This window comes from Hibiscus syriacus, unplaced genomic scaffold, assembly GCF_006381635.1.
Source record: "Hibiscus syriacus cultivar Baekdansim isolate YM2019G1 unplaced genomic scaffold, ASM638163v2 tig00111303_pilon, whole genome shotgun sequence".
NCBI classification, from domain to species: Eukaryota; Viridiplantae; Streptophyta; class Magnoliopsida; order Malvales; family Malvaceae; genus Hibiscus; species Hibiscus syriacus.
In genome coordinates, this window is record NW_024063049.1 from 664,711 (window position 1) to 736,697 (window position 71,987).

Genomic DNA, 71,987 nt, shown 5'->3' on the forward strand with positions numbered 1-71,987 from the left:
GAGTTCCTTCACGGCTCTGCTTGAACTTCCGGCTCCTCAAGCTGTTCAGCTTATTCACTCTCCGGACTCGGTTAAGCTTACCGCTGTTCATGCTCCGACTCCGAACGTTGATGATTTCAAAGGCAGCTTTCATTTTCCTTTTGATAGTGGATTAATCGAACGAGCGGCGAGGTTCTCCTTGTTTGCCGGAGATGGTAACATCAACGTCAATAACAAGAGCAATTCGCTTGAACCGACGTCGTACAATTCAACCGCGAATCTCCAGAAACCGGTGAAGAGTGAGCCGGCGGAGACCGAGTCATATCAAGCGTTAGTTTCTGATCCAACGGTGGAGAACCGGAGTATCAAGAGAAAAGACCGAGAGAAGGTGAAAATTCTGATATGCCTTTTTGGGTGTTTCCATTTTTGGTAAATTCTGATCAAATCAGCTGATGAATTTGTTTTTTGAGCTTTTCAGGTGAAAGGGTCGACAAAGAAAAACAAAACTGCGGCGAAGGACAGCTCCGACGATGCTGAGAAGCTGCCGTATGTTCACGTTAGAGCTCGCCGGGGACAAGCCACAGATAGCCATAGCTTAGCTGAGAGAGTAATTCACTAATTTCAATGACCGAGTCCTTAATCAGTTTGCTTATTACTATTAGTTAATTTGTCTTTATCATGCTAATAATCTTTGTTTTTAGGCTAGGAGAGAGAAGATTAATGCACGTATGAAGCTCCTACAGGAGTTGGTACCAGGATGCAGTAAGGTCAGTTCAATCGAATTATTAGGTTGATTAATGATTTGATTATGATTATGACTATGATTATATGATTACATTAAGAATATCTGTCTAAATATGGTACAAAAAGGGTGTGATTACTTCTTTATATTATATTGGTTTTTATACATTTTCACCTTTTGCACAAAAGTGGTTCACTTTTTGCACCAACAAAAAAGTTGAGCTGGTGTGCCATGGCACTTTGATAATTTTAATGTTTCATCCCTTCTTCCTTTGTTGGGTGAGTTGTTAGGAGTCCTTTTCGAGGTTAGCGTCGCCTTTTTCCTATCAAACGCTTGATTTTAGTCCCTGTTTGAAGGGGAGGTAAATGGAAGGATGCTGGATCTTGTAGTTTTAATCTAATCTTTGGAATTGATGTTTTGGATGTTGAATTATCTGTGAAGAGGATAGGTACCGGTACAATGACGATTCTAGCCTTTGACGACAACGTAAGGAAATTTTTAGTCATATGGAATGCTAGCTGGACATTACCAGGAAATGCTCTTTGAACTTGTTAGATCAGATGTCTTTATGGGGTCCCATTTCATTGATGTAGAATAGTTGCCAACTTCTTTTGCAAGTTAGGCATCCATACTCTTATGGGATAACAATATAAAAGATCAGAAAAGAAAATGCCTTTTATATGCCAAATGACTGCCTAACTATATGTGGACATGATGTGATAGTGCATGGGATATTAGTTTAATTGTTCAAAACTTAATCTTGATTACGCCTTAATAGTTCAGAAGATGTTTTCGACAATTGAAAAGGGGGATACAAGTCGTTTTAGTTGAGATGATTCAGAATAAATTAGATGACCAAACCAGTAGATAATCTTTCTTTTATAGGACCACATGTCGTGATCTCCTCATAATTTTGAAAGAACTGGAGATGCCTAACTTTTGAAAAGAATATTGTTCGTATTAACAACTTACTGTCTTTCCCTCGTGAGACTGGAAATCTAGTACTTCTGGATAGGTTTATGTTTCTGTTTCGAGGAAATCACTTTGGAACTTATTTATCTACGTGCTGTGATATGTGGCTATCGTGTAAGTTTCAAGTTTTAACTTTTCAGTCAGATTCTATGTGGTTGCTTCGTACCGGCAACTTATTGTGGATGTTTTCTTGTATGTTACGAAATATGTTTCATACGGTGCCGGTATTACTAACTTTGGTAACTATGCTTTTGTGCTCAATGGTATTAGGTTCGAGAAGTTGACTGCTCTGGAATCTTGTAGTTTGAATTTCCTTATAGAATCATTGAATTCAAATATATTGAGACCCTTTTCTGATTTGTGGAATACCATGTGCTGCAGATTTCAGGCACAGCGTTAGTGCTGGATGAAATCATCAATCATGTGCAGTCCCTACAGCGTCAAGTGGAGGTGAGATATTTGTCTCGAATACCGTTCGGTTTGAACTTGTATAAAGTTTATGAATTGATGATTTGTTCTTAAGCACTGCAAGTGAATGTCCCCTATTTAAACTACCCGGAATTTGTAGGAGTCTTGTTATGACCTTACCAATTCTTTATCATGCATGTTCGTTGTACGCTTTATGCTTTGGTTTAGATGCAGTATCTTCCATCCCCTTGGTCTGAATCTAGTTATCATGTTTTGTCGATTGCAGTTCTTATCAATGAGACTCGCCGCAGTTAACCCTAGAATTGATGTCAACCTCGATAGTATATTCACAGCAGATGTAAGTATCAGGCACCTTCTGTCATATGTTTCTAGTCTAAAGTTGGAAACTGAAAGCTCCTTCCACAAATCTCCCGGTTCATGCGATAAATAGCTCGGCAAAGCTTTGGTTCTTTAACTCTTCATGTTGCTCGACAAATAGCTAATAGCTCTACATGATGACCTATTTACATGGTTGTACATCGAGTTTCTCCTGTTAGGGAAAGACAATAATTTTTGGTTTTGATTATTTGAAGACTTGAGCTAACATGCTTGATCATCTTGTAATATATGTAGAGTGGATCTTTAATGAACAGTAACTTCTCCGGGATGGTCATGCCTATGATGTGGCCCGAGGTTCAACTCAACGGAAACAGACAACAATATCCGCAGCAATCGCAGTTTGGTGCATTTCAACAGCCTGTTTGGGGGAGAGAAGAAGTCTGCAATAATTACATGACTCCAGAGAACTCGCTTTTAAGCTATGACTCCTCGGGAAATTCAGGTAGAAACGAAATGAGTTTATTTGCCTTGTAAATGATCATCATGCATAAACATTTTGAATCTTTGCTGCTAAATTTCGCATTTCAACCGAAACAAGAATAGTAATACTTGATCAATTCCACTCTACATTCGTCTTGAAGTCCTATCAGACTAACTTTATATCGCGATCTTGTCGCAGCATCGTTGCACTCGAATCAATTGAAAATGGAGCTATGAAGTCCAAAAGAAGATAGCAAACTGTTAGATTTATGAAAAAAATATTATTCTAGTGATGACTACTACTTGTACATGTATATATTATATCGAATATTAGAAATTAGTAGAAGGTAGAGAGGTCTCTCCATATATCTTCTGGTTTTTATGTGGTTTATTTAGCCGAGTCAGATGGAAACATCCGATTTCGCAGGACCGGAGACGAGAAACGTCTGTATGCTGTTATTAAATATATATATTATACTAACTTCGAGTCATTCAATCGAATGCTTGGTTTGAGGTTGATTGATTCATATTGTAAAATCATAGAACGAACTATGATGATTCAAACTATTATGGAAATCTGCCTTCTTTTGTTCTATATTATGCTGTCTTCTTTTATTGATAGTTCATAGAGGAATGACATTTTGTCATCCACTTTTTCTTCTGCTATCCAAGTTGATATGTGGTTTGATTCCATACGAGGTTATGATTCTCGGGTCGGATTATTTATTCGAGACTGAGATCTGTTCGATATTTAGGAGAGTTTGGATAAAGATATCAAGTCTAAAATATGGTCATGGAAAGAAAATGAAACTTGTTTAAGAGATGGATTGACCTTGCTTTAAACGTTTGAGTTCGAGTTAGTGACACGAGTTAATTGAGTATTAATCAAATTGAAAAATAATTGTAAAACAATTATATTTTTATATAAAAGGTTTTCTTATCATAACACCATTAAATAATTTAAAATGTCCTATCATAACACCATTAAATAATTACCAATGAAGTGACCAAAACAAAAATAATTTAAAATTTAATAATAAAATAGTGATTTTTTAAAATTAGGTGATCAAAACAGGATTTGAGTAAAGGTGAGTGATGGAAAGTGCAATTTACCCTTACGTCTTATTTTCTCACTACGGAATGCGTGGCTAACCTACAAAGGGCTCAAACTGTAAACGATGCCGTATTTAGAGCAATTACTACCTCTAAGTCTGTAAATGAACCGAACGCACACGAACGGAGGTATGTTCATGTTCGTTCATTTAATAAATAAACGAACACAAACATAAACGAACAATTTTTTTTTTGTTCATGTTCGTTTATTAAGGAATATAACTTGTTAATGTTCGTTCATTTAATAAATAAACGAAAATAAATGAACACGAACATAAATGAACATAAACGTTGGAGACTTACCTTCCATTATTCTTTCATGAAAAATAGTCGACAATGCAAATCAGCCAAATCTACAGTGATAAATAGCGTAAGAGTTGATTAACAGTTATGAAATGTTTGAAGATATTAAACATTTCAATCGATTTTTAAAGATATTAAATGATTCACACGACTTTAATTTAATGTTATAACATTTATCTTAGTGGTCCATGATTACATATGAACAATCATTTTTCACTACGTTATTCTAATAAATTCGATGGCTAAAAGTTTTGTGACATTAATGTCAGACTTTAGTCAGGTTTGTTAATAATGGTTCTTTCCGTTGACATAATAAAAAATTTAACAACATGAAGATTTCGAACGGTACAAATTGAACTACAAGACAATAATATAGATCTAAAATCTCTTCCATGCTACATATCGTAACTGATATTATTGCTAAATCACTATTCAAAATTTTAACGTACCAAAAGTCTACTCCACAACTAAAGGTCACACAAGAAGTATGAAAACAAAAGTTCATTGTCAAAGTATATTTTATACTTATTAATGGGTTCTTCCTGAAAAACTCATTACTTCCGCTATTACACTCTTTTTCAAAAATTGTATAGAAACATTTGTTTTATTTTCTGACAAATTCTATATATTTTTTCTCTTTACTGATGCTCATATACTTTCGATTGTTACCTTTATCTTCACATCTATTTCTAGAAAGAAATATGATGTTTTCTTGAGTTTTAGATGTGAAGATACCGACAATAACTTTATATATTAACTATTAAGCTAAATAAAACAGAGAAAGAGATGAAAACAGACATGTAAAACTTTAGATTGCACTATAATATAACTTGTTTTTTAAGCTTTCAGCGATCGTCTCCACTCTCTAATGAACACTAGGGTTTGAGAAAAAAAGGAAAAATGAATATAGGTGCGAGGTGTCTTACGTGTTAACATATTTGATTTAATCTCTAAATAAAATTGAGTTAATTATAGAGTTAGACATCAAAATATCAGATTAATTAATATTTTTAAAATACTTACAAATTGGTTACCAAAATTGATTTAAGAAGATTGGGTTAAATATAAATGAATGAACATAACCGAACGAACATAAATGAACATAACTGAACGAACATAACCAAACGTTCACGAATGTAAATGAACGAACGAGATCTATGTTCATGTTCGTTCATTTAATTAAACGAACACAAAATTTTATTTATATTATTTCATTTAATAAATAAACGCACGTAACATTATTAACATTATTTAAGTAAGCAAACAACTGACCAAATAAAACCAAAAACACTTCGGAGCCCTCAAATTTCCCCCTTCATCTTTCAAGCTAAGCAACCACCGCCGCGATGGCCCTGACTAATATGCTTCGCCGCCTAATCTTCTCCCGGGCCTTCTCTTCCCACGACGGTCCAAGCCGATGGACGACGCCCGGTCACCAGGAGCGTCCCAATGGTTACCTCTTCAACAGGATCCCACCACCTCCGGGCCAATCCCGTAAATGGGAAGATTGGGAGCTGCCTTGCTACGTCACAAGTTTCCTCACCATCGTCATCCTTGGTGTTGGACTGAACGCCAAGCCTGATCTCACTATCGAGACTTGGGCTCATCAAAAAGCCCTCGAAAAACTCGCCGCCGAGTCGTCCTCTTCTTCGACTGACTGAGATAATTTGAGGGCGAACTTCAATCGAGATCTGTTGGGTACGGATCTTTGCGAACTCTTCGTTTTCTGTTGATAGGATGTGTAGTTCTAATAAAAAATCTAGCCTTTTTTTAAGATTGAACGGTTTGTAGTTGCTGAAATTTCATGATCTTTTAATTGGATTTACGTTTTTGATGATGATGAAGTCATTGCCTTATTTGGGATCACGACCTAATAATTTATATTCGAGTTTCCATGGTTGTTCAAAAGAATTCAATAATAAAATTGGGGTTATTGGCCTCGTATTGATATCTTAGAAAAATTGTGCTGTAGTTCAAATGAAATTGGGTTTTTCTTCAAACAGTTGAAGGTTTTGTAGTTGTTCAATTCGATTTACCCTTTCGATGATCATGAAGCCATTCACCTTATTTGGCATCAAATGTAACATTGAATTGTGAGTTTCTATGGATGCTCAGAAGAATATGAAAATAAATTGGGTTCATAAATGGCCAATGCCTTAATGGTATCTTTAGGAATGTGGAATATCTTAGAAAACTTGCATATAGTTAGTTTAGTGCCTAAATTGCTGATCCTTTTGGTAGGTTCGAGAAAATAGGAGTACTTTTAGGGGGTCTTAGGAAAAAATTTACCTGCAGTTTAATAGAGGTAGCCAATCGAGAAAATGCTTGTGCAGAGTCCATAAAGATTCCGGATGGTAGCCGCATAGCCGGTACAGAAGGATAGTATTAGTTAAAAATGGAATGGTTTATGTTATTGTTACATGCAAAGGGCTATGCATCAGTGCTGAACATTTAATAGTTGGTATGAAGCTTGCAATTCAGGTGCAGAATGAAGGACTAATGGATTATTGGTCGATAAGCTTGTTATCAAGGATTCGAGTGTTAGGGATATTCTATGTAGCTTTGTCTCTTCAATTTTTCTTCTTCTTGAAACACTTGTGTTCGAAACATATGTCATCTTCTTGACTAAAACATTTTCCATTAACCATCTGGCTTTAAAGTGTGTATCATTATCTGTCATTTGGTAGTCAATACCGTGGTTTCAAGTCTGTTTCAGAGCAAAAGTTTAATTTTCTTGGCGGAATTCTGATTGATGATATTGTAGCAGAGAGGGACGCAGAATTGTTGTATTTTAATACAATTGAACTAGGATGTATTGGAATTTTATAAAAGAAACCTTGCCAACTTATGTTGCATGTTCTTGGTTAAACCATTTTTATTTGCCTACTGATTTAGAAAACCATAAACTTTAGTAGCATTGCAAGTCTGTTTGGTTGCATTGGGGAGGAACATAATCTTTTATAAGGGTTTGGTTCGATGATCCGGCATCCAATACCCTCCCTTGTCTAGCTATATGTTGGATATGGGCATCGGATACATATACTTGAAAATAATGAAGGTTCAGGGCAACATAAAAATGGATCATGTCCCACAGTCACGGTTCATCTTTCTTTTTTCACCCATCAAATGAGAAAAAAAAATGGACTTACACTCATCCAAGCAATAATAGTTATGCTTTAACACCATGGTGCTAAGGTTGATCCGCCCTTAGACTCATCCAATTGAATAGTGTTGATATGATCTTTATCCGAATCCGAATTTGTCATGTCATTATTTTGATAGACACGGGTTGATTAAAAAAAAAGAACATCTCAATTGTAAATGATGGAAATTTATTGGATGGTAATCAGCTTTTCATATAAAGAGAAGGCGTAATTTTTGACATTCGAGACCAAAGGACACTGCTTTGCTTTAATAATGGAGTCTAAAAGGAGGACTTGGCTTGCACCATTGAAAGCTTCTATGTCGTCTTCTGAGGCCAAAGGGCCTACTTTGCTGTAGAAAGTTGCCGGTAGAAAGTTGCCGGTGGGAGAAACACCACACGTCCCGTAGGTGGTGGAATTTCAAAGATGACCTTGACGACCTCAAAAGCATCGTCTCTGCAATCAATGCTGTGCTTCTTGACGCAGAAGAACGATCCGTGATCAGCAATCTCGTCAAAGAATGGCTTGGAAAGCTGAAATATGCTCTATATGATGCTGATGACTTGCTGGATGATTTTTCTACCGAAGCTTTACGAAAGCATCTGATGAATAGGAATGAACTTACTAAAGTGGTACGTGTTTTCTTCTCAAGCTCAAACCAGTTTGCTTACGGTCTCAAAATGGAACGTAAAATCAAGGCCAGATTTGCTTCCATTCAAAGTCAGACCAATGGGTTAAAATTGGTACAGCGTGACCATCCTGCGGTGGCCGAAAGGAGGCAGCAGACGCACTCTTTTGTGTTTAAAGATGAGATAATAGGGAGGGAAGATGATAAAAAAGCTCTTCTAAAACTCTTGCTAGACATAGAGTTTCAAAGCGAAGAGAATGTTATTATCGTTCCAATTGTGGGGATTGGAGGCTTAGGCAAGACTGCGTTGGCGCAGTTTGTCTTTAATCATGAAAGGGTCAAAGATCTCTTCGATTTGAGGATGTGGGTTTTCATTTCTGATGTTTTTGATTTGAGAACAATAGTAGCAAACATTATCAAATCTGTGACTAATCAAGCACCTGATCAAAATCTCGAAATAGACCAATTGCAAAAACTTGGGGATGAAATTGATGGAAGAAATATTTACTTGTTTTAGATGATACTTGGAATGAGGAGAGGGAAAAATGGTTTAACCTGAAGAAGTTACTGATGGGTGGGGCTAGAGGAAGTAATATAATAGTAACTACCCGCTCTCATAATGTAGCAAAGATCACTAGTAAGTGTCAATCCTATATTTTCGAAGGCTTGTCTGATGATGATGCTTGGTCTTTGTTCAAAGAAATAGCTTTTGAGCAAAGATCTGCAGATTCAACAAATCCAACCTTTTTGGAAACAGGAAAGCAGATTTTGGAAAGGTGTTGTGGAGTTCCCTTAGTCATAGTGACTACAGCTAGTACATTATCTATTAAAGAGACAAAAAATGAGTGGCGTTCTTTCAAAGATAATAAATAAACTTGCTAGTATATCCCAAAAAGATGGTGAAATTATGCCTACACTTGAGTTATGACCATCTCCCGTCCCATTTGAAGCATTGCTTTGCTTATTGCAGACTGTACCCAAAAGATCATAGAATCAAAGTACAATCGCTTGTTCAACTTTGGATTGCACCAGATTTTGTAAAGAAATCAAATCCGTGCCAATCTCTTGAAGAGGTTGGGTTGGAGTATTTTAAAGACTTGATGGAAAGAAATTTCTTTCAAGAGGCAGAAGGAGATGAATGGGGAATGACATGTAAAATGCATGATTTAATGCATGATCTTGCTGAATTAGTATCAGGGAGAGAGTAGTATTTTAGATTCAAATTCAAGTATAGGAGAGGTTGATGAAAATTGTCATCACATATCAGTTAAGCCTTCACTAATTCCTTCATTTAAGGGAAAGAGGTTGCGAACTTTGTTAAACTTTCCTAACCATAGAGGTCGATATATGAAAGAGGGAACTTGGGATTTTATAATTTCTAATTGTAGGTGCTTGCGTGTGTTGGAATTTCATCATTTAAATTTTGATACAGTTCCATGCTCCATTCATAAGTTGAAACATTTGAGGTACTTTGATCTCTCTTGGGAGTGATCTTAAGATCCTCCCAGATAGTATTTGCGAGATGCAAAATTTGCAAGTGCTGAAACTTGACAATTGTTTACGGCTTGAAGAATTGCCAAAGATTGAAAAATTAGTGAATCTTAGCCATCTTGCGTGTGCTGGTTGTCGGAGCTTAAGTCATATGTCAATTGGAATAGGGACGCTGACTTCGCTTCAGACGTTAAGCCTGTTTGTGGTAGATAAACTTGGTTCCCATGGTGCCGCTGCTGCAGAACTAAGTGAATTGGGTGGGCTTCACAACTTAAGGGGAGAGCTAAGAATAATAAATTTGGGATTTGTGAAAAATGCAAAAGAGGAGTTCAGGGCTGCTAATTTGAAAGAGAAACATTATTTGCACTCGTTGGTTTTACATTGGGGCGCCACTACAGATGATGAAGAGAAGTCACTTGAAGACCTCCAGCCCCATCCTAATCTGAGGGCAGTACCAAGATTCCAAGCTGGCTTTCTTTGCTCACAAATCTCACTAATATTGAAATACGAGATTGTCATAAATTGAAACATCTACCTTCCTTTTCTCAATTGCCTCATCTTCAACGGCTGTGGATTGAGTCCTTAATCGAGCTAGAGTACATGGACGATAGTGACCCAAATGGAAGATGAGGAGAATCAGAATCATTCTTCCCATCGCTTATGTATCTTAGTCTCAAGAAATGCCCAGATATGAAGAGTTGGTGGAGAGAAAGGCCGATTGATGATCATAACAATGATGACAGAACAGTAATAGGAACATCAAACAGGGCATTTCCTCGTCTTTCTAGTTTACACATTGAAGATTGCCCTTTGACTTCATTGCCGCTGTATCCATCACTCGATGAGGACCTAACCTTGATCAACACCAGTTCAAGGCATTTGAAGCAGACCATTCAGATGAACATCACTAGTATGACTCCATCAACCTCTTCTCTTCCTCTCTCCAAATTGAAATGCTTACGTTTGAAGAATGTTAAGGAACTGGACCAAAAGCACAATAGATGAGTGCCGTTCGGAGAATCTATTTGCCAACATTCCACAGCTGGCGTCTCTTCCCCTTTGGCTTCAACATCATGTTCAGTTGAAAACACTGGAAATTGCGAATTGCAGTGGACTGAGGTCACCCTTTCCTGTGTTCCAACATCTCACCTCCCTTGAAACGCTTAAAATAACAAACTGCAGATGGAATCCAAACATTCCAAGACTATACATACCTAAGTGTTCTGTATCTACAAAATATTCCAACTTGTCGGAATCTTCCAAAGTTGCTTCAACATCTAACAAACTGAGAGATCTCCATCTCAATGATTTTCCCAACTTAACATCGCTTCCGGACGAGATGCGTTGCCTAACCACTTTGCAAACGTTAAAGTTGGAACGAATTCCGGAGATGGAGATGAGATGTCATAAGGGCGGGGTCGCTGAGTTAATTAAGTTCTCAATTTCTCTGTCGAAACTCGCCGCGATTTCTTGAACGAGTTCGCACGATCTTTCATCAGTTGCAAATCCGCATCGGCCGAGTCGCGTAACTCTCTCCACCCTTTCGAAATGAACGAGAAAGCCCTCGAACTCGACGACGGCACTCCCATCACCGACACCGCCGGCGCTTGCGTATCGTTATTCATGGCGCGAAAAATTCAGCTTAGGGTTCCGTTATCAAACGACAAAATCTTCTTTCCGGGAAATTGCAGAAAAGAGCTGAGAATTTTAAACGGTTAAAGCTGGTGTTTGATGAGATGAGATGAGATGAGATGGCGTATCTCGCGTGTGAACATCACGTGGCGAGTTGTGATTCTATGGAAGAGTGATAGGCTACAGCAAGGTGTAGATTGGGGATATCGTGGGGCGATTGTGATTGGGTTTTCGTGCACGTGATGAATACTGGTCGGATGGCGTCGGCCTAAGTTCTTTAAGCTTTTGTTTCTTCTATGCCTAACTTTCTTTTTTTGCATTATTAACCAATGTTTTTAAAATTGGATCGGACTTTAAACCGATAAAGATACTAATTTACTGATTTAACCGTGTTTCAATTGATGAACCGGTTTATATAAAATAATATTTTTTATTATAAAATTTTACATAATATTCAAAACAATATTAATATATATATATCACACTCTTTTTAAGTTTACAATATTAAAATGTATAAAAATATTACAAGTCATAATATATATAAGTTAAATACCATAAAATCAAGTGAAACAAAATGATTCAAATCACTACAACATAATATTTAAGGTCAATACCTAATGAAATTCATTAACAACTAAATAAAAAAATACATAATTTATACAAGTATCAATCATCATAATATACATTAAAATTGATTCCCACAAATTCCAAAATATTGGGAAAAACTTCTTCATTAGTTGAACTACCACCGCCATCACCACTTTGAACTTGAAACTCCATAGCATCACTTTGAACTTGAAAGTCCACAACATCAAGATCTTCATCACCTAGCAATATGATAAATAAATACAAAGTTAAATTTAAATTCACAAACATACTTAACAATTAAAAGTAAAAGTGTAAAAACATATTAAATAATAAATATAATTATATAACTAAAATCAGAAAATAAATTTGGGGCTGAAAAAATCATAATAAATTAAGTCGTTTGATTTAAATTTTTTTTATAAAAAAACAAAATTGGTGGTTCACACCGGTTTTATCGGTTTCTAGCCGGTTCACACCGATTTTGCCGGTTCCCTACCGGTTCTACTGGTTCTTTAGCAGTTTATTGCAAAACTGGTTTTGGAGGCTGACCGGACAAGCAACCGGTCGAACCGACCGGTCCGTTTTTGATAACATTGTTATTAACAAGTGAAAATGAATCAGTAAATCGATCGGATCATTAATTTTAAGTTCTATCTTATTATTTTAACCAATTAAATAATCTTTTTGTTAATTTAAGATAATTACAAGGTAATATTTGTTTTAAAGATTCACAATCAGTTGACAATGAAAGCTTAAATATCTTTACAGTCTTTAGTATTCGAATATGAGACATCTAGAGTAATAATCATCCCTTAACCACTATAGTTTGGTTGGTACAACTAATTAAATAATTAAATTTTAACATATTTCATCAATTGAATTTAATTCTGATAATCATAAATTAATACACTATCGTCGTTGTTACAATTTGCTAACCAGAAAAATCAAAATATGAGCGAGGCAATATGAAATTTAATAATATCTAAATATAGATGTTTGTGTGTGTTGGAATTAGATCATGTAAATCTTATTTCACGCTCCATTCATAAATTTGAGATACCTTGATCTTTCTGGGAATAAAGATTGATGTTGAGATCCCAAGAGTATTTGCAAGTTACAAAATTTGCAAAGTGCTAAAACTTGACTATTGTTATCTTCTTGAAGAATAACCAAAAAAATATTGAAAAATTGGTGAATCTTACCCATCTTCCATGTAATGGTTTTGATAACTTTAAATCATAGCAATCCTCACAATTGCTGCCATCTAATAAGTAATGTTCAATGGAAGAGCAAAAAAAAAAAAAAAGACATACACATTTGTTCGAAACATATGTCATCTTCTTGTCTAAAATATTTTCCATTAGCTGTCTGGTTTTTAAGTGTGTGCATCTTTGTTTGACACCATGGTGCTAAGGTTGAGCCATAGCCATTAGACTCAACCATTGGAATAGTGTTGATATGATCTTTATACGAACCCGAATTCGATATGTTATATTATTTTGAAAGAATACGGGTTGATTTCAAAACAAAAGAACATTCCATGGTAAATGATAGGAAATTTCTTGAAATGGTAATGATCTTTGAAATGAAAAACGCGTTACTGTTGACATTTGAGGCCAAAGGGCCCTGCTTTGCGTTGATTTGCTTTAATCATGGAGACTAAAAGGAGGACTTGGCTTGCACCATTGAAAGCTTCTATGTCGTCTTCTGAGGCCAAAGGGCCTACTTTGCTGTAACAATTTAATAGTGGGAGAAAGAAACACACACGTGCCCTAGCTGGTGGGTCATGCACTCCAACCAAAAATGTATAATATACTAATGTATAATCAACACCTGCATTTCATTTCGAGAAAATAACCTCAGTGACCAAAAATCTCATATAATATACGATTTTAACCAATTTTTTCCGGATTTGCCAAAATGACCAACAAAATCGCAATGCGATCGCTAATTCGCAACGCGATCTCCATTATCGCAAATTCGCGTTGCATTTTCGCAATGCGATAGTTGAAAATCTCGTTGCGATGGTCTACAGTATCGTTGCGATTTTCCCAATTCGCAATGCGAATAAGTAAATCGCAACGCGAATTGGGAAAATCGCAATGCGAATTGGGAAAATCGCAATGCGATACTTACTATCGTAATGCGATAATACAAAATCGCAACGAGATACTTACTTTCGCAACGCGATACTGACTTTCGCAACGCGATTTACATAATCGCCATTCGTATTAACGCGTATATTTTTTTCAAATTCCAAACACGTATTTTTTCTTAATAAATCGGAAAATGAACCGTCCACAGTAATCGCAACTCATAACCTCAAACCCAAAAACACAACACTCAGTCCCATCTCCATCTCTCACTCTCTACGGCGAAATCCGTACCCATCTCCGAAGATTTCCGTCCCCATCGCCGGCGAAATCCCTCACAACCATTCACAGTCAAAAATCCCTCACAATCATTCAGAAATGGAAAATCAACCTACGAGGGTTAGTTTTTTTATTTTTATTTTGAAATTTTTGCATTATTTTAGGTTTTTCATATTGAGATTGATGATAAGTTTACTGGTAATTTCAATAATAGATTAACCATTTCACTTAGATTTCTTATTAAATTCATTCGATTGCTGCCAATACTGCTAAACTGTTTAGCCTGTGAAGTTAGTATTTGTCTTTGCTTTGTCTTTTGGTTGAAGTAATGCAGAAGAAGAATAGTTTCGAGAATGAAAATCGCAACGCGGAAATAACTATCGCAACGCGAAACCAAAATCGCATTGCGATTTTCATTTCGCGTTGCGATTTTCATTTCGCGTTGCGATTTTTATTTCGCGGTTGCGATTTTCATTTCGCGTTGCGATTGTCTGGTCGCGATAGTCATTTCGCGTTGCGATTCTCATTATCTCGTTGCGATTTTCATTTCAACCAAAAGACAAAAACAGTGTTGCAAATTTTAGTTTCAAGAATAAACTACTATTTATGTTTATTTTTTTGTTTTTGGTATATCTTGACAGTGTAATTTTTGGTATATCTAACTTGGTATGTTTATTGTTTTTTTGTAGAAATTTTTTTCGGCTTCATTGACATTAAGGAATAAAGTTAGCCTAGCCACTACAATTGTTTCGAAGCTTTCACCTGCACAAAGAAAATTGTTTGAAGAAACCTGCTTCGGGCCATGGCTTAGAGTACAGCATCCGGGTGGAGATGCTAGTTTGACCCATTTGTGGCTTCAGACCATGACTAGCGATCTACCCGACAGTATACAACGTGGTGAGGAAGAGATATGGTTTCATTTTCCACCGGCGTATACTTGTTTTGGGCGGAAGGAGTTCTGCTTAATCACTGGTCTACGATTCGGACACGATGATGTAGGCCGGTACACTCGTCATATCACCCGCCCATCATGGTTATCCAGGGTTTTTCCTGATGAGTCAATAGAGAAGCCGAACTTACACGTCGACGACATGAAGAAATTATTTAATAAGAAAGATGGTTTTACTCGGATGAATGACGTCAATGTTGTCCGAGTATGCCTTCTACTACTTTTGTATGCCGGCTTTCTAGGCAGAGAGGCCAGACAACCTATTCCTCAGGAGCTAATATTATTGGTAGAGGACCTAAATGCATGGAATCTGTTTCCGTGGGGTTCGTATATATGGAAAGCTACCTGGACTAAGTTGTCGTCTGCCTTTGATGACCGCAAAAGTTTGCGGGGCGATGGGTCGAAATACACTTTGTCAGGCTTTGTTTGGGCCTTTAAGGTAAGAATTTCTATATAATGTTTTCAAAATTATAATTAATTATTTAACAATTACTAATGTTTGTTATTATATTGTTTGTAGATTTGGATATTCGAGGCTTTCCCCAGCATGCGGACATATGCATTAAAATCCTCAGATGATATTCCTAGGGCTATTTCCTGGAAGAGGAAACGTATGTTGGATTGGGAAGACTTAATACCATATGCGACAATAAATAATGTAAGTTAACACAAATACTATCATATATAAACAAGTTATTAATAGTAGACGTTTAACTTTGTTTAGTTTTTATTATATTTTTAGGAGGCTAACACTCCATTAATGAGACTGACACCCACGGAGGCTGAGCTTGCCACTGATTGGTGGCAAGCTAGTCAGCGTTTTTTTGATGGCACGAATGATGAGCAGCCTCCACTTCCTCCACTTCGAGAGCCATCACCTCACCCAGAGCCATCACCTGATCGACCCGACTATACACCTCTACAACGAGAGCCATCACCTATCCCGTCACATCATCGAGTCTCTTCTCCACCATCACCTCATGATAGGCGACCGACAAAGATGCCACGACTTCTATCTCCCTGTTCTCCACCTCCACGGGATGAGTCAAGGGAGTTATGTGATGAGGTCAATGCCTTGTGTGAGGAGATCGGTACTCTACACGATAACGATGGTGCATGGCGTGTGGAGGTGTCTACTTTACGTGGTGAGGTTGCCGCTCTACGTGAGATGGTAGTATCGTTGCAGAATGAGGTTCATACTCTACGCAACGAGGTAAGTTTAAGATTTTTCATATTTAACTTGATGATAAATTTACTCGTAATTTCACTTAAATTAATCATTTCACTTAGATTGCATAGTAAATTTATTCGGTTGCTGCCAAAACTGCTAAACTTTTTACTTTAACACTGTGAAGTTAGTATTTGTCTTTGTTTTGTCTTTTGGTTAAAAGTTTGAAATATATTTATCTTTGTTTTCACTGTTTAAATATCATGTCTGTTTATTTACTGATATTTGTATTTTTATTTAGCGGACCGATAAGGTGGATGCTTTACGTCGGGTTTTTCTTGCACGACAGAGTTCACACATCAGACGGCGTGCACGTGCTATTAAGTCTCCGTATACCCCAATAGTGCGAAGACACCGCAAGAAGAAGCCCGACTCGCCTATCATCCCTCAAGAGTCCACTCCTATCGTTGAAGAGGCCCCTATCATTCCTCGAGAGTCCCCTCCCACCGTTCAAGAGGCCACTGTCATCGTTGAAGAGGTCCCTCCCACCATTCAAGAGCCCGATTCACATGGCGTCATATATAGGATTCTTGAGAAACCCTCTGACGTGCCGGACATGATGGATTCAAGTTGGCTCTCGTATGAGTTACCGGCCAGTACCATACCGGTATCTGAAGAGGAGAGGAAACAACTACCGGACACAATTCTGGATAACACCCTTTGGGCTAAGACCGCAGTTGATTTTTATCTACATGAGCGAAGCCAGGGGTGTTTCACTGACATATGCAAGCTCAATGATGATATCTATTTGTTGCTTGATCGGTCTTGGTGGGGCGTATTATTAGGGGTCGAAGACAATGGCTATTTCGATGGAGGGGTAAGTCTTATATTTTTCTTATATTTTCATTTGATTAATTTGTTTAAAAATTAATGTAATTCACTAATATGTATTTTTTTGTAAAACAGCATATCGATGCGTGGGTGTCACGTCTACTAATAATTAGGAAACTTAAGGAAAATAAAAGAAATACACGGTATACAATAATGCCGACGGCTTTTAACGTAGTTCACTTGAAGAATCAACGAGATGAATCATTTGCGTTGGGCAATGGACAAGCTAAACTTTATCCTGCATGGTGGGAGGTCGTTAAGGTTAGTGTTTATTTTAGATTGAGTTTAAAGGTATTCATAAATAAGTGCGCAAATGAATGAATTATTACTTATGATTGCAGGTGTTTATCCTTGTTTTGGAACGTAACCATTGGCTTCTCGTCGAGCTTCAGATCCCATCCCTTAAGGCAATAGTATATGACAGCATGATAAATTACATATCATTGGCTGATTTAAGAGATATTATTAAGGGATGGAGCTCTTATTTGGCTAAATACTTGGATGCGATAAATTATTGGACTCGTTCTGGAAACAAGAAGCCAAAGAAGCTCAATATTACAGTTAGCAGAGACGAGACCGCACCACAACAAACGAAAGGACCCAGAGGGGATTGTGGTCCTCTCGTATGCTTGGCGTTGGACCGTTTGACCACAGGAAGTATAAAGTATCTACCTCCCACCGATATAGATAGAGCTGCAGTAGGCTTGTGGTTTCGACATTATATGGCTAGATCGATATATACGAGACGCTGCCTACCTGCATCCGCGTTATAAAAATGTCCATAAACAATTGGTATGTTTATAGGCTTGTGGTTTGAAAATGTTTGGTTAAGTACCTAGAATTCAATAATTTGCTGTTTGTAGGTTTTAGATGTGTAGAAAGTGTTGTTTGAGCAAATGTTTGGTTTATGCAGGTTAATCTCAGAAGTGAGCTGCGTGAAAATGATGTATGGCTGCAAAAGTTGATTTAATAGTATAAGTGTTATTTTCTCTAATAATTATTGCTTATTTTTTTATTGTTTAATTGATTTGTAAAAGGTGATTTGTAAAAGTTGATTTGTTTAATTGATGTTAACATAATTCTTATTTGTGCTTGTTTAATTGATTGAAATGTAATGGTTGATTTTGTTGATTTCAATCTGCATTATGTTTGAAGGCAAAAGTACTATCGCAATGCGAAATGAAAATCGCAACGAGAGAATCGCAATGCGAAAATGAAAATCGCAACGCGAAATTAAATTCGCGTTGCGATTTTCATTTCGCATTGCGATTCCCTCGTTGCGATTTTCATTTCGCATTGCGAAATTAGCGCTGCGATTTTCATTTCGCATTGCGATTCTCTCGTTGCGATTTTTATTTCGCATTGCGATGGACATTAAGATGATTGCCTATTAAGTGATAACAAGGAACATATCATAGCAATTTTCAAACTCAAGTTACTAATACATGCCTAACTAAAAATGTTAAAAGTTCACACATAAAATCTACATAATACAACGTTTGCATTTAAAAATCACCTAAGTTAACAGTCCCAAAAGGTGAAGCCAGTTGTGATTGGGATTTTAAAGATGATTGTGATTTTGATTGCCTTTTTCTTGACACCATATGAGCTTTGGATTTTGATGATGATCCATATTTTGGTAGAGGAAAAGATGATTGTGATGGCACTGGTGATCTACATGTCAACCTTGTATGACCACTTTCCTTGCACCGACTACATGTCGATCTCTTCTTCTCTTCACCCTTAGACGGTATACGATCGTGACTTTTTGGTCGGCCAGGTAGCCTTCTGTCCATGGCTGGTGGCAAAACTGTTTGTAAGTCATCTGGTATGTCCCACTCAGAAGGATGTGAAATAGGGTAGCAATCTCGGCATAAGTCTGTCGATATACTTCTGTAGTGTAGCAATCCATAGCGTATGTGCTTGAATCATCTTGGTTTAGATGAAGAGCAACTTTTATAACATGGCCACATGGATAACCAGATGTTTGCCATTTCATACAACTACACGTCCTTGCATTTAGATCGACAAGCCCATTTAAGTTATTATCCAGTACTTCAAACAAAGTGTTTGAACATGGTTCAACTCTCCATGACGTTGACTTCACAACACGTTTCGTTATCTTTTTTTCAGTCCATGGTGTAACACGATGTTCCAATGTTCCTGTAAATTTAAATAAATAATACTTAGTAAAATATATGATAAGTTACGAATTCAAAGAAATAATACCTGCATGGTTTCTTTCTTGTAGTACCACTGTTGAATAGAGGCTCGAAAAAACTCCATTAACATAGTAATGGGTAATTTCCGGGAATGACGACTTAGAGCGTTAATTGATTCTGCACTATTAGACGTCATGAAACCATATCTTGCTCCAAGTTGATGTACTCTTGACCATCTTTCAAACCCGACATCTTCTAGTGTTTGAGCACACTGAGGCAAAACACGTCTTAAACAGTTTATATGCTTATTGAAATCCACTTCCCGATAAGCCTTTACAGCCTTCCAGTATGTCCATTTGTGCTTTTTTATACCAGCAGACCTTGATTTTAGACTTCTATACAAATGAACACCACAAAGTCCATGAAAAGCATCTGGGAAACACCTTCTAACAGCGTTGTCAATTGAGTTTGCCCTATCGGATATGATTGTCAGATTGCTAATAGGACCTATGCAATCCCTAAGATGCCCCATAAACCATGTCCATGAATCAGAGGTTTCAGATTTGCCAACCCCGTAAGCTATTGGCAATATCCCATTGTTAGCATCCATGGCTACTGCTAATAAGTTTACTCCAAGGTATCGACCTTTCAAATGTGCTCCGTCAACTATAATAACTGGGCGCATGCAAGTAATAAACGAACGAATCTACAAAATAATATACACAAGAAATATAATCATTTAAATGTGAAATGCATGTAACTAACAGAAATGAGTCAACAGAATTATATTGATTTACTAACCGCAGCACCAATGGTGATAAACAGCAACTCAAAGTGTCCATCTCTATCTGTTTTGATATGAGTTACTGACCCAGGATTTTTCAGCTTTAAATTGTGACAATAAGCCGGCAGTTGGGCAAACGATGCTTCTGGCGACCCCCTCAACAATTCCAAGGCATAACATTTGGCTCTCCAAGCTTGAGAATATGATATACTAATCTTGAACCGAGCATTCATGTCAGTCATAATTTCATGTCCCCGATATACCCTGCCATTCAAAAACATTAACTCAGCCAGAAAACCACCCAACACCTTTTTGTTTGCCTGTCTATGGTGAGGAAAAACTTGGGTTCTTGAACATGTATGTTTATCAATAAAAGTCCTAACTTGAAACATTGCGCAATCTTTTATCCTCTTTGCAATCATACGCCACGTACAGTTTTTGTCAATCGTACACCTTGTTTCGAAACGATCTTTGCTTGATTTGTTAACTTTTAGTTGATAGCCATCTTCCACACATTTCGTATACAAAGCTATCTTCAAGTCTTCCTTTGTATCAAAACAATCATCTTTCTTGATACGAATAACTTTTGTGTAACAATCAACTGCTTTCTTTGCCAACTCTTCTTCCGGTAACTGAAGTAATTCTGGCATATTCCAGTTATACTCCCGTGGCATTTTCTTTTCTTCGGGGACTTTTTCTTCTTCTTTTTCTTCTTCAGGATTATATGAATTACAGAATAGATGTTCAACATGTTCATTCACAGTCGTAACTTCCTCCTCATTATCATCAACAACATCTTCCTCGGCAACGGGTGTTTCATCATCAAAATTCGGGTATTGACCAATATCAAAATCATTACACGCAGGGTCTGTTTCTTCTTCTGAAACATCATCAAAATCCGTGTATTGACCAATATCAAAGTCCGGGTATTGACCAAGATCAAATTTCGAATACTGACTAGTACTCACAATTTTTTCTCTTGGCTCATCATCGTCTAATTGGTCAATACGAAAACCGGAATTTGGTGCTGAAAGTTGATTTGGATTTGGATTAGAGAAAGGCTGTGGGTTTTTTTGACCCACTTAGTTGATTACTACCCGCTACTGACCCAACAATACTACTTCTAGGTTCAACAACATACAATGTAACATCATCACTTGAAACATTAATATAAGCAATGAATCGTTCAACATCTTCATTGTCGGTTAACAAATAAACTTTACCATTTCTCTGATAAGATAGCCTAAATCCACTTAGGGGCTCTAAATTCAATTTCTTTGAAACACGTAACATTAGGGTTTCATAAGTTAACTTCTTTAATGACAGTTTTAGTTGAAGATTCATGGGTAAAGGCATATATTTTAAAACCCCATGAACATTCTCCCATGACCCTCCAAAACACAAATCTATCCAAACATGATCAACATTAGATGATTTCATGGTTGTAACTAAACAAACGAGATGCGAAACTAAGACCTGTTGCCGGATGGGGAAGGATGTCGTTGGATATTTGAACGAATGTCACCGGAGAGAGTGATAGATGGAGATGGAATGAGTTGCGATTTAGGGATTTAGGTTATGAGTTGTTGCTGCTGCATATATATACACTCAAATTTGGCTTGCGAAACTAAAACCTGTTGCGAACTTTGAAACTCGCATTGCGAGTCAGAATCGCGTTGCGAAAGGCAATCATTTGACCATCGCAATGCGAAATGCAAATCGCAACGATAAAATCGCAATGCGAAATGAAAAAGGCAACGAGGATTAACATGCATAAACTTTTAACAATTATTATTGAATTCTAGGTACTTAACCAAACATTTTCAAACCAAAAGGAGTATATATGTTAACAAAACTTGCATTATGTGTATTTTATGTGTGTACTTTTAACATTTTCAGTTAGGCATGTATTAGTAACTTGAGTTTGAACATTGCTATGATCTGTTCAGTTGTCATCACTTATTAGACATTCATTTGACTATCGCAACGCGAAAATGGCTATCGCAACGCGAAAATGGTTATCGCAACGAGAAAATCGCAATGCGAAATGAAAATCGCATTGCGATTTTCTCGTTGCGATTTTCATTTCGCATTGCGATTTTCATTTCGCATTGTGATTTTCATTTCGCATTGCGATTTTCATTTCGCATTGCGATTTCCATTTCGCGTTGCGATAGTCTGTTTTGCCTTCAACATAAAGCAGATTGAAAATCAACAAATCAACTATTACATTTCAACACAAATTATGTACACATCAATTAAACAAATCAAGATTTACAAATCATCTTTTACAAATCAATTAAACAATCAAAAAATAATAATTATTCTTATTTCTTCATCAATTATGAATCAATGAATCAACAACTTTGTGACCCCGTACATCCATTTCACGCAGCTCACTTAAGGATTAACCTGCAGAAACCAAACATTTGCTCAAACAAGACTTCCTACACATCTAAAACCTACAAACAGCAAATTATTGAATTCTAGGTACTTAACCAAACATTTTCAAACCAAAAGGAGTATATATGTTAACAAACTTGCATTTGACTTACCAATTAACAATGGACACTTTCATAACGCGGATGCAGGTAGGCAGCGTCTCGAATATATTGCTCTAGCCATATAATGCCGAAACCACAAGCCTACTGCAGCTTTATCTCTATCGGTGGGAGGTAAAAACTCTGTGCTTCCCGTCGTCAAATGCGCCAAGCAAAGGCATACGAGAGGACCACAATCCCCTCTGGCTCCCGGCGATTGCTGTGGCGCGGTCTCGTCTCTGACAACTGTGACATTGAACTTCTTTGGCTTCTTGTGTCCAGAATGACTCCAATACTTAATCCCATCCAAGAATTTAGCCAAATGAGAGCTCCATCCCTTGAAAATATCTCTCAAATCAGACAGTGATATGTAATTGATCATGCTGTCATACACTATTATCTTCAGGGATGGGAGCTGAAGTTGGACGAGAAGCCAGTGACGACGTTCCGAAACAGGGATAAACACCTGCGATCATAAGTAATAATTCATTTATTTGCGCACTTATTTATTAACACCTTTAAAAAATTTAAAAATAAACACTAACCTTATCGACCTCCCACCATGCAGGATAAAGTTTAGCTTGTCCATTGCCCAACAAAAATGATTCATCTCGTTGATTCTTCAAGTGAACTGCGTGAAAAGCCGTCGGCATTATTGTATATAGCAAATTTTTTTTTATTTTTCCTAAGCTTCCTTATTATTAGTAGACGTGACACCCACGCATCGATATGCTGTTTTACAAAAAAAATACATATATTAGTGAATTACATTAATTTTTAAACAAATTAATCAAAATCATATATAGACAAATATAGTCTTACCTCCCCATCCAAATAGCCACTGTCTTCAACCCCTAATAGCACACCCCACCAAGACCGATCAAGCAACAAAAACATTTCATCGTTGAGTTTGCTGATGTCAGTGTAACACCCTTGGCTCCGCTCATGTAGATAAAAATCAACTGCGGTCTTAGCCCAAAGGGTATTATCCACAATTGTTTCCGGTAGTTGTCTCCTCTCCACTTCAGATACCGGAAGGGTACTAGCCGGTAACTCATACGAGAGCCAACTCTCATCCATCATGTCCGGAACCGGTGGGGGTTTCTCAATACTTCGATATATTACCCCATGTGAATCGGGCTCTGGAATGGTGGGAGGGACCTCTTCAACGATGACAGTGGCCTCTTGAACGGTGGGGGGGGAATCTTGAGTGAGAATAGGGGCCTCTTGAACGATTGGAGGGGACTCTTGAGGGATGACCGGTGAGTCGGACTTCTTCTTGCGGAGTCTTCGCACCATTGGGGTGAACGGAGACGTAATAGCACGTCCACGCCGTCTGATGCGTGAACTCCGTCGTGCAAGGAAAACCCGACGTAAAGCATCCACCTTATCGGGCCGCTAAAAAAAATTAATACATAAATCAGTAAATAAACAGACATGATATTAAACAAAGACAAATATGTTTCAAACTAGCATTGTATTCACCCAAATCATTATTCTATCATAGTTCACAAAATACTCAGATAACATTCCAGAAGTAAGCACTTATATAACATTTAAAAGGACAACATATATAAACATTCCAGAAGAAGAATAGTTTACTTTCGCAACACGAAACTTAAAATCGCAACGCGAAATGACTATCGCAACGCGGAAATGGCTATCGCAATGCGAAATGAAAATCGCAACGACAAAATCGCAACGCGAAATGAAATCGCAACGACAAAATCGCAACGCGAAACACAAATCGCATTGCGATTTTCATTTCGCGTTGCGATTTTGTCGTTGCGATTTCATTTCGCGTTGCGATTTTGTCGTTGCGATTTTTATTTCGCATTGCGATAGCCATTTCCGCGTTGCGATAGTCATTTCGTGTTGCGAAAGTAAACTATTCTTCTTCTGCAAATTGAAACTTGAATGGATTGCATTACTTCAACCAAAAGACAAAAACAAAACCAAAAACAAATACTAACAAAAACAGATTGGCAGCAACCGAATGAATTACGAGTATGAAAAATCTTAAACTTACCTCGTTGCGTAGAGTATGAACCTCATTCTGCAACGATGCTACCATCTCACGTAGAGCGGCTACCTCACCGCGTAATGTAGACACCTCAACACGCTATGCACCATCGTCTTTGCGTAAAGTACCGACCTCCTCACGCAAGGCATTGACCTCATCACGTAACTCCCCTAACTCATCCCGTTGAGGTGGAGGTGGAGAACAGGGAGATAAACGTCGTGGCATCTTTGCCGGTCGCCTATCTTGCGGTGATGGTGGAGAAGAGGCTCGATGATGTGACAGAATATGTGATGGCTGTCGTTGTGGAGGTGTATAGCCGGGTCGATCAGATGATGGCTCTGGGTGGGGTGATAGCTCTGGGCGAGGTGATGGCTCCCGAAGTGGAGGCTGCTCATCAACCGTTCCATCAAAAAAACGCTTACTAGCTTGCCACCAATCAGTGGCAAGCTCAGCTTCCGTGGGTGTCAGCCTCTGTAGAGGAGTGTTGGCCTCCTAACAATATAAAGCTCAAACAAAGTTAAATGTGTACTAGTAATAACTTGTTTATAAACATATGGTAGTATTTATGTTAACTTACATTATTTATTGTCGTATACCGTAGTAAATCTTCCCATTGCAAGGTTCGTTTCCTCTTCCAGGAAATAGCCCTGGGAATATTATTTGAAGTTTTTATTGCATATGTCTTCATGGCGGGAAAGGCCTCAAATATCCAAATCTACAAACAATATAATAACAAACATTAGTAATTGTTAAATAATTACTTATAATTTTGGAAACATTATATAAAAATTCTTACCTTAAAGGCCCAAATAAAGCCTGTCAAAGTGTATTTGGAACCATCGCCATGCAAACTTTTTCGATCATCCAAGGCAGACGATAACTTATTCCATGTAGCTTTCCATAAATACGAGCCCCACGGAAACAGGTTCCACGCATTTAGGTCTTCTACCAATTTGATTAGATCATTTGGAATAGGTTGTCTGGCCTCTCTGCCTAAAAAGCCGGCATGCAAAAGAATTAGAAGGCATACTCGGACAACGTCGACGTCATCCATCCGAGTAAAACCATCTTTATTATTCAAAAATCTTGTCAGGTCTTCTACGTGTAGACTCGGCCTCTCCAGCTCAGGAAAAACCCGGGATAGCCATGATGGGCGGGTAATGTGTCTAGTGTACCGACCTACATCATCGTGTCCGAAGCGTAGACCGGTGATTAAGCAAAACTCCTCCCGCCCAAAACACGTATACGCCGGTGGAAAATCAAACCATATCTCTTCATCACGACGTTGTATAGTCTCTGGTAGATCTCTAGTCATGGTTTGAAGAAACAGGTGTGTCAACATCGCATCTCCACCGGGATGTTGTACTTTCAGCCATGGCCCGAAGCATGTATCCTCAAACATTTTTCTTTGTGCAGGTGAAAGCTTCGACGCAATTGTTTTGGCCAGGCTGACTTTATTTCTCAAGGTCAATTGAGCCGAATAAAAGTTCTACAAAAACAATAAACATACTAAATTAGATATACCAAAAACTACACTGTGAAGATATACCAAAAACAATAATAAACATAAATAGTAGTAGTTTATTCTTCAAACTTAAATATGCAACACTGTGAAGTAATCGCAACACGAAAATGACTATCGCAACGAGAGAATCGCAACGCGAAACTAAATCGCGTTGCGATTTGCATTTCGCGTTGCGATTCTTGGTTGATTTAATAAGCAATCTAAGTGAAATGGTTAATCTATTATTGAAATTACCAGTAAACTTATCATCAATTTCAATATGAAAAACCTAATAATAATGCAAAAATTTCAAAAAGAAAATAATTAAAAAAACTAACCCTCGTTGGTTGATTTGGTTGATTTTCCATTTCTGATTGTGAGGGTGGCTCTGAGAGATTTAGATAGACGGATTTCGCCGGAGATGGGGACGGATTTCGTCGGAGATGGGTGAGAGAGTGAGAGATGGAGATGGGACTGAGTTGTGATTTTAGGTTTTATGTTATGAGTTGCGATTACGGGATATACTGTGGACAGTTCAGTGTTCCAATATATTAATATTCATGTTTGGAATTTAAAAATAAAATACTTGGCCAGGATACTAATGGCGCTTTGAAAATCGCATTGCGATTATGTAAATCGCGTTGCGAAAGTCAGTATCGCGTTGCAAAAGTAAGTATCTCGTTGCGATTTTGTATTATCGCATTGCGATAGTAAGTATCGCATTGCGATTTTCCCAATTCGCGTTGCGATTTACTTATTCGCGTTGCGATTTTCCCAATTCGCGTTGCGATTTACTTATTCGCATTGCGAATTGGGAAAATCGCAACGATACTGTAGACCATCGCAACGCGATTTTCAACTATCGCATTGCGAAAATACAACGCGAATTTGCGATAATGGAGATCACGTTGCGAATTAGCAATCGCATTGCGATTTTGTTGGTCATTTTGATAAATCCGAAAAAAATTGGTTAAAATCGTATATTATATGAGATTTTTGGTCACCGAGGATATTTTCTCTTTCATTTCATCTCCTCTTGCAAACAACCTAACACCTTTGCCTTCTTTCTGTTTCAACCACCAATGGCTGAAGCAATTGCTTTCGACATCGCCGTACGGCTCATTACCAAATTGAGCTCCATCGCTCTCTCTCAAATAGGACAGTTGTGGAATTTCAAAGATGACCTCGATGATCTCAAACGCACCATCGCTAGAATCCAAGCTGTGCTGCTTGACGCAGAAGAGCGATCGGTGACCAGCAATGTTGTCAAAGTTTGGCTTCATGAGCTGAAAGATGCACTGTATGACGCGGAAGACTTGCTGGATGATGTCCAGACTGAAGCCTTGCGGAAGGACCTGATGAGTGGGAACAAGCTAACGAAAGAGGTACGTGTTTTCTTCTCAAGCTCAAACCAGTTTGCTTATGGTCTCAAAATGGGTGGTAAAATCAAGGCCAGATTTGCTTTCATTCAAGGTCAGATCAGTGAGTTAAAGTTGGTAGAGCGTGATCTTCCCGTGGAAACTCCTTTCACGGCCAAAAGGAGGCGGCAGACACACTCTTTTGTGGGTAAAGAAGAAATAATAGGAAGGGACGGTGATAAAGCAGCTCTTCTAAAACTCTTGCTAGAAAAAGAGTTTCAAAGTGAAGAGAATGTTATCATCGTTCCAATTGTGGGGATTGGAGGGTTGGGGAAGACTGCGTTGGCGCAGTTTGTCTATAATCATGAAAGGGTTAAAGATCATTTTGGGTTGAGGATGTGGGTTTGTGTTTCCGATGTTTTTGATGTGAAAACAATAGTGGCAAACATTATCAAATCCGTGACTCATCAAGCACCCAATCAAAATCTCGAGATGGATCAATTGCAAACACAGCTTCGAGATAAAATTGATGGGAAAAAATACTTGCTTGTTTTAGATGATATTTGGAACGAGGAGGGAGAACAATGGTTTAGCTTAAAGAAGTTACTGATGGGTGGGACTAGAGGAAGTAGAATAATAGTAACTACTCGCTCTCATAGAGTAGCAAAGGTTACTAGTAAATGTCAACCCTATGTTTTGGAAGGCTTGTCTGATGATGACGCTTGGTCTTTGTTCAAACAAATAGCATTTGAGCAAAGATATGCGGACTCAACAAATCCATTCTTTTTGGAAATAGGAACGCAGATTTTGGAAAGGTGCGGTTCCCTTAGTCATAAAGACTATAGCTAGTGCGCTATCCATTAAAGACACTGAAAGAGAGTGGTGTTCTTTCAAAGATAATGAACTTGCTAGAATATCTCAAAAAGATGGTGAAATTTTACCTACGCTCAAGCTGAGTTATGACCATCTTCCAGTCCATTTGAAGCATTGCTTTGTTTATTGCAGACTGTACCCAAAAGATTATAGAATCCAAGTACATACACTTGTTCAACTTTGGATTGCACAAGGTTTTGTAAAGCAATTAGAGCCAAATCAATCTCTCGAAGAGATTGGGTTGGATTATTTTAAAGACTTAGCAGAAAGAAGTTTCTTTCAAGAGATAGAAGAATATGTAAACGGGGTAATGACATGTAAAATGCATGATTTAATGCATGATCTTGCTGAATCAGTAGCAGGGAGAGAGAGTGGTATTTTAGGTTCAAATTCAAATACAAGTGAGGTTGATGAAATATGTCGTCATATAACAATTGATTTTCAAATATTTCCTTCGTTCAAGGGAAGGAAGTTACGAACTTTGTTGCCCTTTCCTTACCCTGAAAATAGAAATAGGAGTGAGACGATTTGGAATTTAATAATTTCAAACTGTAGGTGTTTGCGGGTGTTAGATTTGGATTGGTTAGATCTTGATATAGTTCCACGCTCCATTCATAAATTGAAACATCTGAGGTACCTTGATCTCTCTTTGAATAAAGATCCTAAGATCCTCCCGAAGAGTATTTCCAAGTTACTAAATTTGCAAGTGCTGAAACTTGACTATTGTGTGCTGAAACTTGATCCGTTTTAGCCTATAATGGTTGAGGATTAAAGGTCTGGCTCGTCCAAGGGGCACCGACAAAGACAATTCGAGTACCTTTACTTCTAGATCCAAACTTCATATAGAGAATGTAGTAAGCCCACCTCTCTAGAGCCATATGGATACCCTAAGAGAACTAGAATGCGTGCAGTTAGGGTTCTAATTTTATCTGTATACTTTATTCATTATATTCATAGTTTATTTACCGATAGAATTTAATTATTTATTTTGATATGCGAGCCGAGATGCAAGGTGTGTCTGGTCACCTTGACACTATTGAAGCCAACCTTGCCGAGGTTCTTTCTTACCTTCACCCGGGGTCTCGACGTGTTCGTGGCCGCAATCGCCACTAGACCGGGGAGTATTCATTTTCTCTCTCTATGTTTTTTAATTTGATATACGTTTTGGGACAAAATGGATTAAGTGAGGGGGAATGATAAGCATGTCAAAAAAATTTTCCTTGACTTGTTTGATTGTTTGAAATTGAGATATTCTGATATTGATGTGCTGGGATCATTGGTTGAACTTCATTTTATACTCTTGTTTCCTTTTGGATTGTGACCATGTTTTGATCGAATTTAATTTGTATGATGGTGATTGGTATAGCTGGTGAATTTTTTGTTGAGTATAGTTATTTCATGATTTTGTTGATGGAGATGAACTTGACTCAGTGCATGTAAACTTTTCTTGTAAGATTCGAGCCTAAACGAACATACATTTTCTTTCTTGCTCATTGTTTGATTTGAGTGTGTCGGACTAATTAGGATATTCTAAAACTTGTAATCACAATGCATATTGAGACTACATGTTGAATGTAATGTTTTAATGTGATAGGGGCACCTAGGATAAACCCACTTTTCCAAAAAGCCTACCCATTTATATATCCACTAGTGAACCACATTCGACTTCCTGTAAACACTCTTAGCAAAATTGTTTGCTAAGAAGAAATTGAGATAGGAATCAGTTATTGTTGAAACAACATAATCCGAGTCGGCATCTTTTCAAACTTCAACGTTTTAAGATCTACAACATTATTGTTGCTTAGATCAACTCAAAAACCGAAATTTAAGAGTGCTCTTGGATATTCGGTATACAAAGCATAGACACAAGGAATTGTCCTTATGGACAAGTAGCCGACGTGAATCTTGAAATAAATATCTATTTCGATGATCCGAGGAATTTGAGGCAAAACTGAAGCCTGAGGTAGTTTTTACCATGAGTCTTCTTTATCTCAATTTATTTTATTTATTTATTTGTTTATTTAATCTTTATCACATTTTATTTTCTTTAGACAATTTAAAAACTCCCCCATTTTATCTTTATCTTTATCTTATAGTTATTACTTATTTATTTTATTATTTTATACTTATCTTCCATTTTAAACAATTTATATGTAATTATTTATTTAATTATTTTTTTCTTATCTTTTTATATTTATCTAAAATTCTATCTTCTTCTAAAGCAAAAAGTCCACTAAATCAAAAACACCAAAATCCCTGTGGATCTACCCTGCTTCTCTACACTATTCTCATTTTTTACTTATTAAGAAACCAAAATTATTTTAATAGCAAAACGATATCTATCATTTATTTATTCATGGGTTGAAGATTTATTCAAGTCTAATTTTGTGATGGGAACAGAGAGGCCCTCTGTTTTCTTTTGGAATCTCACTTCATACCAAATAAATTTCTTCCTCAACGTAATCAATATCACCCGATTCTTTACTACTGAGTTAAAAGTAATCCAAAAGCAAGTGTCATTTAATCATTTCACCATTATCACATTCTGTTTTCAGGAAAACTCGCACCGGAAAAACATAGGCAACGGCTTTGTGGTTGGCCACCATTGGTGCACAGAATATGAAGTAGTTTAGTAACAGAGTAAATGCTTCTACTTTCTGACGATGTCGATCTAAACTAGATAAATCTTAACATATTGAGAACTTGCAGGTTCATCGTTATTGCACATACGAAATTGATGAGACATGTCGGCTTTATTAGAGATTTTATAAAGGGAGGCAACCCTCCATGCATTTGGAACATCAAATCTACTCATAAACAACTTCATCAAGTTCATGACAAGGCATCAAGTCTACTCACCACCAAGTTTTCTTTTGTGATGCGATTTCGGGATTGTCTTTTTCTTTGCAAAGAGTGTTTACACAATGTCTAGTAGGAAAGGTTGTTTGAGGAGAATTCATGCTAAATGTATCCAGTACTGTGAGTTCAATAGTGATTTTTCTTTTCTGGGCGTTGCTTGTGGAATACGGTGCATGTGATTAGGGGCATGAGATTGTAATTTGTATTACTGAAATTTGTTTATTTATGAATATTGGGGAATTTTACTTTTACGGTGTGTCGTTCTGGTAGACCTAATACGACACCCTAGATCGGATCGGCCACCCGCATTGATATGAGGGGGTTACAATGACCTTGACGATCTCAAACGCACTGTCATCAGAATCCAAGCTGTGCTTCTTGACGCAAAAGAGCGATCGGTGACCAGCAATGTTGTCAAAGTTTGGCTTCATGAGCTGAAAGATGCACTATATGATGCGGAAGACTTGTTTGATGATGTCCACACTGAAGCCTTGCGGAAGGATCTAATGAGTGGGAACAAGCTGATCAAAGAGGTACGTGTTTTCTTCTCAAGCTCAAACCAGTTTGCTTATGGTCGCAAAATGGGTGGTAAAATCAGGGCCATTAAGGCCAGATTTGCTCCCATTCAAAGTCAGACCAGTGAGTTAAAGTTGGTAGAGAGTGGCCTTCCTGTGGAAGCCCCTTTCATGGCCAAAAGGAGGCAACAAACACACTCTTTTGTGCATAAAGATGAAATAATAGGGAGGGACGGTGATAAAACAGCTCTTTTAAAACTCTTGCTAGATAGATAGTTTCAAAGCGAAGAGAATGTTATTATCGTTCCAATTGTGGGGATTGGAGACTTGGGAAAAACTGCGTTGGCGCAGTTTATCTTTAATCATGATATAATTAAAGATATTTTGAGTTGAGGAATGTGGGTTTCTGTTTCTGATGTTTTTGATGTGAAAACAATAGTAGCAAACATTATCAAATCCGCGACTAATCAAGCCGGATCAAAATCTTGAGATAGACCAATTGCAAAATCAACTTCGTAATAAAATTGATGGGAAAAAAAATACTTGCTTGTTTTGAATGATGTTTGGAACGAAGAGGGAGAACATTGGTTCAACTTAAAGAAGTTATTGATGGGTGGGACTAGAGGAAGGTAATAGTAACTACTCACTCCCATAGAGTAGAAAAGATTACTAGTAAATGTCAACCCCATGTTTTGGAAGCCTTGTCTGATGATGATGCTTGGTCTTTGTTCAAAGAAATAGCATTTGAGCAAAGATCTGCAGACTCAACAAATCCAGCCTTTCTGGAAGTAGGAAAGCAGATTGCAAAAAAGTGTGGTGGGGTTCCCTTAGTCACAAGGACTATAGCTAGTACGCTATCCATTAAAGAAACTGAGAATGAGTGGCGTTCTTTCAAAAGATAATGAACTTGCTGTATATCTCAAAAAGATGGTGAAATTATTACGCCTGCACTTGAGTTATGACCATCTCCCATACCATTTGAAGCATTGCTTTGCTTATTGCAGACTGTACGCAAAAGATCATAAAATTAATGTACCAACACTTGTTCAACTCTGGATTGAACAAGATTTTGTAAAGCGATCAAATTCGAACCAATCTCTTGAAGAGATTGGGTTTGGGTATTTTAAAGATTTTGCTGAAAGAAGTTTCTTTCAAGAAGTAGAAGGATATGAGTATCAGAAAATGACATGTAAAGTGCATGATTTAATACATGATCTTGCTGAGTTAGTAGCAGGGAGAACGAGTAGTATTTTAGACTCAAATTCAAGTACATTGTGGTTGATGGAAATTGCCGACACATATCAATTAAGCTTTCACTATTGCCTTTGTTTAAGGGAAAGAAGTTACGAACTTTGTTACAATTTCCTAACTTTCAAGATCGAAATATGAATGAGAAAATTTGGGATTTAATAATTTCAAACTGTAGAAGTCTGTGTGCGTTAGAATTGGATGTTTTACGTCTTAATACAGTTCCAGGATCCATTTAAACTGAAACATTTGAGGTATCTTGATCTCTCTTGGAATGGAAATCTTAATATCCTCCCTAAGAGTATCTTCAAGATACAAAATTTACAAGTGTTGAAACTTGACGAATGTTGGGGGCTTGAAAAACTGCCAAAGAAGATTGAAAATTTGGTGAATCTTACTCATCTTGCGCGTGATCACTGTAATAGCTTAACCCAAATGCCACGTGAATAGGGAAGCTGACTTCACTTCAGACGTTAAGCCTGTTTGTGGTGGATAACCGTGATTCCCATGGTGGTGATGCTGCTGATCTAAGTGAATTGAGTGGGCTTAACAACTTAAGGGGAAAGCTAAAAATAAGAAACTTGGGATTGGTGAAAAATGCAAAAGAGGAGTTTAGGGCTGCTAATTTGCAAGAGAAACAACATTTGCAATCATTGGTTCTATAATGGAGCGGTGAAGAAGATGATAAAGAGAGGTCACCTGAAGACCTCCAGCCCCATTCTAATTTGCAGGAGCTCCATGTGATTGGATGGAAGGGTGATACCAAGTTTCCGAGCTGGCTTTCTTTGCTCACAAGTCTGGTCTATATTCGAATATTTAGTTCCAGGAAATTTAAACATCTCCCTTCCTTTGCTACATTGCCTCATCTTCAACAGCTGCGGATTGAAAAGTTAAGTGAGGTGGAGTACATGGACTATAGTGACCCCAGTGGAGGACAAGGAGAATCAGAGTCATTTTCCAATCGCTTAGGTATCTTAGCCTAAAGCAATGTCCAAATATAAAGAGTTGGTGGAGGGAAAGGCCGATTGATGATCATAACCAAGAAGGAACATCAACTATGGCATTTCCTTGCATTTCCAGTTTACATATTGAAGATTGCCCTTTGACTTCAATGCCGTTGTATCCATCACTCGATGAGGTCCTAACCTTGATCAACACCAGTTCAAGGCCTTTGAAGCAGACCATTCAGATGAACATCATTAGTACAACTCCATCAACCTCTTCTCTTCCTCTCTCCAAATTGAAATCTTTCGCTTTGGAGAATATTGAGGAAATGGACACAAACATGCTAGATGAGTGCCTGCAAAATATGACTTCTCTCAAACAATGGCGTAGTGTTTCTTGGCTTTGGCTAAAGTCTTTATCTGGGTGTCTGCAACAGTTGACCGGTCTCAAAAGGTTAACAATACATGACTGCAAGGAGCTTGATTTAGAAGGCATGCAATGGGAACTCCTTAAGAATCTGTCTCATTTGGAGATCAATTATTTCCCTCAGATGGTTGACTCTTCCCCTTCCCCCTTCAACATCTTGTTCAGTTGAAAACATTACAAATTGAGAATTGCAATGGATTGAGGACCCTCTTTCCTGTGTTCCAACATCTCACTTCCCTTGAAACGCTTCAAATAATTAACTGCAAGGAGCTGGAGCTATCTGCAGATGGCATACAAATATTCCAACATCATACAAGCCTACGTGTTGTACATTTGGAAAATATTCCAAAGTGTCGGCAATCGGCATCTTCCGGAGTGGCTTCAACATCTAACAAATCTGGAATGGCTTCGTCTCATTAATTTGCCCGATTTAACATGGCTTCCGGATAAGATGCGTTACCTAACCAATTTGGAATTCTTATATATGAAAGAAATTCCCGAGTTGGAGGAAAGATGTCGGAAGGAAATTGGTGCCGATTGGCGTAAGATTGCTCACATCCCAAGCATTTAGGTGAATGAAGTTGGTGCTTCCTATCCTTTTCATTTCTTCTTCACTTTTATAACAATATATTGTCTTATCTATTTTCAGCATGTGAATATGGCTTACTTGATTTCTATCTTCGGGATTATGTGCAAGACCTAAAGTAGAGCATTTGAGTACTTGAAGAATTTATATGCAGAAAAAGTGGTAATAGTTATCTTTTTGCTTAACGCTTTTAAATGATAAGAATCTCAGAATTGCAGTTGTCTGATAATGAATGTTCCTTTTTGTCAGCATGAGTTTAATGGAAGACATACATTCTTCAAAAGCTGATGCCATGAAATCCACTTGTTTATTTGCTCCTGGGTCGAAGATTTATTCAGAATTTGTCACTGAAGCAAAGGCCCTCTGCATTCCTTTGAAATTGCACTTCATACCAAATAAATTTATTCCGGAAGGTAATCAATATCACCCAATTCTTTACTACTCGAGTTCAAAATAATCCAACAACAAGTATCACTAATCATTTCGCCATTATTATCATATTCTCTTTGCAGGAAAACTGACAAGGCTTTCTTATGATGTACCTAAGGTGATGCGGACATGACTAAGAAGCTTGCAATGCTAATCTTGTGGATTGTTTATTTTCAACATGCTTCTACTCCATGCTCTGCTTTTCAATGATCATATGAAAATGACATAAATTTCCTTGTAACTTTCGATTGATTCAATAAAATTGACATAAATGGTGACCAAATTGTACACGTCTCAGATGACACCGCCATAGTCTTGGAAGATGTGAGTTCAAGTAGTGCCCTCTTCAGGTGAGTAAATTTGATCAGAGTTGGGCTGTTAAAGTAAGATCAGGAATCCCTAAAGAAAAATGAAGTTGGCAACATTCTTTGATGCAGGGGCATCCTTTTAGCTGGTTGGAATTTCAGCAAAGTTCCTTGTTGAAGCTTCAGAATATTGGGAGGTGAGATTGATAGCTGTTTCATTACTTATAACTTGCAGGTTCATTATTGTTGCACATACGAAATTGATTAGAGCCTCATAAAGGGCTGCAATCCTCCATGCATTTGGAACATCAAAACCAAGGTTTTAAATCACGGTCCGAAAATGTGATAGCACCCGCAAAATAGTGGTTTCACCGCCGTCCGAGTTACCCGCTACACCTGCAATAGCGCCTAATAGCGCCCACGACGGATCTATAATAGCGCCTGCGACGGCCACAATCACGGTAAACCCGAAATGACCAAAAACACGACCGCGACAGCGATTTGAAACCCTGATCAAAACTACTTAAAAACAACTTCTTCATGAGCTTGAGAAGCAGCAAATCTACTCACCAAGAAGTTTTCTTTTATGATGCATTTTTGGGATTATATTTTTCTTTGTAAAGATTTTTATACATACATGATACCACGTCTAGTAGAAAAAGTTGTATGAGAACTTATACTAAATGTATCTTGTACTATGAGTTCAATAGTGATTTTTTTTCTTGGCAAGGCCCCGCAGATGTAGGTGTGACACCGAACTGCGTAAACAATCCCATAGTTTTCTGCTGGTGTATTTTTAAGGTTAACCTTCTGGCTATCGAATGCCATAGTGCTGAGGGAGATCATTTCTCAACTATTTAACAATTCATCCGACTTGAGTCGAAATTGCACAGCCTGCAGAGTTTGATGGAGGCGTGAAGTAAAGTCTACAACTCTGCAATGGGTAGTGAAGAAGTGAATGGCTGTAGGCAGCTCGTTGATGATTGGAAAAAGACGGTAACCTTCACATCTGCATTAGGAAAAGTTGAATCTTGGGTATTCTCTCGGGTAGTAGAGTGCGTTTTTGTTTCTCGTTCCAGGCTCTTACTTCCATATATGCAACCTGCGGGTGGGGGTTTATATGCTGGTGAAACAACCAGAAAATTGTCGGGAGAGAAGCTTCTCTCCCCACAAATGAAAAACCACTTTCGAAGATACTTTTCAACTGATTTGCCCTCTTAAAGCTAAAGGTCACGAGTGCGGTTGCTTGCAAGTATGGTATATATAGAGAGAGGTAGGTATGTGTGTCGGGGTGAGCATATTAGTGTATCTTTTTGAAAATACTGGTTGATATCAAAACGAAAGAACATTTCAATTGTAAAAAATGATAGGAAATTTCTTGGAATGGTCATGAACATTATATATATATATATATAAAAGCGTAATTTTTTACATTTGATGCCAAAGGGCCCTTCTTTGCTTTATTACGGAGCCTAAAAGGCTAAAAGGACTCCTCCTTTCTTAAATATCAACATTTTTTTTGAATTAATTCTCAAATTAATATTTATTTTATATTGAAATTTATATTTTTTGTCACGTAAGGTAAACCGGTAAAGGGGTGTTCTGCTAGTAGCGTCTTTAAAAGGCGTTTGTTATAGGATGTTTCTTTGTCTTACGTGGTAACTCAGTCACTAACTTTTTTCTTCACGTGAAAGGTGTCCATGATCAAACACGTATTTTGGAAGATTTATTAAAAAGATTAAAAAAATAAAAAATAAAAAACAAAATTAATTGTATCATATGTCCTCAAACTATAATTTCATTTTAAATAATCCTTAAACTTTTAAATATTTTAATTTCATTCTCAAATTATGACTCTCATTCTAAATTAATCCTTAAAGTTTTGCACATTCTAATTTCATCCCTAAACTATGACCCTCTTTCTAGATTGGTCCTCAAACTTTTGAATATTCCAGTTTCATTCCCAAATTCATCCAAATATGTAATTAGTTTCAACCATAGTTTAAACTATTTTTTTAAAGAAAAACATATAATAATATAACTTGGCCTAATTATTTTATTAACAAGGGATATGATCAGTATACACATTCTAAATTGGGATGAAATTGGAATGTTTAAAAAGTTTAGAGATCAATTTAGAATGAATGTCATAGTTTGGGGATAAATTAAAGTTTGAGGATTGATTTAGAATGATGATCATTGTTTAGGGATAAAATTGGAACATTAAAAAGTTTAGAAACCAATTTAAAATGAGGATCATACTTTGAGGATATATAATGCAATTAACTTTAAAAATAGAAAATTATTATTATATAGATAGAAATTATAATAATTAAAAAATATGGTATTATAATAAGAAAAATTACAATATTAATAAATAATAGAAATAGAAATAGAAAATATTAATGAGTTTCACAGTGCGTAGTCGTCTATTTCATGCAAGGGTTGTCCATATTAATTGTTCTACATTTGTTATTTATTTCTGGGTAATTAAACCTGCGTTTCATTCCAATCATTTCACACTTCCTCTTGCAAATAATCAAACACTTTCGCCTTGATTTCAGTTTCAACGATCCATGGCCGAAGCAATTGCTTTCGACATCGCTGCAGGGCACATTACTAAACTGAGTTCCCTTGCCCTCTCTCGAATCGGACTGTGCTGGAATTTCAAAGATGACCTCGACGACCTCAAAAGCATCGTCTCTGCAATCAAAGTTGTGCTTCTTGACGCAGAAGAACGATCGGTGACCAGCAATCTCGTCAAAGATTGGCTTGGAAAGCTGAAATATGCTCTATAGATGATTTTTCTACCGAAGCTTTACGAAAGCATCTGATGAATGGGAATGAACTTACTAAAGAGGTACGTGCTTTCTTCTCAAGCTCAAACCAGTTTGCTTACGGTCTCAAAATGGGACGTAAAATCAAGGCCATCAAGGCCAGATTTGCTTCCATTCAAAGTCAGACCAATGGGTTAAACTTGGTACAGCGTGACCATCCTGCGGTGGACGAAAGGAGGCAGCAGACGCACTCTTTTGTGCGTTAATATGAGATAATAGGGAGGGAAGATGATAAAAAAAAAACTCTTCTAAAACTCTTGCTAGACATAGAGTTTCAAAGCGAAGAGAATGTTATTATCGTTCCAATTGTGGGGATTGGAGGCTTGGGAAAGACTGCGTTGGCGCAGTTTGTCTATAATCATGAAAGGGTTAAAGATCATTTTGAGTTGAGGATGTGGGTTTGTGTTTCCGATGTTTTTGATGTGAAAACAATAGTACCCTTCACTAATTCCTTCATTTAAGGGAAAGAGGTTGCGAACTTTGTTAAACTTTCCTAACCATAGAGGTCGATATATGAAAGACGCAACTTGGGATTTTATAATTTCTAATTGTAGGTACTTGCTTGTGTTGGAATTTCATCATTTAAATTTTGATACAGTTCCATGCTCCATTCATAAGTTGAAACATTTGAGGTACTTCGATCTCTCTTGGAGTGATCTTAAGATCCACCCAGATAATATTTGCGAGATGCAAAATTTGCAAGTGCTGAAACTTGACAATTGTTTCCGGCTTGAAGAATTGCCAAAGAAGATTTAAAAATTAGTGAATATTAGCCATCTTGCGTGTGCTGGTTGTCATAAACTTGGTTTCCATGGTGCCGCTGCTGCAGATCAAAGTGAATTGGTTGGGCTTAACAACTTAAGGGGAGAGCTAAGAATAATAAATTTGGGATCTGTGAAAAATGCAAAAGAGGAGTCCAGGGCTGCTAATTTGAAAGAGAAGCAACATTTGCACTCATTGGTTTTACATTTGGGCGCCACTACAGATGATGAAGAGAAGTCACTTGAAGACCTCCAGCCCCATCCTAATCTGAAGGAGCTCAAGGTGACAGGATGGAGGGGCAATGCCAAGATTCCGAGCTGGCTTTCTTTGCTCACTGTAGACCCCAGTTTTTATTCGGGCCCAATATCCAACACCCATTAAAGCCAAAGTAAAAAAACTAATCATAACCCACTACCCCATTTCCATTGGCATTTTCTCACAAACACTACCCAACAACCTCTACTACTTCCACCACATTAGCTTCAACTCCATACATAACTAATGGACGTGGGACACTTGCTTCATGATTCGGGGCCATTTTGGAGGTGGCTCTCAATCTCTATATATTCTATTTTCCAAACAAAACTTTAGGGGGATCTCTACTTAGTTCGAGAAACATGAAGCTTCCGTGGCTATCATGGGTCGACGCAAACAAGTCCTTCAAGTTGCCGTTTCTTCTCTTCAATCCCTTGGGATTAATGTTGTTGGCTTTGAGGGGATGTTCATAAATGGTAAGATGCAAGGGAAGTTCAAAAAAGGGAGGAAACATTTCCCATTTTTTGTTTATTCTCTCACCCCAGACTCAACTCACGCTGCTATCTCCTCACAGATGCCTATTCGATCTCGTTCATCGGCTGCAGAGCAAGCTAAACAACCCTAAAGTAGACCAGAACCCTTCATTTCCCTTCTCTAACATTCGATTCGAAACTCAAAGCCCGGAAATGCTTTTTTAAACTCTTAAAAAATCCCTCGACCTTTTATCTCCCAAACCTCATCGACCCCAAAACGACCACTCCACTATCTTCTCCCAATGATGAGACCTCAACAACTGTGGTAAGGGTTCAAAGAGACCCCATCGTGATGGCCAAAGGTTTTAGAGGACCCAAATTAGCTACATGCGTGGAGATAAGGAACCACTATTTCGTGTAGCTCATACGCGGAGTGCTCGGGCGAACCGATCACCAAAGTTGATGATGTGGATGGCTTGCATGTTGGATCCAGGACCACCTGTTGTTCATGTCTCGTGAAACTCACACAAGTTGATGAAGGGAGAAGGAAGAAGGAAGAAGCACTCACACAAATGAATGAAAATGTCAGTTTTGGTTTTATTGATTTTTTTGGGTAAATTGCCTACATAGCCCTTCGAATATCGTGGTTAAATTCTTCTCTTGGTTCCCCTATCTTTGATGCACCATGTAACATAATCCATTTCTTTGTAATTTAGTTTTAATGTTTAACTTTGATTATTGTCAATCTAACCCCTATTTTATTCATGATTTGATTTAATATTTGTATTTAATTATTATTTTATTTTCACTAACATTTTTTCTTTTCGCATGTAGAGATAGTTACTTCTTTGGCTTATTTAATGACGGTGCCTCTCCATGTAGAGATAATACCGTTGATGGGTCAACCGACCATCATACTACGATCAATGACTGCCCTACAAGTAGTATTGGGTTTGAGGAAGTCAAAATGGCTCTTAGAAAGATAGGGAAGGACAAAGCTGTCGGTCCAGATCAAATTCCTATCACTGTATGGTTGGCCCTAGGAGGAGAGGGAGTTAAGTGGTTGACCAATATCTTTAATATTATTTTATAGACTACCAAGATGCCAGATGAGTGGAGACAATCTACGGTGATACCAATCTATAAGAATAAAGGAGATCCCCAACGTTGTGGCAACTACAGAGGTATTAAACTACTCAGCCATACCATGAAGATATGGGAAAGGGTGATAGAAGCTAGGTTGAGACAGATTACTAGGGTTTCGGAAAACCAATTTGGCTTTATGCCAAGTAGGTCTTCTACGGAGGCGATTCATCTTCTTCGACGGCTTATGGAGAAATATAGGGAAAAAATAGAGATCTTCACATGGCATTCATTGAACTTGAGAAGGCGTATGATAGCGTTCCCCGCGATACAATATGGAAGACCTTGGAAACGAGACGGATCCCAACTGCTTATATATGGGTGATTCGTGATATGTACTGTAGAACTACTTCATACGTCAGGACTACAGTTGGCGACACCGCGCCATTCCCGGTGGAAATCGGACTCCACCAGGGGTCGGCTCTTAGCCCTTACATCTTCGCCTTGATTATGGACGACATCTACTGTGCGACACCAGACGGTGTCCCATGGTGTATGCTTTTCGCTGACGACATTGTCCTAGTTGTTGAAACAAGGACTGAGCTGAATAGTAGACTGGCTACCTGGAAGACTGCTTTGGAAGAAAAAGGTCTAGTGATCAATATTGAAAAGACTGAGTATTTATGTTCAAACTTTAGTGGGAACCAAAACGATGAAGATGTAGAAGTATGCATAGAATGACACGTTCTCCCCTCAAAGGATTGTTTCAAGTACCTAGGGTCTATGATACATAAAGATGGGGGTGTGGATGATGACGTTACACACCGTATAAAGGCGGGATGGCTAAAGTGGAGGGCTGCTACCGGAGTTTTGTGTGACAAGAAGGTGCCTCTAAAACTTAAGGGAAAATTTTATAGAATGGCAATAAGACCAGCGTTGCTGTATGGATCAGAATGTTGGGCAATCAAGAAGGATCACGTAAGGAGGATGGAGGCAGCAGAAATGAGAATGCTTCGATGGGCATATGGTAGGACTCTGTGGGACATGACACCAAACTCTGCTATTAGGATGTCATTGGGGGTGGTGTCTATACCCGAAAAATTGAGGGAGGGAAGACTACGGTGGTTTGGGAATGTCTTTAGGCGAAAACCATCGGATGCGGTCAGGAGGGTGGAGTCGATTACAGTCGACGGTGCCAGAAGGAGAAGACGACCAAGGCGGAAGTGGGAAGACTGCTTGAGATTTGATTTAAAGGATTTAGCCCTTACTGAGGACATGACCTCTGATAGGAAAGTATGAAGACTTAAGATCAAGGTAACTGAGTAGTACATATCACATCCATAGGGTATATCATCTCTGTCTTCTTTTTATGCATTTGTAGTAATTTCCATGACTTCTTCTTTTTATACGTTTCTGTCATTGGAATTTATGAAGGCTTAGAACTACGGTAGTGGAGTAGTGTTGCTTTAGTTTAGGTTTTAACACATTTGACTTTATTCCTTCTCGTTGCTTGCTATCGTTGAATTTTGTGTATCCTTTACTTCAAGTTTTGCTCTTTTTAAATATTAGTCGGGTCTTACGTTTCTGTCTATATGCAGAGATTTTTAAGCAGAGATTTATTTGCAGGGATTACTTCACATTTCAGACGCACATATGTAGACTGCATATGAAGACCATTCAACTATTTATTTATTTATTTATACATGCATGACATTTCTATCTTTACTTTTAATTTTTCTAACTGCCGAAGGTCTTCCACGGAAGCTGCTCTCAACCTGGTATTGGGGGCAGCCTACTATCCTACCTCTCCCTTACCCCATTGCATATGGGAATAGGGTTTTGTTGTTGTTGTTTTATTTTATTTTATTTTTCCCATTTGATTTATTTAATACTTATTTATTATTTCTTATCTAACATCTTTGACTTTTTAGGGGAATTTTTTAACCAATCAAAGGTAAGTAATTTGAATTGGGTTTTAAAATTTTAATTTTAATTTCAAATTTTCGCAATTAAGACAACTAACAAATTAATTGGCACTGAAAGGGCAGTACAATGAAAGGGCAGTACAAGGGTGCTAATCCTTCCTTGACTGTAATCGACTCCCGAACTCGACATATTTCTGGTAAAACGTAGATCATGTAAGATGGTGTCCGATCAACTAAAATTTGTTTTTAAATGATCGATGGCGACTCTAACTCATTTTTTCAAGTCGAAGCTCAATTTCGGGCCCAACTGAAAGACGGCCGCGACAGCTTGGCGACTCCGCTGGGGACAGGAAAGTGAGTCAGGCCAGAATTAATTTCCGATTGTCTTTTTGAGCGAAAATTGCAAGTTTAAATTTTAATTTATTTATTCAATTCCAATTATTTATATTTGATTATTTTTTAAATAAATAGTTGTACTGACGTTTTTTCAATGATTTCAGATCTTTAACTTTTTCCATCTAAGGTTCTATACCCGAGCTCCGAACCTTTTTAAGTAGGGGTGAAAGCGACGCCTTCGTGATAATTTATTCTTCGTATAGGCCTAGCAAGTAACCTTCGGGATTCATATACCTTATGTCTTCGTGTGAATTTATTCACCGCATAGACATAAGGGAATGTATCCTCTCGAGTTTAACTTAGTCCACACAAGCTTGTAATGGACTTAGGACTAAGTGTCTGGCAAGCCCAAGGGGGCACCAGCAAGGAGAACTCGAATACCTTTTTAGAACCTAAACCGGGAGACTACAGGGAATTAGAGCACATCCAAAACCTCATTTCAAACCCTAGGCTATTTTGAGTTCGTTTCTTGCCTTATTTTATATTCAAAGCATGTGAACTAGAAATCTATGCAGTTAGGACTTGTTCAAAATCAACTTGCGGGATCATGTCCGGGTAGGAATAATAAGTATGTGGGGTAGATATCATTTGGGGTAGAACCTTTTATTTTCGTTATTATTTTGATTTACCTCACTAACTCTTTTCATTTTTGTTCTCTTTCATTTTTTTCATCATTTACATCATTCAAAAAAGGTTTTGATCCACAAAAAATGTGTTCGTTAAACGTAAATAATTTGCATTAATTGACAAAATTGGTTATAATACAAGAGATGAAAAGCTCAAAAGTTCAGCTATGGTCAGAAAATACTCAGAATGGACTGGGATATACACCAAGCGTATCAAACGTCAACCTTTTAAGTTAGCAAAAGTTGCAGGGGTAATTAAAAAAGGTTACTGACCTAGAGTGTCCCTTCAAAGACAATAAGAACAAGATGGCGAAACCCTAACTAAAATTGGAGGCCATCATTGACGAATTCAAGAAATGGGCAAATAAACTTCGGATAGTTCCCTTTAATGGAGGTTTTCAATGGTGTTTCCATTAGGGAACTGACTCAGTAGAGAGTGAAAACCAGATATATAACCATTCGAGACTCCTGGGAACAAGTACAAAAAGCAGCTCGTCGCTTGTATGGTTTAGCCAGAGGAGTCCAGGTAGTTCGACAAGGTATTCAACAGGTGACAAACGAAGGCAGAAGACGAGTCAACCTGTCAGAAGTTGTTCGGGATTTAGAAGACTTAGTGGTTTTTTGTCTATTAAGAAATAACACTTTTTTCCCAATAAGGATTATTTATAATAACAGACACGTTTTCGGATCAATGCTTCGAACATTTCATGCATTTTTTTTCATTTTTTCATCTATATTTCATTTTTAAGCATTTTCATAAACATGAAATTAAGTCATGGAGGATTCGATGAAGTGGTCCTAATCACGTGACACCACATGGAAGCAAGATTTGAACAATTAAAGAAAAAACTGAAATTAGTACGGTAGAAGCTTGTTCAGTAGGTTGTAGGATTGAGCCTTCTATAATGATCTAAGAGAAGAGTTCCCATTCCCTGAGATTTATGATATTGAAGCTGTGTGCAGTCACCACATAGGAAGCTCCAGATATTCCTCTGAGAACTGTAAGGCACTGAAGTGCAAGATCCAAAACCTGATTGATTCAGGGGCATGCACAATTCGAAGAAGGGGGCATTGCATCTACCATTTGCACTTAGAGCATTGTTTTGTTTGAACACGTCTTTTGATCTTTCATGTTTGCTTAATCTTTTAAATAATTAAATTTATGCCACCTTCTAAGGTGGAATAATTTAACAAATTTTAAATTTTTAGTTCCTCAAATTTTAAATGAATTAAGGATTCTTTTAATTCTTCAAGAATTATAGATTTTTGACATATGACAAGATTAGACCTTTCTTATTCTGTCTCAAACCCAAAAATAAAATACCTTGATTCTTTACCCAAAATAACTCATGATCATTACCAAAAGACCAGATTTTGACATTACCACCCTTTGAAATTTTTGAACATTGTTTTTATCTTTTAGATACACAAAGAGTCGTACTCATACCTTTCTTTGAGTCAATAAAGTCACATCATTGTCTTTTTAGACTCAAAATTGACATTTTTATACCATTAAAACTCAAGGCATTGAGTTGTTCATTTGAACATGAGCATTCTTATAAGACACAACTTGGGGCATCTCGTAGGGAGCCTGAACATTGAGACATGTTGGGAGCAAAAAGCAGAAAGAAAAATTCATTCGAAATAATTCTATCATGCATTAAATACATTGTTTTCATGTGAATAAAATTAATCATAAAAATCTATCCCCCTGAGGATACCTCTCCTGTGAAGACTTTCATGTATGAAATGATGAACGACTTTCTTTCTTTATCCCTTCACATCAGGAGGAAATATATATCCCTTGTGTCCCCTTTTGAGCCTATAGTATTTTTCTTCTGATTCAATCCTAACCAAGGATCACTCTCCACACTGGGGGGCAAGGTGGAAGAAATCTGCTCATATGAGTGAAGACATCAATCCAAAGGAGATACCAAAAGGTGAACCAAATGCCAAGTGCGAAGATCCAATCAGAACAAAAAGAAAAAAGAGAAAAAAAAATAAAAAGAGAAAATAAAAAGATAAACAAAAAACAAAGGAAAAGTGAAGAAAAAAGAAGACAAGACGCATATGCAAAGATTCTCTCGATTCAAATGACGCATCGAGATTCAAATTATGAGATTGATCAAGTATAACCATTCCAAAATCACTTCACTCAAAGATCAAGGAGCATCCAGAGAAAATCAAGAGAAACACATATGAGCAGATTCAAATTAAGTAAGACAAGATTGAAGGCATCATAATGAATTGATCATTGGTTCAATACCCTGAAACACTTGTTTGGGCCTATTTATCCTTTTCTTTCATAACCATGAACCATGGCCTACGTTACGTTCCTTAAAAGTCTTTTCTAATCATACATGGATTTCTGAATAGAAGAGACTATCTTCAGATTTCATCCCGCCCATCAGGATTAATCTTTATTTGCAAAAAGTTTTCTAAAATCTTTAATGCATGATAGAGAAAAATAATAAAGGGGGTTCAAGACATAGATTCTAATTACACCTTGAAACCAAAGGAGGATTCGAGTTAAAAACCTGAAAAGGAGGCTCGAATATACAAATTCCTTGGTAAGGCATCACACAATATAAGTGTGACCATGAAAGCTGGGAGTCAGAGAACACTTTCAGTAAAGGAGCATACAAGATACCCCATCAAACCATTGAGCATAAAAAAACAAAAATGCCAAACCTTTGACCAAGCACAATAACCTGAGACTTTTTTTTATCATTTCCTTACTTAACCATTTCTCAAAGATAGCTTTGATCTTAACACTTGTCAAATAACTATAATTTATTGAATGATTAACAATGTAATTAATTCTTTAATATCCAATGAACTCTAGTTTTATGATTCGTCTCAATTGTAAAACCGAGAAAGGGGCAATATTTTCAAAACTTTTTTGAAACTCTTTTAATTGATATTTTCAGAACTTTGAAAAATAAAAGAAAAAACATTTTTCAAACAAGACAAGCTCTCTAGAGTGGATCTTGGTAAATAACATGTGGCTCTCAGACACAAAGCTCATGCTTAGAATCAATGCTGAAGCAAGAAATGAGGAACAATGGAGGCATCTTTGAAAATTCAACATCAAATGTTAGGGCATTTTTTGAGATTCAACATCGAATATTGGGGCATATTTGGGAATTCAATATCCTGATGCGAATTATTAGATCTTCTGAAGGTCTTTCCTCCACATGCAGGAACAAACAGACAAAGAATGAGGCTCCATCTAAGAGATAAAACAAGAAATAATTCATTGTGCATACATATTAGACATACTTAAAAGCATCACATTTATCATTTTTAGCCTATATAATTTTGAAGCTTTTAGAGTCAAGTTTCAACTTCAAGACGAAAGATACTCGATTCAAAAACACCTTCAGAAATTGATGGTGGTTGCTTAACTCAACAGCGAGGAGATACACCTCAACCAATTTGACTAATTGAAAGATCGACGGATCTTAGAATCAACTTCAGACTGGTTCAAAAGACAATCCATAATGAATTCAATTCGACTTAACTCAACGACGAGTGACTAGTCTCCAGTTATCGTTTTCAAGCTAGATTTCAATTCCACAACGGATGATATCCGGCTGACAGAATTTATCACTGGGTTTTCCCGTGAAAGGGAGTCATCCAAAGATTTACGTTGGCTTAGGCCCGTGAGGGGGTCATTATTCATTTAGAGGAAATTTACAGCACATCTTAAGTCGAGAAAAGTTGTCTGTCAATAAACAACTGTCCAGTTTCATTCAGAGTTAATTTCAACTTCGCAGCGAAGGATATTGGACTCAACAAACAACTTTCCAGTTTCATTCAGAGTCAATTTCAACTTCACAACGAAGGATATTGGACTCAACAAACAACTTTCCAGTTTCATTCAGAGTCAATTTCAACTTCACAGCGAAGGATATTGGACTCAACAAACAACTTTCTAGTTTTATTTAGAGTCAATTTCAACTTCACAACGAATGATATTGGACTCGAAACAACGCAACTTACACAAGATTGGATTTTAAATTCACAACGAAAGATGTCCAATTCAAAGCTGAACTTCACAACAACGGAACCATCCACAATTTCAACTTCACGATAAAGAATATCTTGCTCGAGTGGATTGATGTAGTTTCACAACAAATGAGTCATCTACAATAATAGAGGGTTATCTCCCAGCCTATTACAGCATAGCTCAAGGCAAGAAGGGCTATCTGTCAACAAAGACCTTCGAGTTTGATTACATTCAGCTCAAAGGCATACCAAATTTACAGCATAACTCAAGGTGAGAAGGGTTATCTGTCAACAAACCCTCGAGTTCAATTACATTCAGCTCAAGGGCATATCAAATTTACAGCATAGCTCAAGGCGATAAGGGTTATCTGTCAACAAAAAACTATCGAGTTCGATTCCATTCAGCTCAATGACATATCAACCGCATGGTAGAAGGGAGGAACTACTTTCTGGTTGAAGTTTAAACCAAGGTCTTTAAGTCAAGAAGAAGATCTAGGGTAATCTCTCAGCTTAGTACAACAAAACTCAAGGCAAGAAGGACTATCTGTCAATGAAGACTTTCGAGTTCGATTCCATTCAGGTCGAGGGCGTATCAACTGCGTTGCATCAACAAAGAACTACTTTTCGGTCAAATTTTCACACCCAGGTCTTTAAATCAAGAAGAAGACCAAGGTCGACCAAGATTGGTAACAAAGAGACACTTTTCGATTAACCTACGATTTTGACTTCACAACGAATGATATCGTACCCAAAAGATTGACCCAAATTCATGACGAAGGAGTCATCTGTGACACAACAATGAAAAACCTGTTTCATTCAAGTCAAATTTTAGCTTCACAACAAAGTATATTGGGCTAGAAGACAATCCAGAAGCTACTTCCCAATACTTTGAGTTCAACTCAACTTCACAACAAATGAGTCATCCATGATTTCAACTTCACAAAGAAGGATATCACGCCCAATGGATCAACTTAGTGTCATAACAAACAGTATCAAGTCTCAAATCAAAGAGAACCGGACAAAAACTTATTGTCTTTTTTCATCTTTACCCTATTCTTGTTAACACAAAAATATGCAAAGAGGGGCAACTTTAGACCATAGTTTTTATCCGGGCTCAGCATCCAACACCCATTAAAGCCAAAGTAAAAAAAATCATAACCCACTACACCATTTTCATTGACTTTTTCTCACAAACACTACCCAACAACCTCCACTACTCCCACTATATTAGCTTCAACTCCACACTCAACTAATGGATGTGGGACACTTGCTTCTTGATCCGGGGCCATTTTGGAGGTGGCTCTCAATCTCTATATATTCTATTTTCCAAACAAAACTTTAGGGGGATCTCTACTTAGTTCGAGAAACATGGAGCTTCCGTAGCTATCATGGGTCAACGCAAACAAGTCCTTCAAGCTGTCGTTTTTTCTATTCAATCCCTTGGGATTAATGTTGTTGGCTTTGAGGGGGATGTTCATAAATGGAAGATGCGAGGGAAGTTCAGAAAAGGGAGGAAACATTTCCCATTTTTTTTATTCTCTCAACCCAAACTCAACTCACGCGGTTGTCTCCTCACAGACACCTATTCGATCTCGTTCATCGGCTGTAGAGCAAGCTAAACAACCATAATGTAGACTAGAACCCTCCATTTTCCTTATCTAACATTCAATTTAAAACTCAAAGCCCCTAAACGCTCCTTTAAACTCTTAAAAAATCCCTAGCCTTTTATCTCCCAAACCTCATCGATCCCAAAATGACCAATCCACTCTCTTCTCCCGACGATGAGACCTCAACAACCGTGGTAAGGGTTCGAAGAGACCCTATCATGATGGCTAAAGGTTTCATAGGACCCGAATTTGCTATATGTGTGGAGATAAGGAACCACTGTTTCGTATGGCTCGTAAGCGGAGTGGTCGGGCGAACTGATCACCAACGTTGATGATGTGGATGGCTTGCTTGTTGGATCCAGGACCACATGTTGTTTATGACTCCTGCAACTCACACAAGTTGAGGAAGAAAGAAGGCAGAAGCACTCACGCAAATGAATGGAAATGTCAGTTTTGGTTTTATTGATATTTTGGGTAAATATCCTCCATAGCCTTTCAAATATTGTGGTTAAATTCTTCTCTTGGTCCTCCATCTTTGATGCACCATGTAACAAAGTCCATTTCTTTGTAATTTAATTTTAATGTTTAACTTTGATTATTGTCAATCTAACCCCTATTTTATTCATGATTTGATTTAATAGTTTTATTTAATTATTATTTTATTTTCACTAACATTTTTTTTCTTTTCGCTTGTTTCTTCTTTTTCGTTTATTTTATTACTTTTAAAATTTTAATTTATTTTTTCCCATTTGATTTATTTTAATATTTATTTATTATTTCTTATCTAACATTTTTGACTTTTTAGGGGATTTTTTAACCAATCAAAGGTAAGTAATTTGAATCGGGTTTTATAATTTAAATTTCAAATTTTTGCAATTAAGACAACCGAAAAATTAATTGGTACCGAAAGGTCAGTACAAGGGTGCTAATCCTTCCTTGATTGTAACCGACTCCTGAACTCGATATATTTATGGTAAAACGCAGATCAGGTAAGATGGTGTCCGATCAACCTAAAATTTATTTTTAAATGATCGGTGACGACTCTAACCTATTTTTTTCAAGTCGAAGCCCAATTTCGGGCCCAACCGAAAGATGGTCGCGACACTCACAAATCTCACTAATATTTCAATACGAGATTTTCATAAATTGAAACATCTACCTTCGTTTTCTCAATTGCCTCGTCTTCAACGGCTGTGGATTGAGTTCTTAATCGAGCTAGAGTACATGGACGATAGTGACCCAAATGGAAGACGAGGAGAATCAGAATCATTCTTCCCATCGCTTATGTATCTTAGTCTCAAGAAATGTCCAGACATGAAGAGTTGGTGGAGAGAAAGGCCGATTGATGATCATAACAATGATGACAGAACAGTTATAGGAACATCAAACAGGGAATTTCCTCGTCTTTCTAGTTTACACATTGAAGATTGCCCTTTGACTTCAATGCCGCTGTATCCATCACTCGATGAGGAACTAACCTTGATCAACAACAGTTCAAGGCATTTGAAGCAGACCATTCAGATGAGCATCACTAGTATGACTCCATCAACCTATTCTCTTCCTCTCTCCAAATTGAAATGCTTACGTTTGAAGAATGTTAAGGAACTGGACCAAAGCACGCTAGATGAGTGCCGTTCGGAGAATCTCTCTTCTTTGAGTATTGCCAACATTCCACAGCTGGCGTCTCTTCTCCTTTGGCTTCAACATCATGTTCAGTTGAAAACACTGGAAATTGCGAATTGCAGTGGACTGAGGTAACTCTTTACTGTTTCCAACATCTCACCTCCCTTGAAACGCTTAAAATAACAAACTGCTAGGAGCTGGAGTTATGTGCAGATGGCATCCAAACATTCCAAGGCTATACATGCCTACGTGTTCTGTATCTACAAAATATTCCAACTTGTCGGAATCTTCCAAAGTTGCTTCAACATCTAACAAATCTGAGAGATCTCCATCTCAATGATTTTCCCAACTTAACATCGCTTTCGGACGAGATGCATTGCCTAACCACTTTGCAAACGTTAAAGTTAGAACGAATTCGGAGATGGGGATGAGATGTCATAAGGGCGGGGTCGCTGAGTTAATTAAGTTCTCAATTTCTCTGTCGAAACTCGCCGCGATAATCTTGAACGAGTTCGCACGATCTTTCATCAGTTGCAAATCCGAGTCGGCCGAGTCGCGTACCTCTCTCCACCCTCTCGAAATGAACGAGAAAGCCCTCGAACTCGACGACGCCACTCCCGTCACCGACACCGCCGGCGCTTGCCTATCGTTATTCATGGAGCGAAAAATTCAGCTTAGGGTTCCGTTATCAAACGACAAAATCTTCTTTCCGGGAAATTGCAGAAAAGAGCTGAGAATTTTAAACGGTTAAAGCTGGTGTGTGTTTCTATATAATTTTGGAACAGGGAGAGTGACACGTACACGTAGGATGCTACATAAGTTGATCTCTTCGATGAGATGGCGTATGTGATTGGGTTTTCGTGCCCGTGATGAATACTGGTCGGATGGCGTTGAGTTCTTTAAGCTTTTGTTTATTATATGCCTAACTTTTTTTTTTGTATAACACGTGAAAATGAATCGTTAAATCGATCGGATCATTAATTTTAAGTTCCATCTTATTATTTTAATCAATTAAATAATCTCTTGTTGATTTAAGATAATTACAAGATAATATTTTTTTTAAAGATTCACAATCAGTTGACAATGAAAGCTCAAACACCTTTGCAGTCTCTAGTATTCAAATATGATACCTCTAGAGTAATAACCATCCTTTAACTACTGAGATAATTTAGTTAATACAACTAATTAAATAATTAAATTTTAACATTTTTCATCAATTTAATTTAATTCCGACAATCATAAATTAATACACTATCGTTGTTATAATTTGCTAATCATAAAAATCAAAACAGAGGCAACATGAAATTTAATAAAATCTAGATGTACACGTTTGTGTGTGTTGGGATTGGATCATGTAAATCTTGTTTCACGCTCCATTCATAAATTTGAAATATCTTGATCTTTCTGGGAATGAAGATCTTGAGATCCTACCAAAGAGTATTTGAAAGTTACAAAATTTGCAAAGTGTTGAAACTTGACTATTGTTATCTTCTTGAAGAATGACAAAAAAAATTGAAAAATTAGTGTATCTTACCCATCTTCCATGTACTGGTTTTGATAACTTTAAATCATAGTAATCCTCACAATTGCAGCCATCTAATAAGTAATGTTCAATGGAAGAGCCAAAAGAAGACATGCACATTTATTCGAAACATATGTTATATGCCATAGCCATTAGACTCAACCATTGGAAATTGTTGATATGATCTTTATCCGAACCCTAATTTAATATGTCATATTATTTTGAAAGAATACGGGTTGATTTCAGAACAAAAGAACTTTTCAATGGAAAATGATAGGGAATTTCTTGGAATGGTCATGATCTTTTAAATAAAAAAAGCCTAACTTTTGACATTTGAGGCCGAAGGACCCTGCTTTGCTTTGATTTGCTTTAATCATGGAGACTACAAGGAGGACTTGGCTTACACCATTGAAAGCTTCTATGTCGTCTTCCTACTTTGCTGTAACAATTTAATAGTGGGAGAAAGAAACAGCACACGTGCCCTAGCTGCTGGGTCATGCAGTCCAACCAAAAATCTATAATATACTAATGTATTATCAACACCTGCATTTCATTTCATCTCCTCTTGCAAACAACTTAACACCTTTGCCTTCTTTCTGTTTCAACCTCCAATGGCCGAAGCAATTGCTTTCGACATCGCCGCACGGCTCATTACCAAATTGGGCTCCAGTGCTCTCTCTCAAATCGGACTGTGGTGGAATTTCAAAGATGACCTCGACAATCTCAAACGCACCATCACCAGAATCCAAGCTGTGCTGCTTGACGCGGAGGAGCGATCGGTGACCAGCAATCTTGTCAAAGTTTGGCTTCATGAGCTGAAAGATGCACTGTATGATGCGGAAGACTTGGTGGATGATGTCCATACTGAAGCCTTGCGGAAGGATCTGATGAGTGGGAACAAGCTGACGAAAGAGGTACGTGATTTCTTCTCAAGATCAAACCAGTTTGCTTATGGCCTCAAAATGGGTCGTAAAATCAAGGCCATTAAGGCCAGATTTACTTCCATTCAAGGTCAGGCCAGTGAGTTAAAGTTGGTAGAGCGTGACCTTTCGGTTGAAACCCTTTTCATGGCCAAAAGGAGGCAGCAAACACACTCTTTTGTGGGTAAAGATGAGATAATAGGGAGAGAAGATGATAAAGCAGCTCTTCTAGAACTCTTGCAAGACAATGAGTTTCAAAGTGAAGAGAATGTTATCATGGTTCCAATCGTGGGGATTGGAGGCTTGGGAAAGACTGCGTTGGCGCAGCTTATCTATAATCATGAAAGGGTTAAAGATCATTTTGAGTTGAGGATGTGGGTTTGTGTTTCCGATGTTTTTGATGTGAAAACAATAGTGGCAAACATTATCAAATCAGTGACTCATCAAGCACCCAATCAAAATCTCGAGATGGATCAATTGCAAACACAGCTTCGAGATAAAATTGATGGGAAAAAATACTTGCTTGTTTTGGATGATATTTGGAACGAGGAGGGAGAACAATGGTTTAGCTTAAAGAAGTTACTGATGGGTGGGACTAGAGGAAGTAGAATAATAGTAACTACTCGCTCTCATAGAGTAGCAAAGGTTACTAGTAAATGTCAACCCTATGTTTTGAAAGGCTTGTCTGATGATGACGCTTGGTCTTTGTTCAAACAAATAGCATTTGAGCAAAGAGATGCGGACTCAACAAATCCAGTCTTTTTGGATACAGGAACGCAGATTTTGGAAAGGTGCGGTGGGGTTCCCTTAGTCATAAGGACTATAGCTAGTACGTTATCCATTAAAGAAACTGAAAGAGAGTGGCGTTCTTTCAAAGATAATGAATTTGCTAGAATATCTCAAAAAGATGGTGAAATTTCGCCTACACTCAAACTGAGTTATGACCATCTTCCAGCCCATTTGAAGCATTGCTTTGCTTATTGCAGACTGTACCCAAAAGATCATACAATCCAAGTACAAACACTTGTTCAACTTTGGATTGCACAAGGTTTTGTAAAGCAATCAGAGCCGAATCAATCACTCGAAGAGATTGGGTTGGATTATTTTAAAGACTTAGCGGAAAGAAGTTTCTTTCAAGAGATAGAAGATTATGAAGACTGGGGAATGACATGTAAAATGCATGATTTAATGCATGATCTTGCTGAATCAGTAGCAGGGAGAGAGAGTAGAATTTTAGACTCAAATTCCAATACAAGTGAGGTTGATGAAATATGTCGTCATATAACAATTGATTTTCAAATATTTCCTTCTTTCAAGGGAAGGAAGTTACGAACTTTGTCAGAAAAATAGAAATAGGAGTGAGACGATTTGGAATTTAATAATTTCAAACTGTAGGTGTTTGCGTGTGTTAGAATTGGATCATTTAAATCTTGATATAGTTCCACGCTCCGTTCATAAGTTGAAACATCTGAGGTACCTTGACCTCTCTTGGAATACAGATCTTCAGATCCTCCCGAAGAGTATTTGCAATTTACTAAATTTGCAAGTGCTGAAACTTTACAATTGTTTGCAGCTTAAAGAATTGCCAGAGAAGATTGAAAAATTGGTGAATCTTACCCATCTTTCATGTCTTGGTTGTTATCGCTTAACTCGTATGCCACGTGGAATAGGGAAGCTGACTTCGCTTCAGAAGTTAAGCCTGTTTGTGGTGGATAAACGTGGTTCCCGTGCTGCTGCTGCTGCTGCTGCAGATCTAAGGGAATTGGGTGGGCTTAACAATTTGAGGGGAATGCTATGGATATCAAATTTGGGATTGGTGAAAAATGCAAAAGAGGAGTTCAGGGCTGCTAATTTAAAAGAGAAGAAACATTTGGAATCATTGGGTTTAGAATGGGGCGACACTACAGATGATGAAGAGAAGTCACTTGAAGACCTCCAGCCCCATCCTAATCTGAAGCGTCTCCGTTTGATAGGATGGAGGGGCAATGACAAGATTCCGAGCTGGCTTTCTTTGCTCACAAATTTGGAATACTTATGTATAGAAGATAGTCCCCATTTGGGGGAAAGATGCCAGAAGGACATTGGTGAGGATTGGCATAAGATTGCTCACATCCCACGCATTTTGGTGAATGGGGTGGGCGCTTCCTACCCTTTCCATTTATTCACTTTCACAACAATATATCGTGTTTTCTATTCTCAACATCTGAATATTGCTTACTTGTTTTCTATCTTCAGGATCTTGTGCAAGACCTACAGTAGGGCATTGGAGTATTTCAAGAATATATATTCGGAAAAGAGGTGGTAATTACGTAATTGCTTTATGCTTTTATATCATATATGGAATCTCAGAATTGCAGTTGTCTGATAATGAATGTCCCTTTTTGTCAGCATGAGTTCACATACATTCTTCAACAGCTGTTCCATTCCACTTGATACCAAATAAATTTATTCCGGAAGGTAATCAATATCACCCAATTCTTTACTACCCGAGTTCAAAATAATCCAAAAACAATCATTTCGCCGTTATTATTGCATTCTCTTTGCAGCAACACTGACAAGGCTTTCTTATGATGTAACAAATATGATGTGGACAGGACTAAGAAGCTTGGAATGCTAGTCATGCGGATTGCTTATTTTCAACATGGTTCTACTCCATGCTCTGCTTTTCAATTGATCATGTAAATTACTTCTAAGGTGATATCCACCTTCGGAATTACATCAGTTCGGATGAAATTACTTCTAAGATTGTGACTTTTATCACAACACAATAAATAGTTTTAATCCCTTTATTATTGATTATTATTCGTTAGTCAATGCTAATGTTTTTGTTTTGTAACAATATTAAATTCTAACAATCTTCGATGATCAGAAAATTAGATTGCAAGATTTAGAATTGAAAAATTAAAAAAAATCGTAATTATTAAAAAATCATATTGGATCAATAACAAAATTGTAATTTTAGAATGAAATACTTGTAATGATTAGGAAGATAAATCATTTGAGCACCTTCAGCCTCTTTTATTTTCAAGTTTTGAATACATCTTTTTTAATTATTGATAATTCATATATATTTTGTAAATACAATTATTTGAATTTCAAATTTTTAAAACATATTACTACCACTTGTAAGTACCCTAAATTAATAAAATAAATCTCTAAAAAATGATTCTTTTTACCATTGAGATTACTTAATAAACTTATCGATTCTATTTCTCGCAGTATCAATTTTTGTACGGGCGAAACATTTGTAATGTGTTGATAATTTTTTTATTTTGTTATTAGAGTGAAACTAAACCCTAAATTTTAAATCATAAAATTATGAAAAGAGATGATAACAAGTTTTCACGATTTTCTCTCTCTTAATTTATTCTATCAAAACGATATTCAATCTACTAAAGTCAAGTCTATTTACATATTTATTTTAATCTTTTGGGTCATGACAATTCTATAAAAAAAATATAATAAAAATGTATTGGACAGCTACACATATCATATTATATAATGTGTATTTAGATTTTTTTTTATTTACTCAAAATTCATATTCAGATAGAACATGAAATATATTATGTTATATTATTTTATACGTCTCTTTTATAAAAAAATGATTATCAAATTATTAAATTATTTATCATATAATATTTTATAAAAGAGTATAAAATAAATTATGTTCATATTATTTTAAGTCTCTTTTTAAATATTTTTTATGAAAAGTATTTTTTTAGTTGTTTTGAGTCGTTTGCTAAAATAAAAGAAATTAAAATTCAATAAACTGCTAAGCTATCCACTGTTATTTGCAACAACAACAAAAATCAATCCATTTTTGTTCAAATTATGTCATGTATTAATATGAATAATTAACACCATACTTAGTTGTCCTTGTTTACTTAATCAATCAATTTTAGTTCAAAATATGTCATTATTAATATGAATAATTAACACCATTCTTGGTTGTCCTTGTTTACTTAATCGCTCGTGAAAAGTAAAGAGATTTAAAAAGTATTTATACAAATAATGTTTGCATTATAATAATTACAGTGGAAAAAAGAGATATTGACAACTTTTATAAAGAAAGACCCTTCCCTAAGTCTTCTCTAATATTTTTCTTAAATCATTGGAGCCATGACTATTATAAAAAGAAAAGAAAAGAGAGATAATGGATCGTAGCAGCATTCACACTTACTATACAATATATTGTTAATACCAAATGACACTTTTATTTCTGATTTGTTTATTTTATTTTTCATACAATTGTTGACGTAAATTTCCTTTGCTAAAATAGTAAGTAATTTTAGTGATTAAAGGAATGATTATTTTCATCAAATGAAATTAGTTTAATCTTACATCTATTTTTTCTCTCTTTCTTTATTTTTAGAATAAACTATATCATATATCACAAAACTTTGCTCGTTGACTAGTTTATATCATTAAACTTACAATTTTCTCAAGTATAACATTGAACTTTAGTTTTGCATTTAATTATGTCACTTAGTCATTAAGTCACTAACAGGATGAAGATGTGGGTAAACGTTGCTAACGTGGTCTGTCACACTAAAATGATGTCGTTTTGGTGCAGCTATTCTAATGCCTTAAACAAAATCGTTTTAGACATTGAGCTTTAGGGTGTATCCATTTTTCACTAAACTTTCAAATATTTTTCTTTTTGGCACTACACTTTTCAGTCATTGTTGGTAGCCAAACACTACTTGTCACCCATTGTCTTTTGTGGTAAAACCGGTACCAAAACGTTCACATTTAATTCATCATTCTTCTCATGGGATTAGTTTTCCATAAAACTCACTCGAAATTGACAAAATTAAACAAAAAACTAATTTTTTTTAGATGTTTGGAGATTTCTTAGATTTACAAGATTTTGGGTGTTTGTTCGAAAATCTGAATGATGGGAAGCATTGTTTCAAGAAGATGAACAACATACCTCAAAAGTAGTTTTATCGGATGGTCATTGAAAGAGATCGTAGTATTAATACATCGATCTTTTAAATAGTTTTCTTCGATTTTGAGTTGGTTTTGTGGAAAATCAATCCTAGGAGAAGAAAGATGAGTGAAATGAAAACGTTTTGATATCGATCTTGCTATAAAATATAATCGGTGACAAGCATGGATTGGCTGTCGGCGGAGGGCAAAAAGTGTTGTGCTAAAAAAATAAACTATTTAAAAGTTCAGTTGTAAAATTGATATACTCCTAAAATTGAGTGCCATAGTGCTAAGGGAGATCATTTCTCAAGCATTTAGCAATTCACCCGACTCTCATTTAGACGTACCTCATCAATATTTTAATTTATGTAGATTCATTTAATCAGTAAAATATTTTGACGGTTAGTCAACTAACAACTTTCATACAAATTGGAATTATTTTAATCCAAAATGAAACGTTAGAGTTTAAAAATTGCAAATCAAGAAAATCAAGGCAGGAACTCGATCACCTGTAAAGGAGCAGCAAGAAAATCAAGGCAGGATGCCAGGAACCGAATTTTCACATATCGATTTAAAAGACATAAATTTTAACATGTTTACATTGACATTTATAACTTGCAGGTTCATTGTTCTTGCACATACGAAATCGATGGTACTTACCGGCTTTATTTGAGAAGCCGCCATCCTCCATGAAGTTGATGCGTTTAGAACATCAAATCTTCTTAAAGGGAAGTTGGTAATGAGCTTGAGAAACATCAAATTACTCACCAAGAAGTTTTCTTTTATGTTGTATTTTTGGAAGTCTTTTTCTTTATGTCTGTAATTTTATAGTCAATAATACCATTGTTTCAAGTCCGATGGGATTATGTTTGATGTAGAATTGTTGTATTTCTGTTCAACTGAAAATGGATCTATTCGAATTTTCTCAAACAAACCTTGCCGACTTAAATTGCATGTTCTAGGTTAAACCATTTTCATTTGACTTCCCGTTTACAAAGCCATAAACTTTAGTAGCGTTAAAATAACTAAATCATAATAAATATGAAATCAAAATCCGAGATCTATCATGTCAAAGTATCAAGAATAAAATAAAATATTATATTTGTATACGTACATAGGTTGAAATCCTTGAATTTTTATTTAGTTGTGATCTTCGAAAAATATAAATTTTAAGTGTAATACAAGTAAACCCGTAAACGAACCGAATGTTTAGCGAACCGTTCAACGAAAAGTTCATTTATATTCATTTATTTACTAAACGAACGAACATGAACCAGATTTTATGTTCGTATAATTAAATGAACAGACACAAACAAAGGGCTCGTTCTTTCATTTACATTAGTGAACGTTCTGTAATCCATTCATTTAGTTTTGTTCGTTTATTTATGTTCGCTTATGTTCGTTCGTTTATATTCAATCCAATCTTCAAACCCGTTTAAAATATTAAGACCTAATAAATTTTAACTTAAAACTCATTAATATTTTAAAATCAAATTAATTTTAAACCCAACCAAAAATACCCAAACCAAAAATACCCAAATCAATTAAAGAAAATATAATCCATAAAATTATTTGAAAAGAAAAACACTCTTCTTAAATATAAACCCAATTAATTTTATGTTTGTTTGTTTGTTTGTGTTCGTTCTTCATTTTAAAAAATGAACACGAACAAGCTGCATTCCTTAATGAAAGAACACAAACAATAAATTTTGTTCGTTTAGTTGTTTGTGTTTGTTCGTTTGTTCGGTTAAATTTAAACGAACGAACATGAACAATATGTTCGTTTATAGGTGTCCGCTCGGTATGAGTACTATAAATGGGTGCAGATATATGTGCAAGTATACACAATCGAACAAGTAATACAGCGATAAGTGAATATCGTCTCCACAGGGATTGGAGGAAATCAAATAAGTTTGTCAAGGCACTTTACTCTATCACCTAAGTAAAGTTAGTGATGGTATATACAAATGATAATGATGTAGCAAAATGGAATGACTGGTGTGGAAATGGAATGATGATAGTGTGGTAGCAAATGAATATGTCGTGGCAAAGTGGATTGTGTTTAGTACAATCAAATGGAAATGTCAAGGCAAAATAAAATACAAATACGAGATTTAATTGATAGGACTTTGCCTTTCTCACACGACAAGCTACTGTGGGAATGAGTGATAGGAGTCACTCTGGAAAATCTAAGCCTACTTCTCATAATGGTTTTCCTTCAATGCCTAGTCTACCCAACAGAGTCTACTAAGGTGCCCTATGCTATCTCTAGTAAGGGACTCGGCAGATTGAAGATGCCCTGGCAAAATTGGTTGGCGTAAACCCGTGCAGTGATCCTATTGGTCCAGATAACAGGATATGTCTCGGTAATACCTTTTTGTGGCAACATTAACATCTAACCTATCATTTATACGCAACTCCTTTTAGTCGAATAAAATCCTAACCTTATCTCTAAGGTGGATTAGGCCTAGTTACTACCTAGAACCCATTGTTTATGTAGTTCCTCCCTAGTTTCTCTCGAACACTAAGGATATGTTATCTCGGTATTCTCTCGAACCCAAAGAATCTCCTAAGGAATGGCTACTCTCGTAGCTCCTACAACCTTAAGGCACTAAGTTTCATAAACAAAACAGATTATAGCATATAAAAACAACCATTCATTGAAATAACACTTAAACATCCAAAATGAACTCCCACCAAATAGGATTAGTTCATGTTGGGGTTTGAAATAAACAAGCACAAAGCAAGTTTTATCCGTTCCTTACAACCCAAGTGATGAAATATTAAAAGCAAAGAACAAAGGGAAGGAGGAAAAGCCTTCGACGTGCACTGCTAGAGCTTCATTCGGCCACCGCGAACTGCCCTCAGCAAACTAGCTCATCTCGGATGCCTAGAACGCCACTCCTTCAAGCTTGTCATGGAGAAATGCCACGACAAGTAGGATTGACGGAGAAATGTGAGACATTCTCTCTCTAACTTTTTAGCTCAAATCAACGTGGAACCAAAGTCTTCTTCATTGTGGCTTCATCCTCTATTTAAAGGGAAAAAGTAACCCTAGGACTTGGTGTTGACTTTCCTAGGATACCCCAAACCATGGTTAATTTACTTGGAGATCGGGAAGAGATAGCTATGATCCAGCCTGGGTTGTTGGCTGAGTACCCAACATGATTCAGCTGCAGAAGCCCAAGGACAGACATGATCTACAAAGCATGCGGCGTGGTCAGCAGGATCAGCTGTAACAGCGTCGATCCCTCTAAGAGGATCTTCGAGGCAGATTTCTCGGGTAGAGATCATGGAAAGTAGGGGACAGCTGGCTTCAAAAATATATTCTTTCACTTTGTTCGCTCTCGAAATGCAATCCAACTTGGCATTTTCATTTTGCTCAGCAGTCTCAATATGTCACGGCATTTCCTTTCCTCTTTTCCTTGCTCTCAATTCTTGCACATCATCAAACAAGCACCTTTCCCATAAGGCAACACCGCTTTAAAAATAAAATGTCGCGGTAAACCAGATTCCACCACATGCAACTACATGCTTCTAAATGCATTTACATGGTCCTAAATGAGCTTCTAAACATTCAATAACTTAAGTGAAAAGTCCCAAAATGTGACCTTTTTACGGAGTTATCACACCCCCAAACTTAAGCTATTGCTTGTCCTCAAGCAATGGATAGTATTAAGCAGAACAAAAATGCCATGACAAGTTCAGAAGCATAATAGTTTTATGTGAAAAAATTTAGCTCTCAACATTTGGCTTCAACATGCTAGACTAGTTTTGAGAATTCAAGTATTTTCCCTTAGAACAAGATTCTTTGTGTGGGTGTGTGCGTGTTTGTATCCAGTCCATGCTTAACAAACTTAAAAATTTTCTAAGCAAGCTTTCTTAATTTGCCATGACATTTACAAATTTTTACTCCCACCTTACTTTCTTTTCTTTAATTCTGCTACGAGGTGAGTCAGCCTATCACTCTACCATCCCACACTCTAGGTGAAAGGGAGCATACCTTCCACCCCCGAGCTAGTCAGTTAGTCAGGTAGAGTCATCCCGTGACTACTTTCATTTACTCATATGCCTTGGCATAGCGGAGTGTCCCTCTACAGACATGCCTAGGCATTTATTCATGACTTCTCTTCATTTATTTCATTTTTTTATGCGGGGTTTTCATCATTCAAAGTTTTATGCCACGACATTTAAGAATTCTCTATAAAAAAAACTTCTAAGTTTCTCAAGCATGGAAAACATACAATCGTGTAGTCAAGGGTTTCAAAGAAGCAAATCCTAGAGTTGGTTCTATCATCCTCAACGAGTCATGTACATTCTATCCTAGCCAATAAGAATTCATCATCATCGGGCATCCTTAACTAATTCCAAAAAACTATTGAAATATTTACTAATGTCATGGCATATTTAATTTACTAATACTATCATGCAATGATGCGAGAACCCTACTTCCCCCAAACTTGAGAGAAACATTGTCCTCAATGCTTACTAAAACTAAGGAAAATGAAACTACATGCTATGAATGCAATGCAATGCAATGTATCTTAACTTTATGCGGGTGGTGGTGCAACGGTCGCACGACGGGTGCGCTTTCTTTTTTTGGTAGGACTGGAGTGTTCGGAGTTAGAAGCTGGTGCAGCTGGAGGAGTACTGGGACCTTCGGGGACGGTTGAGAGTTAGGGATCATTACGCTTAGATGTCTTCTTCAGACAGTGTTTGTTCCTACACAAAGGAGTTTACCGTGGCATCTAGAATTATATCTCCTTCATTGACCCGGTGTGTTGCGGTACTTCGGGGTGCTCTTCTTCTATTGGCGCGGAAGGTTGAGGCATGTCAGGATGCTCTACCGCCAGGTGTTCAACAAATTGCGGTGAGTCGGGAACATGTGCGAGTTGGAGGTTGGCTTCTTGATCTGCTGATGGTAACACATCATGGAATGGGTTAGGGTCAGCATGTTCTGTTTCTGCGGTGGGCTGAGTAACTTCTTCACTGGCCGATTTGTGAGCATCTTCAGTGGCAAGATGGGGCGCATCTGCAGATGCCTCGGCATTCTCATTTGGTGGCACGAGTTCTTCAAGGAAAACTAGGATGGTGAAATTCGTATGTGGGAGAAACTCCAAGAAGGCGTTGGTGAGAAACTCATCGCAACTCTTGGCGTAGGTGAAGTATGTCATCATTTTGTCGGACAGCTGCCCGACTTGCTCTTGAGTACGCTGAATGGCATGTTCCAAGGCATCTGGTTTTACCTTGGTATGGGGAGATGCTGCATCGCGAGATGTGGTCACCTTATTTTCCTTCCCTTTTGTTTCCTTTAAACCCAATAACATAAGGATTTTTGCCTTGGTAATTCCAGCGATGCCCGATAGAATCTCGTCAAACTATTCTTCAGGCACCTTCTTTTTACGGCATAAAGCTGTAATGAAATTTGGAAATACCAGGGCACTTGCAGGTCGCTTCAGTCATAAATGAGCTTGCTCCACAATGATTTTCCCTACATCAATGGATCGCCCGAATATGATTGAGTGCAATAGAAGCATCCGCTGGCAGAAAACAGTGGTGTTGTGGGAACTGGGTAGAAGCTTGTGCTTCATAAAGTGGTTCCACAACTTTACTTGCGGTAGCAACCGCTCTCACTCCACGGTCTTGCGGCTAAGTTGCTGGCCATTCCATTGGGTGTTAGGAAGACAGAGGCCTTCCAGAATGCCTTGGTATGTTTCATTATCTACTTCTTACGCGAAAGTGATGTGGCGGTCTTCAACAACCTGCAATTTAAATTAATGATTAATAACAGTGGAAGTAAATCGAATAGAAATGCCACGAACCACAACGGCATACTGGTTCAGCTCGGAGATATTTGAGTAAAATTCATTCACTAACGATGCATTGACATTGGCAGGGTGTTTGGCAAATTTTTGCCACTTGTTCTTGTTAACGATGTCGAGCACGCACTCCCTAAGTTGGTCTCTTCCTTATCGGAGAAGATAAACCCTAACTCAAAAAATACCCATCGATTTTTGATATTTTGGAACTGATCTCGGGCGGAGACATCCACGAAGTGTGGTAGAGATGCAGCAGCAGAGGTGGACGGACGGGATCGCACCATGGTGAAAATGAAAAACAAAGAAATAGTGAGAAATCTGGAAGCTTTGGTGGCTATGGAGGTTGTCGGTGCAAAAGGAGGGAATAATAAGATGAAAGAAAGAAAAGTCAAAAAGTAAAGTGAAAAGAGAAAAGAAATAAGAAATAAGAACAAAAGAAAGATTTTGTAGGGGAAGTAATTAAGTAGGCGTGGGGTATAGGCGGGAAAGGGACAAAAATAAAGTAAAAAAAATTAAAACCTAAGTCAAAAGTAAAAAGATAAAAAGTGAAAAAAAATTCCCTCTTTTTTCTTTCCTAGCTTGCCACCCAAATTTCATTAGCTTCCACTGTACGCCTCATGTGCTTGCTGTGTGGATAACTATTGCAACAAAACAAAATAATTAATTAAAAAGAAGATATACTAAAATAATGGCAAAGTAAAATTATTTATGCACATGAGTAATTTTAAAATGTCACAGTATCCTTAAGGTGCTGGGCCAGTATTGACGTCATGTAAGAGAAGTGCCAACTTGTCACGCAATGGTGGGACTCATTGGAAAGCCTTTAGACGCTAGCCATTGACTTTTAAGATTGACCCATCGTCCATGTTTTTGATATCAACAGTGCCATATGGGTAAACATGGTGGACTTCGAATGGTCCCGACCATCGTGGCTTCAATTTACCCGAGAAGAGTTTGATCCGAGAGTTAAACAATAACACTTTCTAGCCTACATGAAAATGTCATGGAAAAAGCATTTTGTCATGCCACTTCTTAGTTTTTTTTTCTTTATAGAGCTTTTCATTTTCATATGTTTGCGCCTGAAACTCTTCCATTTCGTTCAGATCGAGCAACCTTTTCTCCCCAGCTAGTTATGCATCAAAGTTCAGCTTTTTGATCGCCCAGTATGCCTTATGTTCTAGCTCAATGGGCAGGTGAAAGGCTTTTCCATATACCATCTTGAAGGGCGACATTCCTAGAGGTGTTTTGAATGCCGTCCGGTAGGCCCAGAATGCTTCTTCTAGTTTTGGGGACCAGTCTTTTCTTCTAGGGTTCACCACCTTCTCGAGGATCTACTGATTTCACGATTTGATACTTTAACTTGCCCATTTGTTTGTGGGTGATATGCCGTGGCAATTTTATGTCGCACTCCATATTTTTGTAATGCCTTGGCAATTAGCTTATTGTCAAAGTGGGTGCCCTCATCACTGATGATGGCTCTTGGTACTCCAAATTGAGTAAAGATGTTCTTGTGAAAGAACTTGAGCACCGTCTTAGAATCATTCCTCGGTGTGGCAATCGCTTCCATCCACTTAGATGCGTAGTCCACCGCAAGTAAAATGTACAAGTCTCCAAAAGAATATGGGAAAGGTCCCATGAAATCAATGCCCCAAACGTCAAAGAGCTCTATCTCCAAATATTTTACAGCATGCATTTTGTGTCGTCTGGATATGTTCCCAGTGCGCTGGCATTTGTCATATGCTTTACAGAACTCGTGGGCATCCTTAAACAGTGATGACCAATAGAAGCCTGATTGGAGGACCTTTGCAGTAGTCCTCGTACCTCCAAAATGCCCTCCACATGGTGCTGTGTGACAATGGTATAAGATATCTCGTTGCTTCTCTTCAGAGACACACCGTCGAATCATTTGATCGTCGTATTGTTTAAACAAGTTCGACTCGTCCCAAAAATAGAACTTGGCATCATGATAGAACTTCTTCTTACCCTGGTTGTTTAATTCATAAGGAAAAACACCACTAACAAGAAAATTAACAAGGTCAGCGTACCACAGGATTGTCGTGGCATATAAAATTTTCTCATCAGGAAATTTTTCTTTAATATTAAAAATGTCATGGAATTCTGAAATGTTTTCTAGCCTAGATAAATGATATGCAACCTAGTTCTCAGTACCTTTCCTATCAATTACCTCTAAGTCGAACTTTTGCAGTAGTAATATCCACCTAATAAGTCTAGGTTTGGCATCTTTTTTGTTCACTAAGTATTTTCTGGCTGAATGATCGGTGTGAACTATGACTTTGGTGCCTATCAAGTATGGCTTAAACTTGTCAAATACAAATACCACGACAAGTAATTCTTTTTCAGTGGTAGTATAGTTAAGTTGTGCCTCGTTATAGGTAGGACTAGAATAATATATAACATGAAAATGTTTACCTCTACGTTGCCCAAGTACAGCCCCCACGGCAAAATCCTTACATCACACATTAATTCAAAGAGTGATGTCCAGTCCGGGGGAACTACGATCGGTGCCGAGATGAGTCTTTGCTTCAACTCTTTGAATGCGCCATGGTATTTCTGATCGAACACGAACGACTGGTTTTGTTGAAACAACGTGCATAAGTGCTTGGATATCATGGAGAAGTCCTTGATGAATCGTCTATAAAATCCAACATGTCCAAGGAAACTCTGAATGCCCTTGACGGAATTTGGTGGGGGTAACTTCTCGATCACCTCAATCTTGGCTTTGTCTACCTCAATGCCCTTTGCAGAAATTTTATAGCCTAGAACAATGCCTTCAGTCACCATGAAGTGACATTTTTCTCAGTTGAGCACGAGATCGACCTCCTCGCATCGCTTCAGTACATTTGCCAAGTTGTCAAGGTATTTTTGAAAGTCGTCTCCAAAAACAGAAAAACCATCCATAAAAATTTCCAGAAAAATCCTCAACCATGTCTGAAAATATGGCTTGCATGCAGCGCTAAAAAGTTGTCGGGGCATTACAGAGTCCAAAGGCATTCTTCGAAAAGCATAAGTGTCATAGGGACACGTGAATGTTGTCTTCTCTTGGTCTTCTGGTGCGATGGCAATTTGATTATACCCCGAGTATCCGTCCAAGAAATAATAAAATACCTTGCCAGCAAGTCGATCCAGCATTTGATCGATAAACGACAAAGGGAAATGATCCTTCTTGATGGCCTTGTTGAGCTTGTGGTAGTCGATACAGATTCGCCACCCGGTGACAGTGCGAGTAGGTAACAACTCGTTGTCTTCACTTGCCACCACTATCGTGCCTCATTTCTTTAGCACACATTGGATGGGACTTACCCAAGAACTATCAGAACTGGGGTAAATTACTCCAGCGTCAAGCCATTTGAGAATCTCTTTCATCACAACTTGCTTCATGATTGGGTTTAATATTTGTTGTGGATTTATGGATTTGCCATGGCAATCCTCCAGCAGTATTTTGTGCATGCAGATTATTGGACTTATTCCCTTTAGATCTGTCATCGTTCATCCTAACGCTCTCTTATGCTGTGACAAAACACTTAATAAACTAGATTCTTGGTTAGGAGTAAGGGCAGAGGAAATAATCACAGGTAAAGTTTTGTTACTACCCAGATAAGCATATTTAAGATGCTGTGGTAAATTCTTTAGCTCTAGGGTAGGTGCATGATGTAATGAGGGCTTAGGGGGAACACGCTCTTCAAAATTCAAAGGTTCAAAACGCGTACTGGGCTAGCTTTGAGGAAGCTAGACTGTTGTTTCTCTGACGAAAAATCATTAGGCTCTTCTGCCTTTAAGTCTTATAGTAGCCCCTCATCAGTTTTCAGCTGAATGAAATTGTCATGGAAAAATTGATCTGCTTCTTCTTCAATTACTGTATCCACTTCAAAGATGATTTGGCATTCTTCAGAATCATCCACGTATTTGAGAGATCGGAAGACATTCACAGTGACATGTTGGTCAGCCACTCTCATAGTTAGCTCACCCCTCTCGCATTCGATGAGAATACGACCGGTAGCTAGGAAGGGTCTCCCCAAGATGATGGGTATTGTGGCATCGACCTCGTAGTCCAGAATCAGAAAATCGACAGGAAAAATGAATTTGTCAACCTGCACGTGACATCTTTAATTCACCCTTCAGGACGAATATGTGAATGATTGGCTAACTGCAAGATGACAGATGTGGGTCTCGCATTTCCTATCCCAAGCTTCACGAAAATTGACTTAGGCATCAAGTTCACATAGTGCCTTCCCAACAAATTTATCTCCTATTTAACATGGGATGATAAAACTGACCGGATCATGTCTTTTTTGTGGTAGCTTGCTTAAAGAAGAGTAAAATTCTTTAGCCGTGGCAATTGTCTCTTACTGCTTAGCCTTTCTTTTCTTAGTAATAATCTCCTTAAGGAATTTAGCATATGTCGGCATTTGTTCCATATCCTCCAAAAAAGGAACATTGATTTGCAGTTGACTAAGAATGTCAACAAACTTTCTGAATTGAATATCTTCGTTATGCTTCTTCAGTCTTTGCTGAAAAGGAGGTGGGGGTCTGACTTTCTGTACTGACGAGGTATGAATAGAAGTTGCCTTGGCATTTTTGTTTGCCCCTCAGTTACTTTACTCGATGAACCCTTATCCTTATCCTCTTCTACTGGTGCTTCTTCCGGTAAGGTCACAGGGGTGAACTATCATTCGGTCTTCCCCTAAACTTGTCTTCAACATTAATTTGTGTACCACTTTGAAGAGTTAGCACACTGCATTGCTCTTTACCATGAGGTTTTATGACTTCAATGTCACTCGGTAAATGTCATGGTCTGCGTTCTTGTAATGCCGTGGAAATTTGACTAACCTGACTCTCCAACGCCCTCAACGACGAACTGTGGCTCTGAAGCAGGGCTTCTTGGTTTTTGATGGAGGTTGCATGGTCTTGCAGCATTGTCTTCGTTGTTGCTATGAATTCTTGCATTATGGCCTCTAACGAACTGGTGTTAGATGAAGATGGTCATCCCTTGTTAGAATTATGCCATGGCATATTCGATTGAAAACCTTGAGAGTCATTGAAATTCTGTTGTCGAGCTGGTTGATAAGTATTGTTGGTTCCTTGATTTCCCCACAAAAAGTTTAGATGTTGACGCCATCCAGGATTATAAGTGTTAGAGTAGGGGTTGTTGTTGCCTCGATTGAAGTTAACTAAATAATTGATGGATTCTTGATTGGTTGGGCAGTCACTCTCATTATGATTGTAGTGGCATAATAAACATACTGAATTGGCTTCCTTCACTTCCCTCACCTCACTTGGCCTTTGCAAATTCTTCAACATATTGGTGATAGCAGCGAGTTGGGCGGACACCGAATCCTTAGAATCTAGCTCGAAAGTTCCATGTGATTTGTGCCCAAGTCCAAGCCTTGTAGATGGAAATTGATAATCGTTGGTGGCAATCCTATCTAGAATGTCATATGCATCTGCAAGTGATTTGTCAAGTAATGTCCCATTTTCTGAGGCATCTAGCATCATCCTCGTGGGTGCATTTACTCCATTATAGAACATTACCACTTGTGTCCAATCTTGAAAACCATGATTCAAACATTTGCGAAGCAATCCTTTGTATCAATCCCAACATTCATACATCGACTCGTCATCAACTTGACGAAAAGAAGCAATGTTGTTCCTCAGGTTGGTGTTCATGTTCGGAGGATTATACCGCATCAAAATGTTTTTGCACAGATCAGTCCACGACTCCACTGAACCCACTGGAACGCCATTCAATCAAGCCCTTGCTCGGTCACACAGAGAATATGGAAATAGCTTTAATTTCAAAACATTTTCGTGCACTCCTTGTTGGCTAAAAGAATCACACACCTCCAAGAAGTTATGAATATGTTGTCTGGCATCTTCATTTGGTATGCCCCCAAACTGCCCTATGGATTTCAACATATTGAACATGACAGGTTTGAGCTCGAAGTGGGCTACCTGAATTTCTGGTGCCACAATTCCAGGATTTAAGTCATCTAAGATCGGGTTCAAGTGATCACGAATGGCACGAGGTCTGGCTTCATTCCCAGCATTTGGATTTGCCTAGGCATCCTGATCATCCTCATGATCAATGCCCTTATTTCTGATTTGATACATATTTACACGTTAAGCTCGTCTTCTTCTCCTAAAGAGCCTTTCGATCTCAGGTTCAACCGGTTCTAATGGCTTGTCAGGATGTCCTCTGGTCATATACCAAGAAAAACCTAAAAAAGATAAGAAAAATAAAAGGTAAAACTATATAAAAGAAATATAAACAAGTAAAATAAAAATGCCATGACAAAATAATTTAACTTCCAATTGCCAATCCCCGGCAACTGCGCCAAAAACTTGTCCGCTCGGTATGAGTACTATAAATGGGTGCGGATATATGTGCAAGTATACACAATCGAACAAGTAATACAGTGATAAGTGAGTATCATCTCCACAGGGATTTGAGAAAATCAAATAAGTTTGTCAAGACACTTTACTCTGTCACCTAGGTAAAGTTAGTGATGATATATACAAATGATAATGTTGTGGCAAAATAGAATGATTGATGTGGAAATGGAATGATGATAGTGTGGTAGCAAATGAATATGTCGTGGCAAAGTGGATTGTGTTTAGTGCAAGCAAATGGAAATGTCAAGGCAAAATAAAATGCAAATACAAGATTTAATTGATAGGACTTTATCTTTCTCACACGACAAGCTACTGTGGGAATGAGTGATAGGAGTCACTCTGGAAAATCTAACCCTACTTCTCATAATAGTTTTCCTTCTATGTCTAGTCTGCCCGACAGAGTCTACTAAGGTGCCCTATGCAATCTCTAGTAAGGGACTCGGCAGATTGAAGATGCCCTGGCAAAACCGGTTGGCGTAAACCCCTGCAGTGATCCTATTGTTTCAGATAACAGGATATGTCTCGACAATACCTTTTTGTGGCAGCATTAACATCTAACATATCGTTCATACGCAACTCCTTTTAGTCAAATGAAATCCTAGCCTTATCTCTAAGGTGGATTAGGCCTAGTTACTACCTAGAACCCCTTGTTTATGTAGTTCCTCCCTAGTTTCTCTCGAACACTAAGGATATGTTATCTCGGTATTCTCTCGAACCCAAAGAATCTCCTAAGGAATGGCTACTCTCGTAGCTCCTATAACCTTAAGGCACTAAGTTTCATAAACAAAACATATTATAGCATATAAAAACAACCATTCATTGAAATAACACTTAAACATCCAAAATGAACTCCCACCAAATAGGATTAGTTCATGGTGGGGTTCGAAATAAACAAGCATAAAGCAAGTTTTATCCGTTCCTTACAACCCAAGTGATGAAATATTAAAGCAAAGAACAAAGGGAATGAGGAAAAGCCTTCAACATGCACTGCCGAAGCTTTACTCGTCCACCACGAACTGCCCCCAGCGAA

At 37.5% G+C, this 71,987-nt stretch overlaps 6 protein-coding genes and 1 long non-coding RNA gene across 7 annotated transcripts in view; all 7 read left to right on the forward strand.

Annotated features, from left to right (window-relative positions):
- Positions 1-3,515, forward strand: part of LOC120158038 (transcription factor bHLH48-like) — a 3,963-nt gene extending 448 nt beyond the window's left edge. Inside the window, exons 1-7 of the mRNA XM_039168978.1 lie at positions 1-367; positions 458-586; positions 681-746; positions 2,075-2,143; positions 2,388-2,459; positions 2,735-2,942; positions 3,120-3,515. The exon at positions 1-367 is cut by the window's left edge and continues 448 nt beyond it. Of these exons, the coding sequence (XP_039024909.1) occupies positions 1-367; positions 458-586; positions 681-746; positions 2,075-2,143; positions 2,388-2,459; positions 2,735-2,942; positions 3,120-3,157 (949 nt within the window). The 3' untranslated portion in view covers positions 3,158-3,515. The remainder of the gene's footprint in view (positions 368-457; positions 587-680; positions 747-2,074; positions 2,144-2,387; positions 2,460-2,734; positions 2,943-3,119) is intronic.
- Positions 3,516-5,614: 2,099 nt separating this feature from the next.
- LOC120158073 lies at positions 5,615-6,192 on the forward strand. Its single transcript, XM_039169005.1, has one exon. It carries the CDS (start codon positions 5,683-5,685, stop codon positions 5,995-5,997), a length of 315 nt encoding a protein of 104 aa, XP_039024936.1. The 5' UTR covers positions 5,615-5,682; the 3' UTR covers positions 5,998-6,192.
- Positions 6,193-27,249: 21,057 nt separating this feature from the next.
- On the forward strand, positions 27,250-33,729 carry LOC120158060 (putative disease resistance protein RGA3). The gene is made up of 4 exons (XM_039168996.1): positions 27,250-28,238; positions 32,482-32,627; positions 32,821-33,005; positions 33,515-33,729. The coding sequence occupies exons 1-4, from the start codon at positions 27,294-27,296 to the stop codon at positions 33,727-33,729; spliced, it is 1,491 nt and encodes a 496-aa protein (XP_039024927.1). The 5' UTR covers positions 27,250-27,293.
- Positions 30,615-31,533, forward strand: LOC120158045. The gene is made up of 2 exons (XR_005519191.1): positions 30,615-31,082; positions 31,152-31,533. It is a non-coding gene; the product is annotated as an uncharacterized LOC120158045 (long non-coding RNA).
- A 278-nt stretch (positions 33,730-34,007) lies between the features above and the next one.
- LOC120158061 lies at positions 34,008-34,604 on the forward strand. The gene is made up of 2 exons (XM_039168997.1): positions 34,008-34,256; positions 34,287-34,604. Exons 1-2 carry the CDS (start codon positions 34,122-34,124, stop codon positions 34,602-34,604), a joined length of 453 nt encoding a protein of 150 aa, XP_039024928.1. The 5' UTR covers positions 34,008-34,121.
- Positions 34,605-53,486: 18,882 nt separating this feature from the next.
- LOC120158062 (putative disease resistance protein RGA3) lies at positions 53,487-54,904 on the forward strand. The gene is made up of 2 exons (XM_039168998.1): positions 53,487-54,784; positions 54,844-54,904. The coding sequence occupies exons 1-2, from the start codon at positions 53,487-53,489 to the stop codon at positions 54,902-54,904; spliced, it is 1,359 nt and encodes a 452-aa protein (XP_039024929.1).
- On the forward strand, positions 53,659-56,166 carry LOC120158065 (disease resistance protein RGA2-like). Its single transcript, XM_039168999.1, has 3 exons — positions 53,659-53,789; positions 54,782-55,120; positions 55,152-56,166. Exons 2-3 carry the CDS (start codon positions 54,960-54,962, stop codon positions 56,098-56,100), a joined length of 1,110 nt encoding a protein of 369 aa, XP_039024930.1. The 5' UTR covers positions 53,659-53,789; positions 54,782-54,959; the 3' UTR covers positions 56,101-56,166.
- Positions 56,167-71,987: the final 15,821 nt, after the last annotated feature.

Bases quoted from the DNA above. Each gene is read 5' to 3' on its own strand.
- LOC120158073 (XM_039169005.1), top strand. From the start codon at position 5,683: ATGGCCCTGACTAATATGCTTCGCCGCCTAATCTTCTCCCGGGCCTTC.
- LOC120158060 (XM_039168996.1), top strand. From the start codon at position 27,294: ATGGCTGAAGCAATTGCTTTCGACATCGCCGTACGGCTCATTACCAAA. The intron at 28,239-32,481 runs GTTACTAGTAAA...AGAGTAGAAAAG, and splicing joins GCTCTCATAGAGTAGCAAAG to ATTACTAGTAAATGTCAACC. The intron at 33,006-33,514 runs GTAAAGTGCATG...CCACGTGAATAG, and splicing joins TGAGTATCAGAAAATGACAT to GGAAGCTGACTTCACTTCAG.
- LOC120158061 (XM_039168997.1), top strand. From the start codon at position 34,122: ATGGCATTTCCTTGCATTTCCAGTTTACATATTGAAGATTGCCCTTTG. The intron at 34,257-34,286 runs AACATCATTAGT...CCATCAACCTCT, and splicing joins TGAAGCAGACCATTCAGATG to TCTCTTCCTCTCTCCAAATT.
- LOC120158062 (XM_039168998.1), top strand. From the start codon at position 53,487: ATGGCCGAAGCAATTGCTTTCGACATCGCCGCACGGCTCATTACCAAA. The intron at 54,785-54,843 runs GTACCCAAAAGA...GGATTGCACAAG, and splicing joins TGCTTTGCTTATTGCAGACT to GTTTTGTAAAGCAATCAGAG.
- LOC120158065 (XM_039168999.1), top strand. From the start codon at position 54,960: ATGACATGTAAAATGCATGATTTAATGCATGATCTTGCTGAATCAGTA. The intron at 55,121-55,151 runs GTTACGAACTTT...AAATAGAAATAG, and splicing joins CCTTCTTTCAAGGGAAGGAA to GAGTGAGACGATTTGGAATT.